This window comes from Garra rufa, unplaced genomic scaffold (genome assembly GCF_049309525.1).
Source record: "Garra rufa unplaced genomic scaffold, GarRuf1.0 hap1_unplaced_001, whole genome shotgun sequence".
Classification (NCBI taxonomy): Eukaryota; Metazoa; Chordata; class Actinopteri; order Cypriniformes; family Cyprinidae; genus Garra; species Garra rufa.
This window is the reverse complement of record NW_027394276.1, coordinates 8,272,951-8,345,039: the sequence shown is the minus strand read 5'-3', so window position 1 is coordinate 8,345,039 and position 72,089 is coordinate 8,272,951.

Genomic DNA, 72,089 nt, shown 5'->3' with positions numbered 1-72,089 from the left:
CGTTCACCCGTGATACTCTTTTAGAAACTGCTCAGTGCTGAAGCACACAGGGGAGATGGCCGCTGCGACACAGAAGGCAGGTAGTGCAATCCTTGACTGCGCGCTTTTTCCACCCACAGGAGACCACCACCGCTAACGCGCCGTACCGCCAACACCGCAGTGAAGAGTTTTTTGTTTAGAATGGCTCGTTGCGTCTCTCATTGAGAAGATCGGCTCCGATGCGAAATGCTGTCTATGCATTGCACCTGCTGTGTATTTATGCTCACGCTGTGATCAGCGACAGCTGGATGCAATCATGCATGCCAATGTGCATTGGCTCGTTTAGTTTACACACGAAGAGGATTGGTATCTCTAAAGCGATATCCCAATTCGTCGGTCTCCGACGTGACGTCGTAGAGACCGACTGAGAGGGAACTCACAATTACAAGTTTATATCATGGAATTTTAACTTAATAACTCAAAACTGCAAGTTTATTTCTCACAATTCTGACTTAATTTCTCAGAATTAGGGAATTCGGACTTTATAACTAACAATGGCGAGTTTATATCATGCAATTCTATCATGATAACTCACAAGTACAAGTTTATATCACACAATTCTGACTTAATTTCTCAGAATTAGGGAATTCTGACTTTATAACTCACAATTACGAGATTATATCATGCAATTGAAACATGATAAGTCACAAGTATGGGTTTATATCACACAATTCTGACTTAATTTCTCATAATTAGGCAATTCGGACTTTATAACGCACAATTGCAAGTTTATATCATGCAATTCTATCATGATGACTCACAAGTACTAGTTTATATCACACAATTCTGAATTAATTTCTCAGAATGAGGGAATTCGGACGTTATAACTTGCAATTGTGAGTTTATATCATGTAGTTCTATCATGATAACTCACAAGTACGAGTTTATATCACAGATTTCTGAATTAATTTCTCAGAATTAGTGAATTCAGACTTTATAACTCACAATTGCGAGTTTATATCATGCAATCCTATCATGATAACTCACAATTACGATTTTATATCATGCAATTCTATCATGATAACTCACAATTACGAGTTTATATCATGCAATTCTATCACGATAACTCACAAGTACGAGTTTATATCACATATTTATGAATTAATTTCTCAGAATTAGTGAATTCCGACTTTATAACTAACAAGTGCGAGTTTATATCATGCAATTCTATCATGATAACTCACAAGTACAAGTTTATATCACATATTTCTGAATTAATTTCTCAGAATTAGTGAATTCAGACTTTATAACTCACAATTGCGAGTTTATATCATGCAATTCTATCATGATAACTCACAATAACGAGTTTATATCATGCAATTCTATCATGCTAACTCACAAGTACGACTTTATATCACACATTTCTGACATAATTTCTCAGAATTAGGGAAATCGGACTTTATAACTCACAATTACGAGTTTATATCATGCAATTCTAACATGGTAACTCACAATTATGAGTTTATATCACACAATTCTGACTAAATTTCTCAGAATTAGGGAATTCGGACTTTATAACTCACAATTACAAGTTTATATCATGGAATTTTAACTTAATAACTCAAAACTGCAAGTTTATTTCTCACAATTCTGACTTAATTTCTCAGAATTAGGGAATTCGGACTTTATAACTAACAATGGCGAGTTTATATCATGCAATTCTATCATGATAACTCACAAGTACAAGTTTATATCACACAATTCTGACTTAATTTCTCAGAATTAGGGAATTCTGACTTTATAACTCTAAATTACGAGATTATATTATGCAATTCTAACATGGTAACTCACAAGTAAGAGTTTATATCACACATTTCTGACTTAATTTATCAGAATTAGGGAAATCGGACTTTATAACTCACAATTACGAGATTATATCATGCAATTCAAACATGATAAGTCACAAGTATGGGTTTATATCACACAATTCTGACTTAATTTCTCAGAATTAGGCAATTCAGACTTTATAACGCACAATTGCAAGTTTATATCATGCAATTCTATCATGATAACTCACAAGTACGAGTTTATATCACACAATTCTGACTTAATTTTTCAGAATTAGGGAATTCGGACGTTATAACTCACAATTGTGAGTTTATATCATGCAGTTCTATCATGATAACTCACAAGTACGAGTTTATATCACAGATTTCTGAATTAATTTCTCAGAATTAGTGAATTCAGACTTTATAACTCACAATTGCGAGTTTATATCATGCAATTCTATCATAATAACTCACAATTACGAGTTTATATCATGCAATTCTATCATGATAACTCACAAGTACGAGTTTATATCACATATTTATGAATTAATTTCTCAGAATTAGTGAATTCCGACTTTATAACTCACAAGTGCGAGTTTATATCATGCAATTCTATCATGATAACTCACAAGTATGAGTTTATATCACAGATTTCTGAATTAATTTCTCAGAATTAGTGAATTCAGACTTTATAACTCACAATTGCGAGTTTATATCATGCAATTCTATCATGATAACTCACAAGTACGAGTTTATATCACATATTTATGAATTAATTTCTCAGAGTTAGTGAATTCAGACTTTATAACTCACAATTGTGAGTTTATATCATGCAATTCTATCATGATAACTCACAATTGTGAGTTTATATCATGCAATTCTATCATGATAACTCACAATTACGAGTTTATATAACATATTTATGAATTAATTTCATAAGTTTAATTTCATAATTCACAAGTGTGAGTTTTTATCATGCAATTCTGACTTAATTTCTCAGAATTAGGGAATTCGGACTTTATAACTCACAATTGTGAGTTTATGTCATGCAATTCTATCATGATAACTCACAATTACGAGTTCATATCATGCAATTCTAACATAATAAGTCACAAGTATGGGTTTATATCACAGATTTCTGAATTAATTTCTCAGAATTAGTGAATTCAGACTTTATAAATCACAATTGCGAGTTTATATCATGCAATTCTATCATGATAACTCACAAGTACGAGTTTATATCACATATTTATGAATTAATTTCATAAGTTTAATTTCATAATTCACAAGTGTGAGTTTATATCACAGAATTCTGACTTAATTTCTCAGAATTGTAGATTTCGGACTTTATAACTCACAATTACGAGATTATATCATACAATTCTAACCTAATAACTCACACTTGCGAGTTTATATCACACAATTCTGACTTAATTTCTCAGAATTAGTGAATTTAGACTTTATAACTCACAATTACGAGTTTAAATCATGCAATTCTAACAAAATAACTCACAATTATGAGTTTATATTACACAATTCTAACTTAATTTCTCAGAATTAGGGAATTTGGACTTTATAACTCACAATTACCTGTTTATTTTATGCAATTCTAACATGATAACTCACAATTATGAGTTTATATCACACAATTATGGCTTAATTTCTGAGAATTAGGGAATTTGGACTTTATAACTCACAATTACAAGTTTACATCATGCAATTCTAACATTATAACTCACAACTATGAGTTTATATCACACAATTCTGACTTAATTTCTCAGAATTGCGGATTTCGGACTTTATATCTCACAATTACGAGATTATGTCATGCAATTCTATCATGATAACTCACAGGTACGAGTTTATATCACATATTTATGAATTAATTTCTCAGAATTAATGAATTCGGACTTTATAACTCATAATGGCGAGTTTATGTCATGCAATTCTATCATGATAACTCACAAGTACAAGTTTATATCACACAATTCTGACTTAATTTCTCAGAATTAGGGAATTCAGACTTTATAACTAACAATTACGAGTTTATATCATGCAATTCTAACATGGTAACTCACAATTATGAGTTTATATCACACAATTCTTACTAAATTTCTCAGAATTAGGGAATTCGGACTTTATAACTCACAATTACAAGTTTATATCATGGAATTTTAACTTAATAACTCACAACTGCAAGTTTATTTCTCACAATTCTGACTTAATTTCTCAGAATTAGGGAATTCGGACTTTATAACTCACAATTGTGAGTTTATATCATGCAATTCTATCATGATAACTCACAAGTACACGTTTATATCACACAATTCTGACTTAATTTCTCAGAATTAGGGAATTCGGACTTCATAACTCTCAATTACGAGATTATATCATGCAATTCTAACATCATAAATCACAAGTATGGGTTTACATCACAGATTTCTGAATTAATTTCTCAGAATTAGTGAATTCAGACTTCATAACTCACAATTACGAGTTTATATCATGCAATTCTAACATGGTAACTCACAATTATGAGTTTATATCACACAATTCTGACTAAATTTCTCAGAATTAGGGTATTCGGACTTTATAATTCACAATTACAAGTTTATATCATGGAATTTTAACTTAATAACTCAAAACTGCAAGTTTATATCACACAATTCTGACTTAATTTCTCAGAATTAGGGAATTCTGACTTTATAACTCTAAATTACGAGATTATATTATGCAATTCTAACATGGTAACTCACAAGTAAGAGTTTATATCACACATTTCTGACTTAATTTATCAGAATTAGGGAAATCGGACTTTATAACTCACAATTAAAAGATTATATCATGCAATTCAAACATGATAAGTCACAAGTATGGGTTTATATCACACAATTCTGACTTAATTTCTCAGAATTAGGCAATTCGGACTTTATAACGCACAATTGCAAGTTCATATCATGCAATTCTATCATGATAACTCACAAGTACGAGTTTATATCACACAATTCTGACTTAATTTCTCAGAATGAGGGAATTCGGACTTTATAACTCACAATTGTGAGTTTATATCATGCAGTTCTATCATGATAACTCACAAGTACGAGTTTATATCACAGATTTCTGAATTAATTTCTCAGAATTAGTGAATTCAGACTTTATAACTCACAATTGTGAGTTTATATCATGCAATTCTATCATAATAACTCACAATTACGAGTTTATATCATGCAATTCTATCATGATAACTCACAAGTACGAGTTTATATCACATATTTATGAATTAATTTCTCAGAATTAGTGAATTCCGACTTTATAACTCACAAGTGCGAGTTTATATCATGCAATTCTATCATGATAAATCACAAGTACGAGTTTATATCACACAATTCTGACTTAATTTCTCAGAATGAGGGAATTCGGACGTTATAACTCACAATTGTGAGTTTATATCATGCAATTCTATCATGATAACTCACAATTACGAGTTTATATCATGCAATTCTATCATGATAACTCACAATTGTGAGTTTATATCATGCAATTCTATCATGATAACTCACAATTACGAGTTTATATAACATATTTATGAATTAATTTCATAAGTTTATTTTCATAATTCACAAGTGTGAGTTTATATCATGCAATTCTGACTTAATTTCTCAGAATTAGGGAAGTCACAAGTATGGGTTTATATCACAGATTTCTGAATTAATTTCTCAGAATTAGTGAATTCAGACTTTATAACTCACAATTGTGAGTTTATATCATGCAATTCTATCATGATAACTCACAATTACGAGTTTATATAACATATTTATGAATTAATTTCATAAGTTTAATTTCATAATTCACAAGTGTGAGTTTTTATCATGCAATTCTGACTTAATTTCTCAGAATTAGGGAATTCAGACTTTATAACTAACAATTACGAGTTTATATCATGCAATTCTAACATGGTAACTCACAATTATGAGTTTATATCACACAATTCTTACTAAATTTCTCAGAATTAGGGAATTCGGACTTTATAACTCACAAATACAAGTTTATATCATGGAATTTTAACTTAATAACTCACAACTGCAAGTTTATTTCTCACAATTCTGACTTAATTTCTCAGAATTAGGGAATTCGGACTTTATAACTCACAATTGTGAGTTTATATCATGCAATTCTATCATGATAACTCACAAGTACACGTTTATATCACACAATTCTGACTTAATTTCTCAGAATTAGGGAATTCGGACTTCATAACTCTCAATTACGAGATTATATCATGCAATTCTAACATCATAAATCACAAGTATGGGTTTACATCACAGATTTCTGAATTAATTTCTCAGAATTAGTGAATTCAGACTTCATAACTCACAATTACGAGTTTATATCATGCAATTCTAACATGGTAACTCACAATTATGAGTTTATATCACACAATTCTGACTAAATTTCTCAGAATTAGGGTATTCGGACTTTATAATTCACAATTACAAGTTTATATCATGGAATTTTAACTTAATAACTCAAAACTGCAAGTTTATATCACACAATTCTGACTTAATTTCTCAGAATTAGGGAATTCTGACTTTATAACTCTAAATTACGAGATTATATTATGCAATTCTAACATGGTAACTCACAAGTAAGAGTTTATATCACACATTTCTGACTTAATTTATCAGAATTAGGGAAATCGGACTTTATAACTCACAATTAAAAGATTATATCATGCAATTCAAACATGATAAGTCACAAGTATGGGTTTATATCACACAATTCTGACTTAATTTCTCAGAATTAGGCAATTCGGACTTTATAACGCACAATTGCAAGTTCATATCATGCAATTCTATCATGATAACTCACAAGTACGAGTTTATATCACACAATTCTGACTTAATTTCTCAGAATGAGGGAATTCGGACTTTATAACTCACAATTGTGAGTTTATATCATGCAGTTCTATCATGATAACTCACAAGTACGAGTTTATATCACAGATTTCTGAATTAATTTCTCAGAATTAGTGAATTCAGACTTTATAACTCACAATTGTGAGTTTATATCATGCAATTCTATCATAATAACTCACAATTACGAGTTTATATCATGCAATTCTATCATGATAACTCACAAGTACGAGTTTATATCACATATTTATGAATTAATTTCTCAGAATTAGTGAATTCCGACTTTATAACTCACAAGTGCGAGTTTATATCATGCAATTCTATCATGATAAATCACAAGTACGAGTTTATATCACACAATTCTGACTTAATTTCTCAGAATGAGGGAATTCGGACGTTATAACTCACAATTGTGAGTTTATATCATGCAATTCTATCATGATAACTCACAATTACGAGTTTATATCATGCAATTCTATCATGATAACTCACAATTGTGAGTTTATATCATGCAATTCTATCATGATAACTCACAATTACGAGTTTATATAACATATTTATGAATTAATTTCATAAGTTTATTTTCATAATTCACAAGTGTGAGTTTATATCATGCAATTCTGACTTAATTTCTCAGAATTAGGGAAGTCACAAGTATGGGTTTATATCACAGATTTCTGAATTAATTTCTCAGAATTAGTGAATTCAGACTTTATAACTCACAATTGTGAGTTTATATCATGCAATTCTATCATGATAACTCACAATTACGAGTTTATATAACATATTTATGAATTAATTTCATAAGTTTAATTTCATAATTCACAAGTGTGAGTTTTTATCATGCAATTCTGACTTAATTTCTCAGAATTAGGGAATTCGGACTTTATAACTCACAATTGTGAGTTTATGTCATGCAATTCTATCATGATAACTCACAATTACGAGTTTATATCATGCAATTCTAACATAATAAGTCACAAGTATGGGTTTATATCACAGATTTCTGAATTAATTTCTCAGAATTAGTGAATTCAGACTTTATAACTCACAATTACGAGATTATATCATGCAATTCTAACCTAAAAACTGTAAGGCTGAAAATAATCAAAGACTTCTGCTTTCCTGCCCCAAACACGTCTTCAGCAACAAAAGAGCCATTTGGCACTCCTGAGGACACAGATGAGCTGATAGTGATCAAGGCCTGTAGGCCAAAATGTGCATACATCGGGGGTCTGCTAATTGTAACACCTTAACAGAGGGTGAAGCTGTAATTTGCTGATTGGTCAGTTTGAATGTCTCACATTTGGGTTTTAGTCACATGGTCAAGGAAAGTATAAAAGGAGATTGTAACTGTTGCTCTGCCCCTTCTCTTTACCTTGCTCTCCCTTTCTTTGCTGGAGCTCTCTTCTTGAGGCTCTGCTCTCTTTCTCTCTCTACCCCCTCCCCCCTCTCTTTCTCTCTCTCAGGTAACTTTTCACATACATGTACATGTTGGGTACAATTAACTGTCTATTTTTAACCATCCTTCATCTATTGTGTAACCAATTTAAGTGTAACCATAATGAAACATTGTTATTAAACCATCTTAATGATAAATGATGTGCTAACTAGTCTTGATTTAACATTAACATTGACGTGCTACATATTGCAATACAATATAGTCACTCAATAGCAACGCTCTCCCACATATTTAGCTATTATAACTGCGCTTATTTCCGTCGTTGGTATAAGTGGCAGTGGGTGGTATTAGACTAGAAATGTACAGATTTTTACCATCGTGCTGAGAACATTTCTTTAGTCCTTCGGCAGTCCTACAGCCTGAACCACTGTTGGAAGCCACCCTTACAAAACTGACATTTGCGAGTTTATATCACACAATTCTGACTTAATTTCTCAGAATTAGGGAATTCGGACTTCATAACTCATAATGGCGAGTTTATGTCATGCAATTCTATCATGATAACTCACAAGTACAAGTTTATATCACACAATTCTGACTTAATTTCTCAGAATTAGGGAATTCGGACTTTATAACTCTCAATTACGAGATTATATCATGCAATTCTAACATGATAAGTCACAAGTATGGGTTTACATCACAGATTTCTGAATTAATTTCTCAGAATTAGTGAATTCAGACTTTATAACTCACAATTGCGAGTTTATATCATGCAATTCTATCATGATAACTCACAATTACGAGTTTATATCATGCAATTCTATCATGATAACTCACAATTACGAGTTCATATCATGCAATTCTATCATGATAACTCACAAGTACGAGTTTATATCACAGATTTCTGAATTAATTTCTCAGAATTAGTGAATTCAGACTTTATAACTCACAATTGCGAGTTTATATCATGCAATTCTATCATGATAACTCACAAGTACAAGTTTATATCACATATTTATGAATTAATTTCATAAGTTTAATTTCATAATTCACAAGTGTGAGTTTATATCATGCAATTCTATCATGATAACTCAAAATTACGAGTTTATATCATGCAATTCTAACATGATAACTCACAAGTACGAGTTTATATCATGCAATTCTATCATTATAACTCACAAGTGCTAATTTATATCACACAATTCTGACATAATTTCTCAGAATTAGGCAATTCTGACTTTATAACACAATTGCGAGTTTATATAATGCAATTCTATCATGCTAACTCACAAGTACGACTTTATATCACACAATTCTGACATAATTTCTCAGAATTAGGGAAATCGGACATTATAACTCACAATTACGAGTTTATATCATGCAATTGTAACATGGTAACTCACAATTATGAGTTTATATCACACAATTCTGACTTAATTTCTCATAATTAGGCAATTCGGACTTCATAACTCTCAATTACGAGATTATATCATGCAATTCTAACATCATAAATCACAAGTATGGGTTTACATCACAGATTTCTGAATTAATTTCTCAGAATTAGTGAATTCAGACTTCATAACTCACAATTACGAGTTTATATCATGCAATTCTAACATGGTAACTCACAATTATGAGTTTATATCACACAATTCTGACTAAATTTCTCAGAATTAGGGTATTCGGACTTTATAATTCACAATTACAAGTTTATATCATGGAATTTTAACTTAATAACTCAAAACTGCAAGTTTATATCACACAATTCTGACTTAATTTCTCAGAATTAGGGAATTCTGACTTTATAACTCTAAATTACGAGATTATATTATGCAATTCTAACATGGTAACTCACAAGTAAGAGTTTATATCACACATTTCTGACTTAATTTATCAGAATTAGGGAAATCGGACTTTATAACTCACAATTAAGAGATTATATCATGCAATTCAAACATGATAAGTCACAAGTATGGGTTTATATCACACAATTCTGACTTAATTTCTCAGAATTAGGCAATTCGGACTTTATAACGCACAATTGCAAGTTCATATCATGCAATTCTATCATGATAACTCACAAGTACGAGTTTATATCACACAATTCTGACTTAATTTCTCAGAATGAGGGAATTCGGACGTTATAACTCACAATTGTGAGTTTATATCATGCAGTTCTATCATGATAACTCACAAGTACGAGTTTATATCACAGATTTCTGAATTAATTTCTCAGAATTAGTGAATTCAGACTTTATAACTCACAATTACGAGATTATATCATGCAATTCTAACCTAAAAACTGACATTTGCGAGTTTATATCACACAATTCTGACTTAATTTCTCAGAATTAGGGAATTCGGACTTTATAACTCATAATGGCGAGTTTATGTCATGCAATTCTATCATGATAACTCACAAGTACAAGTTTATATCACACAATTCTGACTTAATTTCTCAGAATTAGGGAATTCGGACTTTATAACTCTCAATTACGAGATTATATCATGCAATTCTAACATGATAAGTCACAAGTATGGGTTTACATCACAGATTTCTGAATTAATTTCTCAGAATTAGTGAATTCAGACTTTATAACTCACAATTGCGAGTTTATATCATGCAATTCTATCATGATAACTCACAATTACGAGTTTATATCATGCAATTCTATCATGATAACTCACAATTACGAGTTCATATCATGCAATTCTATCATGATAACTCACAAGTACGAGTTTATATCACACAATTCTGACTTAATTTCTCAGAATGAGGGAATTCGGACGTTATAACTCACAATTGTGAGTTTATATCATGCAGTTCTATCATGATAACTCACAAGTACGAGTTTATATCACAGATTTCTGAATTAATTTCTCAGAATTAGTGAATTCAGACTTTATAACTCACAATTACGAGTTTATATCATGCAATTGTAACATGGTAACTCACAATTATGAGTTTATATCACACAATTCTGACTTAATTTCTCATAATTAGGCAATTCGGACTTCATAACTCCCAATTACGAGATTATATCATGCAATTCTAACATCATAAATCACAAGTATGGGTTTACATCACAGATTTCTGAATTAATTTCTCAGAATTAGTGAATTCAGACTTCATAACTCACAATTACGAGTTTATATCATGCAATTCTAACATGGTAACTCACAATTATGAGTTTATATCACACAATTCTGACTAAATTTCTCAGAATTAGGGTATTCGGACTTTATAATTCACAATTACAAGTTTATATCATGGAATTTTAACTTAATAACTCAAAACTGCAAGTTTATATCACACAATTCTGACTTAATTTCTCAGAATTAGGGAATTCTGACTTTATAACTCTAAATTACGAGATTATATTATGCAATTCTAACATGGTAACTCACAAGTAAGAGTTTATATCACACATTTCTGACTTAATTTATCAGAATTAGGGAAATCGGACTTTATAACTCACAATTAAGAGATTATATCATGCAATTCAAACATGATAAGTCACAAGTATGGGTTTATATCACACAATTCTGACTTAATTTCTCAGAATTAGGCAATTCGGACTTTATAACGCACAATTGCAAGTTCATATCATGCAATTCTATCACGATAACTCACAAGTACGAGTTTATATCACACAATTCTGACTTAATTTCTCAGAATGAGGGAATTCGGACGTTATAACTCACAATTGTGAGTTTATATCATGCAGTTCTATCATGATAACTCACAAGTACGAGTTTATATCACAGATTTCTGAATTAATTTCTCAGAATTAGTGAATTCAGACTTTATAACTCACAATTACGAGATTATATCATGCAATTCTAACCTAAAAACTGACATTTGCGAGTTTATATCACACAATTCTGACTTAATTTCTCAGAATTAGGGAATTCGGACTTTATAACTCATAATGGCGAGTTTATGTCATGCAATTCTATCATGATAACTCACAAGTACAAGTTTATATCACACAATTCTGACTTAATTTCTCAGAATTAGGGAATTCGGACTTTATAACTCTCAATTACGAGATTATATCATGCAATTCTAACATGATAAGTCACAAGTATGGGTTTACATCACAGATTTCTGAATTAATTTCTCAGAATTAGTGAATTCAGACTTTATAACTCACAATTGCGAGTTTATATCATGCAATTCTATCATGATAACTCACAATTACGAGTTTATATCATGCAATTCTATCATGATAACTCACAATTACGAGTTCATATCATGCAATTCTATCATGATAACTCACAAGTACGAGTTTATATCACACAATTCTGACTTAATTTCTCAGAATGAGGGAATTCGGACGTTATAACTCACAATTGTGAGTTTATATCATGCAGTTCTATCATGATAACTCACAAGTACGAGTTTATATCACAGATTTCTGAATTAATTTCTCAGAATTAGTGAATTCAGACTTTATAACTCACAATTGCGAGTTTATATCATGCAATTCTATCATGATAACTCACAAGTACAAGTTTATATCACATATTTATGAATTAATTTCATAAGTTTAATTTCATAATTCACAAGTGTGAGTTTATATCATGCAATTCTATCATGATAACTCAAAATTACGAGTTTATATCATGCAATTCTAACATGATAACTCACAAGTACGAGTTTATATCATGCAATTCTATCATTATAACTCACAAGTGCTAATTTATATCACACAATTCTGACATAATTTCTCAGAATTAGGCAATTCTGACTTTATAACACAATTGCGAGTTTATATAATGCAATTCTATCATGCTAACTCACAAGTACGACTTTATATCACACAATTCTGACATAATTTCTCAGAATTAGGGAAATCGGACATTATAACTCACAATTACGAGTTTATATCATGCAATTGTAACATGGTAACTCACAATTATGAGTTTATATCACACAATTCTGATTTAATTTCTCATAATTAGGCAATTCGGACTTCATAACTCTCAATTACGAGATTATATCATGCAATTCTAACATCATAAATCACAAGTATGGGTTTACATCACAGATTTCTGAATTAATTTCTCAGAATTAGTGAATTCAGACTTCATAACTCACAATTACGAGTTTATATCATGCAATTCTAACATGGTAACTCACAATTATGAGTTTATATCACACAATTCTGACTAAATTTCTCAGAATTAGGGTATTCGGACTTTATAATTCACAATTACAAGTTTATATCATGGAATTTTAACTTAATAACTCAAAACTGCAAGTTTATATCACACAATTCTGACTTAATTTCTCAGAATTAGGGAATTCTGACTTTATAACTCTAAATTACGAGATTATATTATGCAATTCTAACATGGTAACTCACAAGTAAGAGTTTATATCACACATTTCTGACTTAATTTATCAGAATTAGGGAAATCGGTCTTTATAACTCACAATTAAGAGATTATATCATGCAATTCAAACATGATAAGTCACAAGTATGGGTTTATATCACACAATTCTGACTTAATTTCTCAGAATTAGGCAATTCGGACTTTATAACGCACAATTGCAAGTTCATATCATGCAATTCTATCATGATAACTCACAAGTACGAGTTTATATCACACAATTCTGACTTAATTTCTCAGAATGAGGGAATTCGGACGTTATAACTCACAATTGTGAGTTTATATCATGCAGTTCTATCATGATAACTCACAAGTACGAGTTTATATCACAGATTTCTGAATTAATTTCTCAGAATTAGTGAATTCAGACTTTATAACTCACAATTGTGAGTTTATATCATGCAATTCTATCATAATAACTCACAATTACGAGTTTATATCATGCAATTCTATCATGATAACTCACAAGTACGAGTTTATATCACATATTTATGAATTAATTTCTCAGAATTAGTGAATTCCGACTTTATAACTCACAAGTGCGAGTTTATATCATGCAATTCTATCATGATAAATCACAAGTACGAGTTTATATCACACAATTCTGACTTAATTTCTCAGAATGAGGGAATTCGGACGTTATAACTCACAATTGTGAGTTTATATCATGCAATTCTATCATGATAACTCACAATTACGAGTTTATATCATGCAATTCTATCATGATAACTCACAATTGTGAGTTTATATCATGCAATTCTATCATGATAACTCACAATTACGAGTTTATATAACATATTTATGAATTAATTTCATAAGTTTATTTTCATAATTCACAAGTGTGAGTTTATATCATGCAATTCTGACTTAATTTCTCAGAATTAGGGAAGTCACAAGTATGGGTTTATATCACAGATTTCTGAATTAATTTCTCAGAATTAGTGAATTCAGACTTTATAACTCACAATTGTGAGTTTATATCATGCAATTCTATCATGATAACTCACAATTACGAGTTTATATAACATATTTATGAATTAATTTCATAAGTTTAATTTCATAATTCACAAGTGTGAGTTTTTATCATGCAATTCTGACTTAATTTCTCAGAATTAGGGAATTCGGACTTTATAACTCACAATTGTGAGTTTATGTCATGCAATTCTATCATGATAACTCACAATTAGAAGTTTATATCATGCAATTCTAACATAATAAGTCACAAGTATGGGTTTATATCACAGATTTCTGAATTAATTTCTCAGAATTAGTGAATTCAGACTTTATAACTCACAATTACGAGATTATATCATGCAATTCTAACCTAAAAACTGACATTTGCGAGTTTATATCACACAATTCTGACTTAATTTCTCAGAATTAGGGAATTCGGACTTTATAACTCATAATGGCGAGTTTATGTCATGCAATTCTATCATGATATCTCACAAGTACAAGTTTATATCACACAATTCTGACTTAATTTCTCAGAATTAGGGAATTCGGACTTTATAACTCTCAATTACGAGATTATATCATGCAATTCTAACATGATAAGTCACAAGTATGGGTTTACATCACAGATTTCTGAATTAATTTCTCAGAATTAGTGAATTCAGACTTTATAACTCACAATTGCGAGTTTATATCATGCAATTCTATCATGATAACTCACAATTACGAGTTTATATCATGCAATTCTATCATGATAACTCACAATTACGAGTTCATATCATGCAATTCTATCATGATAACTCACAAGTACGAGTTTATATCACACAATTCTGACTTAATTTCTCAGAATGAGGGAATTCGGACGTTATAACTCACAATTGTGAGTTTATATCATGCAATTCTATCATGATAACTCACAAGTACAAGTTTATATCACATATTTATGAATTAATTTCATAAGTTTAATTTCATAATTCACAAGTGTGAGTTTATATCATGCAATTCTATCATGATAACTCAAAATTACGAGTTTATATCATGCAATTCTAACATGATAACTCACAAGTACGAGTTTATATCATGCAATTCTATCATTATAACTCACAAGTGCTAATTTATATCACACAATTCTGACATAATTTCTCAGAATTAGGCAATTCTGACTTTATAACACAATTGCGAGTTTATATAATGCAATTCTATCATGCTAACTCACAAGTACGACTTTATATCACACAATTCTGACATAATTTCTCAGAATTAGGGAAATCGGACATTATAACTCACAATTACGAGTTTATATCATGCAATTGTAACATGGTAACTCACAATTATGAGTTTATATCACACAATTCTGACTTAATTTGACAGAATTAGGGAATTCGGACGTTATAACTCACAATTGTGAGTTTATATCATGCAGTTCTATCATGATAACTCACAAGTAAGAGTTTATATCACACATTTCTGACTAAATTTCTGAGAATTGGGGAGTTTGGGCTTCATAACTCACAATTGCCAGTTTATATCATGCAATTCTATCATGATAACTCACAAGTAAGAGTTTATATCACACATTTCTGACTTAATTTATCAGAATTAGGGAAATCGGACTTTATAACTCTAAATTACGAGATTATATTATGCAATTCTAACATGGTAACTCACAAGTAAGAGTTTATATCACACATTTCTGACTTAATTTATCAGAATTAGGGAAATCGGACTTTATAACTCACAATTAAAAGATTATATCATGCAATTCAAACATGATAAGTCACAAGTATGGGTTTATATCACACAATTCTGACTTAATTTCTCAGAATTAGGCAATTCGGACTTTATAACGCACAATTGCAAGTTCATATCATGCAATTCTATCATGATAACTCACAAGTACGAGTTTATATCACACAATTCTGACTTAATTTCTCAGAATGAGGGAATTCGGACTTTATAACTCACAATTGTGAGTTTATATCATGCAGTTCTATCATGATAACTCACAAGTACGAGTTTATATCACAGATTTCTGAATTAATTTCTCAGAATTAGTGAATTCAGACTTTATAACTCACAATTGTGAGTTTATATCATGCAATTCTATCATAATAACTCACAATTACGAGTTTATATCATGCAATTCTATCATGATAACTCACAAGTACGAGTTTATATCACATATTTATGAATTAATTTCTCAGAATTAGTGAATTCCGACTTTATAACTCACAAGTGCGAGTTTATATCATGCAATTCTATCATGATAAATCACAAGTACGAGTTTATATCACACAATTCTGACTTAATTTCTCAGAATGAGGGAATTCGGACGTTATAACTCACAATTGTGAGTTTATATCATGCAATTCTATCATGATAACTCACAATTACGAGTTTATATCATGCAATTCTATCATGATAACTCACAATTGTGAGTTTATATCATGCAATTCTATCATGATAACTCACAATTACGAGTTTATATAACATATTTATGAATTAATTTCATAAGTTTATTTTCATAATTCACAAGTGTGAGTTTATATCATGCAATTCTGACTTAATTTCTCAGAATTAGGGAAGTCACAAGTATGGGTTTATATCACAGATTTCTGAATTAATTTCTCAGAATTAGTGAATTCAGACTTTATAACTCACAATTGTGAGTTTATATCATGCAATTCTATCATGATAACTCACAATTACGAGTTTATATAACATATTTATGAATTAATTTCATAAGTTTAATTTCATAATTCACAAGTGTGAGTTTTTATCATGCAATTCTGACTTAATTTCTCAGAATTAGGGAATTCGGACTTTATAACTCACAATTGTGAGTTTATGTCATGCAATTCTATCATGATAACTCACAATTACGAGTTTATATCATGCAATTCTAACATAATAAGTCACAAGTATGGGTTTATATCACAGATTTCTGAATTAATTTCTCAGAATTAGTGAATTCAGACTTTATAACTCACAATTACGAGATTATATCATGCAATTCTAACCTAAAAACTGTAAGGCTGAAAATAATCAAAGACTTCTGCTTTCCTGCCCCAAACACGTCTTCAGCAACAAAAGAGCCATTTGGCACTCCTGAGGACACAGATGAGCTGATAGTGATCAAGGCCTGTAGGCCAAAATGTGCATACATCGGGGGTCTGCTAATTGTAACACCTTAACAGAGGGTGAAGCTGTAATTTGCTGATTGGTCAGTTTGAATGTCTCACATTTGGGTTTTAGTCACATGGTCAAGGAAAGTATAAAAGGAGATTGTAACTGTTGCTCTGCCCCTTCTCTTTACCTTGCTCTCCCTTTCTTTGCTGGAGCTCTCTTCTTGAGGCTCTGCTCTCTTTCTCTCTCTACCCCCTCCCCCCTCTCTTTCTCTCTCTCAGGTAACTTTTCACATACATGTACATGTTGGGTACAATTAACTGTCTATTTTTAACCATCCTTCATCTATTGTGTAACCAATTTAAGTGTAACCATAATGAAACATTGTTATTAAACCATCTTAATGATAAATGATGTGCTAACTAGTCTTGATTTAACATTAACATTGACGTGCTACATATTGCAATACAATATAGTCACTCAATAGCAACGCTCTCCCACATATTTAGCTATTATAACTGCGCTTATTTCCGTCGTTGGTATAAGTGGCAGTGGGTGGTATTAGACTAGAAATGTACAGATTTTTACCATCGTGCTGAGAACATTTCTTTAGTCCTTCGGCAGTCCTACAGCCTGAACCACTGTTGGAAGCCACCCTTACAAAACTGACATTTGCGAGTTTATATCACACAATTCTGACTTAATTTCTCAGAATTAGGGAATTCGGACTTCATAACTCATAATGGCGAGTTTATGTCATGCAATTCTATCATGATAACTCACAAGTACAAGTTTATATCACACAATTCTGACTTAATTTCTCAGAATTAGGGAATTCGGACTTTATAACTCTCAATTACGAGATTATATCATGCAATTCTAACATGATAAGTCACAAGTATGGGTTTACATCACAGATTTCTGAATTAATTTCTCAGAATTAGTGAATTCAGACTTTATAACTCACAATTGCGAGTTTATATCATGCAATTCTATCATGATAACTCACAATTACGAGTTTATATCATGCAATTCTATCATGATAACTCACAATTACGAGTTCATATCATGCAATTCTATCATGATAACTCACAAGTACGAGTTTATATCACACAATTCTGACTTAATTTCTCAGAATGAGGGAATTCGGACGTTATAACTCACAATTGTGAGTTTATATCATGCAGTTCTATCATGATAACTCACAAGTACGAGTTTATATCACAGATTTCTGAATTAATTTCTCAGAATTAGTGAATTCAGACTTTATAACTCACAATTGCGAGTTTATATCATGCAATTCTATCATGATAACTCACAAGTACAAGTTTATATCACATATTTATGAATTAATTTCATAAGTTTAATTTCATAATTCACAAGTGTGAGTTTATATCATGCAATTCTATCATGATAACTCAAAATTACGAGTTTATATCATGCAATTCTAACATGATAACTCACAAGTACGAGTTTATATCATGCAATTCTATCATTATAACTCACAAGTGCTAATTTATATCACACAATTCTGACATAATTTCTCAGAATTAGGCAATTCTGACTTTATAACACAATTGCGAGTTTATATAATGCAATTCTATCATGCTAACTCACAAGTACGACTTTATATCACACAATTCTGACATAATTTCTCAGAATTAGGGAAATCGGACATTATAACTCACAATTACGAGTTTATATCATGCAATTGTAACATGGTAACTCACAATTATGAGTTTATATCACACAATTCTGACTTAATTTCTCATAATTAGGCAATTCGGACTTCATAACTCTCAATTACGAGATTATATCATGCAATTCTAACATCATAAATCACAAGTATGGGTTTACATCACAGATTTCTGAATTAATTTCTCAGAATTAGTGAATTCAGACTTCATAACTCACAATTACGAGTTTATATCATGCAATTCTAACATGGTAACTCACAATTATGAGTTTATATCACACAATTCTGACTAAATTTCTCAGAATTAGGGTATTCGGACTTTATAATTCACAATTACAAGTTTATATCATGGAATTTTAACTTAATAACTCAAAACTGCAAGTTTATATCACACAATTCTGACTTAATTTCTCAGAATTAGGGAATTCTGACTTTATAACTCTAAATTACGAGATTATATTATGCAATTCTAACATGGTAACTCACAAGTAAGAGTTTATATCACACATTTCTGACTTAATTTATCAGAATTAGGGAAATCGGACTTTATAACTCACAATTAAGAGATTATATCATGCAATTCAAACATGATAAGTCACAAGTATGGGTTTATATCACACAATTCTGACTTAATTTCTCAGAATTAGGCAATTCGGACTTTATAACGCACAATTGCAAGTTCATATCATGCAATTCTATCATGATAACTCACAAGTACGAGTTTATATCACACAATTCTGACTTAATTTCTCAGAATGAGGGAATTCGGACGTTATAACTCACAATTGTGAGTTTATATCATGCAGTTCTATCATGATAACTCACAAGTACGAGTTTATATCACAGATTTCTGAATTAATTTCTCAGAATTAGTGAATTCAGACTTTATAACTCACAATTACGAGATTATATCATGCAATTCTAACCTAAAAACTGACATTTGCGAGTTTATATCACACAATTCTGACTTAATTTCTCAGAATTAGGGAATTCGGACTTTATAACTCATAATGGCGAGTTTATGTCATGCAATTCTATCATGATAACTCACAAGTACAAGTTTATATCACACAATTCTGACTTAATTTCTCAGAATTAGGGAATTCGGACTTTATAACTCTCAATTACGAGATTATATCATGCAATTCTAACATGATAAGTCACAAGTATGGGTTTACATCACAGATTTCTGAATTAATTTCTCAGAATTAGTGAATTCAGACTTTATAACTCACAATTGCGAGTTTATATCATGCAATTCTATCATGATAACTCACAATTACGAGTTTATATCATGCAATTCTATCATGATAACTCACAATTACGAGTTCATATCATGCAATTCTATCATGATAACTCACAAGTACGAGTTTATATCACACAATTCTGACTTAATTTCTCAGAATGAGGGAATTCGGACGTTATAACTCACAATTGTGAGTTTATATCATGCAGTTCTATCATGATAACTCACAAGTACGAGTTTATATCACAGATTTCTGAATTAATTTCTCAGAATTAGTGAATTCAGACTTTATAACTCACAATTACGAGTTTATATCATGCAATTGTAACATGGTAACTCACAATTATGAGTTTATATCACACAATTCTGACTTAATTTCTCATAATTAGGCAATTCGGACTTCATAACTCTCAATTACGAGATTATATCATGCAATTCTAACATCATAAATCACAAGTATGGGTTTACATCACAGATTTCTGAATTAATTTCTCAGAATTAGTGAATTCAGACTTCATAACTCACAATTACGAGTTTATATCATGCAATTCTAACATGGTAACTCACAATTATGAGTTTATATCACACAATTCTGACTAAATTTCTCAGAATTAGGGTATTCGGACTTTATAATTCACAATTACAAGTTTATATCATGGAATTTTAACTTAATAACTCAAAACTGCAAGTTTATATCACACAATTCTGACTTAATTTCTCAGAATTAGGGAATTCTGACTTTATAACTCTAAATTACGAGATTATATTATGCAATTCTAACATGGTAACTCACAAGTAAGAGTTTATATCACACATTTCTGACTTAATTTATCAGAATTAGGGAAATCGGACTTTATAACTCACAATTAAGAGATTATATCATGCAATTCAAACATGATAAGTCACAAGTATGGGTTTATATCACACAATTCTGACTTAATTTCTCAGAATTAGGCAATTCGGACTTTATAACGCACAATTGCAAGTTCATATCATGCAATTCTATCATGATAACTCACAAGTACGAGTTTATATCACACAATTCTGACTTAATTTCTCAGAATGAGGGAATTCGGACGTTATAACTCACAATTGTGAGTTTATATCATGCAGTTCTATCATGATAACTCACAAGTACGAGTTTATATCACAGATTTCTGAATTAATTTCTCAGAATTAGTGAATTCAGACTTTATAACTCACAATTACGAGATTATATCATGCAATTCTAACCTAAAAACTGACATTTGCGAGTTTATATCACACAATTCTGACTTAATTTCTCAGAATTAGGGAATTCGGACTTTATAACTCATAATGGCGAGTTTATGTCATGCAATTCTATCATGATAACTCACAAGTACAAGTTTATATCACACAATTCTGACTTAATTTCTCAGAATTAGGGAATTCGGACTTTATAACTCTCAATTACGAGATTATATCATGCAATTCTAACATGATAAGTCACAAGTATGGGTTTACATCACAGATTTCTGAATTAATTTCTCAGAATTAGTGAATTCAGACTTTATAACTCACAATTGCGAGTTTATATCATGCAATTCTATCATGATAACTCACAATTACGAGTTTATATCATGCAATTCTATCATGATAACTCACAATTACGAGTTCATATCATGCAATTCTATCATGATAACTCACAAGTACGAGTTTATATCACACAATTCTGACTTAATTTCTCAGAATGAGGGAATTCGGACGTTATAACTCACAATTGTGAGTTTATATCATGCAGTTCTATCATGATAACTCACAAGTACGAGTTTATATCACAGATTTCTGAATTAATTTCTCAGAATTAGTGAATTCAGACTTTATAACTCACAATTGCGAGTTTATATCATGCAATTCTATCATGATAACTCACAAGTACAAGTTTATATCACATATTTATGAATTAATTTCATAAGTTTAATTTCATAATTCACAAGTGTGAGTTTATATCATGCAATTCTATCATGATAACTCAAAATTACGAGTTTATATCATGCAATTCTAACATGATAACTCACAAGTACGAGTTTATATCATGCAATTCTATCATTATAACTCACAAGTGCTAATTTATATCACACAATTCTGACATAATTTCTCAGAATTAGGCAATTCTGACTTTATAACACAATTGCGAGTTTATATAATGCAATTCTATCATGCTAACTCACAAGTACGACTTTATATCACACAATTCTGACATAATTTCTCAGAATTAGGGAAATCGGACATTATAACTCACAATTACGAGTTTATATCATGCAATTGTAACATGGTAACTCACAATTATGAGTTTATATCACACAATTCTGATTTAATTTCTCATAATTAGGCAATTCGGACTTCATAACTCTCAATTACGAGATTATATCATGCAATTCTAACATCATAAATCACAAGTATGGGTTTACATCACAGATTTCTGAATTAATTTCTCAGAATTAGTGAATTCAGACTTCATAACTCACAATTACGAGTTTATATCATGCAATTCTAACATGGTAACTCACAATTATGAGTTTATATCACACAATTCTGACTAAATTTCTCAGAATTAGGGTATTCGGACTTTATAATTCACAATTACAAGTTTATATCATGGAATTTTAACTTAATAACTCAAAACTGCAAGTTTATATCACACAATTCTGACTTAATTTCTCAGAATTAGGGAATTCTGACTTTATAACTCTAAATTACGAGATTATATTATGCAATTCTAACATGGTAACTCACAAGTAAGAGTTTATATCACACATTTCTGACTTAATTTATCAGAATTAGGGAAATCGGTCTTTATAACTCACAATTAAGAGATTATATCATGCAATTCAAACATGATAAGTCACAAGTATGGGTTTATATCACACAATTCTGACTTAATTTCTCAGAATTAGGCAATTCGGACTTTATAACGCACAATTGCAAGTTCATATCATGCAATTCTATCATGATAACTCACAAGTACGAGTTTATATCACACAATTCTGACTTAATTTCTCAGAATGAGGGAATTCGGACGTTATAACTCACAATTGTGAGTTTATATCATGCAGTTCTATCATGATAACTCACAAGTACGAGTTTATATCACAGATTTCTGAATTAATTTCTCAGAATTAGTGAATTCAGACTTTATAACTCACAATTGTGAGTTTATATCATGCAATTCTATCATAATAACTCACAATTACGAGTTTATATCATGCAATTCTATCATGATAACTCACAAGTACGAGTTTATATCACATATTTATGAATTAATTTCTCAGAATTAGTGAATTCCGACTTTATAACTCACAAGTGCGAGTTTATATCATGCAATTCTATCATGATAAATCACAAGTACGAGTTTATATCACACAATTCTGACTTAATTTCTCAGAATGAGGGAATTCGGACGTTATAACTCACAATTGTGAGTTTATATCATGCAATTCTATCATGATAACTCACAATTACGAGTTTATATCATGCAATTCTATCATGATAACTCACAATTGTGAGTTTATATCATGCAATTCTATCATGATAACTCACAATTACGAGTTTATATAACATATTTATGAATTAATTTCATAAGTTTATTTTCATAATTCACAAGTGTGAGTTTATATCATGCAATTCTGACTTAATTTCTCAGAATTAGGGAAGTCACAAGTATGGGTTTATATCACAGATTTCTGAATTAATTTCTCAGAATTAGTGAATTCAGACTTTATAACTCACAATTGTGAGTTTATATCATGCAATTCTATCATGATAACTCACAATTACGAGTTTATATAACATATTTATGAATTAATTTCATAAGTTTAATTTCATAATTCACAAGTGTGAGTTTTTATCATGCAATTCTGACTTAATTTCTCAGAATTAGGGAATTCGGACTTTATAACTCACAATTGTGAGTTTATGTCATGCAATTCTATCATGATAACTCACAATTAGAAGTTTATATCATGCAATTCTAACATAATAAGTCACAAGTATGGGTTTATATCACAGATTTCTGAATTAATTTCTCAGAATTAGTGAATTCAGACTTTATAACTCACAATTACGAGATTATATCATGCAATTCTAACCTAAAAACTGACATTTGCGAGTTTATATCACACAATTCTGACTTAATTTCTCAGAATTAGGGAATTCGGACTTTATAACTCATAATGGCGAGTTTATGTCATGCAATTCTATCATGATATCTCACAAGTACAAGTTTAAATCACACAATTCTGACTTAATTTCTCAGAATTAGGGAATTCGGACTTTATAACTCTCAATTACGAGATTATATCATGCAATTCTAACATGATAAGTCACAAGTATGGGTTTACATCACCGATTTCTGAATTAATTTCTCAGAATTAGTGAATTCAGACTTTATAACTCACAATTGCGAGTTTATATCATGCAATTCTATCATGATAACTCACAATTACGAGTTTATATCATGCAATTCTATCATGATAACTCACAATTACGAGTTCATATCATGCAATTCTATCATGATAACTCACAAGTACGAGTTTATATCACACAATTCTGACTTAATTTCTCAGAATGAGGGAATTCGGACGTTATAACTCACAATTGTGAGTTTATATCATGCAATTCTATCATGATAACTCACAAGTACAAGTTTATATCACATATTTATGAATTAATTTCATAAGTTTAATTTCATAATTCACAAGTGTGAGTTTATATCATGCAATTCTATCATGATAACTCAAAATTACGAGTTTATATCATGCAATTCTAACATGATAACTCACAAGTACGAGTTTATATCATGCAATTCTATCATTATAACTCACAAGTGCTAATTTATATCACACAATTCTGACATAATTTCTCAGAATTAGGCAATTCTGACTTTATAACACAATTGCGAGTTTATATAATGCAATTCTATCATGCTAACTCACAAGTACGACTTTATATCACACAATTCTGACATAATTTCTCAGAATTAGGGAAATCGGACATTATAACTCACAATTACGAGTTTATATCATGCAATTGTAACATGGTAACTCACAATTATGAGTTTATATCACACAATTCTGACTTAATTTGACAGAATTAGGGAATTCGGACGTTATAACTCACAATTGTGAGTTTATATCATGCAGTTCTATCATGATAACTCACAAGTAAGAGTTTATATCACACATTTCTGACTAAATTTCTGAGAATTGGGGAGTTTGGGCTTCATAACTCACAATTGCCAGTTTATATCATGCAATTCTATCATGATAACTCACAAGTAAGAGTTTATATCACACATTTCTGACTTAATTTATCAGAATTAGGGAAATCGGACTTTATAACTCACAATTTACGAGATTATATCATGCAATTCTATCATGATAACTCAAAATTAGGAGTTTATATCATGCAATTCTATCATGATAACTCAAAAGTACAAGTTTATATCACATATTTATGAATTAATTTCTCAGAATTAGTGAATTCAAACTTTATAACTCACAAGTGCGAGTTTATATCATGCAATTCTATCATGCTAACTCACAAGTACGACTTTATATCACACATTTCTGACATAATTTCTCAGAATTAGGGAAATCGGACTTTATAACTCACAATTACGAGTTTATATCATGCAATTGTAACATGGTAACTCACAATTATGAGTTTATATCACACAATTCTGACTAAATTTCTCAGAATTAGGGAATTCGGACTTTATAACTCACAATTACAAGTTTATATCATGGAATTTTAACTTAATAACTCAAAACTGCAAGTTTATTTCTCACAATTCTGACTTAATTTCTCAGAATTAGGGAATTCGGACTTTATAACTAACAATGGCGAGTTTATATCATGCAATTCTATCATGATAACTCACAAGTACAAGTTTATATCACACAATTCTGACTTAATTTCTCAGAATTAGGGAATTCTGACTTTATAACTCTAAATTACGAGATTATATTATGCAATTCTAACATGGTAACTCACAAGTAAGAGTTTATATCACACAATTCTGACTTAATTTATCAGAATTAGGGAATTCTGACTTTATAACTCTAAATTACGAGATTATATCATGCAATTGAAACATGATAAGTCACAAGTATGGGTTTATATCACACAATTCTGACTTAATTTCTCATAATTAGGCAATTCGGACTTTATAACGCACAATTGCAAGTTTATATCATGCAATTCTATCATGATAACTCACAAGTACTAGTTTATATCACACAATTCTGAATTAATTTCTCAGAATGAGGGAATTCGGACGTTATAACTTGCAATTGTGAGTTTATATCATGTAGTTCTATCATGATAACTCACAAGTACGAGTTTATATCACAGATTTCTGAATTAATTTCTCAGAATTAGTGAATTCAGACTTTATAACTCACAATTGCGAGTTTATATCATGCAATTCTATCATGATAACTCACAATTACGAGTTTATATCATGCAATTCTATCATGATAACTCACAATTACGAGTTTATATCATGCAATTCTATCACGATAACTCACAAGTACGAGTTTATATCACATATTTATGAATTAATTTCTCAGAATTAGTGAATTCCGACTTTATAACTAACAAGTGCGAGTTTATATCATGCAATTCTATCATGATAACTCACAAGTACAAGTTTATATCACAGATTTCTGAATTAATTTCTCAGAATTAGTGAATTCAGACTTTATAACTCACAATTGCGAGTTTATATCATGCAATTATATCATGATAACTCACAATAACGAGTTTATATCATGCAATTCTATCATGCTAACTCACAAGTACGACTTTATATCACACATTTCTGACATAATTTCTTAGAATTAGGGAAATCGGACTTTATAACTCCCAATTACGAGTTTATATCATGCAATTCTAACATGGTAACTCACAATTATGAGTTTATATCACACAATTCTGACTAAATTTCTCAGAATTAGGGAATTCGGACTTTATAACTCAAAATTACAAGTTTATATCATGGAATTTTAACTTAATAACTCAAAACTGCAAGTTTATTTCTCACAATTCTGACTTAATTTCTCAGAATTAGGGAATTCGGACTTTATAACTCACAATTACGAGATTATATCATGCAATTCAAACATGATAAGTCACAAGTATGGGTTTATATCACACAATTCTGACTTAATTTCTCAGAATTAGGCAATTCAGACTTTATAACGCACAATTGCAAGTTTATATCATGCAATTCTATCATGATAACTCAAAAGTACGAGTTTATATCACACAATTCTGCCTTAATTTCTCAGAATTAGGGAATTCTGACGTTATAACTCACAATTGTGAGTTTATATCATGCAGTTCTATCATGATAACTCACAAGTACGAGTTTATATCACAGATTTCTGAATTAATTTCTCAGAATTAGTGAATTCAGACTTTATAACTCACAATTGCGAGTTTATATCATGCAATTCTATCATAATAACTCACAATTACGAGTTTATATCATGCAATTCTATCATGATAACTCACAAGTACGAGTTTATATCACATATTTATGAATTAATTTCTCAGAATTAGTGAATTCCGACTTTATAACTCACAAGTGCGAGTTTATATCATGCAATTCTATCATGATAACTCACAAGTATGAGTTTATATCACAGATTTCTGAATTAATTTCTCAGAATTAGTGAATTCAGACTTTATAACTCACAATTGCGAGTTTATATCATGCAATTCTATCATGATAACTCACAAGTACGAGTTTATATCACATATTTATGAATTAATTTCTCAGAGTTAGTGAATTCAGACTTTATAACTCACAATTGTGAGTTTATATCATGCAATTCTATCATGATAACTCACAATTACGAGTTTATATAACATATTTATGAATTAATTTCATAAGTTTAATTTCATAATTCACAAGTGTGAGTTTTTATCATGCAATTCTGACTTAATTTCTCAGAATTAGGGAATTCGGACTTTATAACTCACAATTGTGAGTTTATGTCATGCAATTCTATCATGATAACTCACAATTACGAGTTCATATCATGCAATTCTAACATAATAAGTCACAAGTATGGGTTTATATCACAGATTTCTGAATTAATTTCTCAGAATTAGTGAATTCAGACTTTATAACTCACAATTGCGAGTTTATATCATGCAATTCTATCATGATAACTCACAAGTACGAGTTTATATCACATATTTATGAATTAATTTCATAAGTTTAATTTCATAATTCACAAGTGTGAGTTTATATCATGCAATTCTAACATGATAACTCACAATTATGAGTTTATATCACAGAATTCTGACTTAATTTCTCAGAATTGTAGATTTCGGACTTTATAACTCACAATTACGAGATTATATCATACAATTCTAACCTAATAACTCACACTTGCGAGTTTATATCACACAATTCTGACTTAATTTCTCAGAATTAGTGAATTTAGACTTTATAACTCACAATTACGAGTTTAAATCATGCAATTCTAACGAAATAACTCACAATTATGAGTTTATATTACACAATTCTAACTTAATTTCTCAGAATTAGGGAATTTGGACTTTATAACTCACAATTACCTGTTTATTTTATGCAATTCTAACATGATAACTCACAATTATGAGTTTATATCACACAATTATGGCTTAATTTCTGAGAATTAGGGAATTTGGACTTTATAACTCACAATTACAAGTTTACATCATGCAATTCTAACATTATAACTCACAACTATGAGTTTATATCACACAATTCTGACTTAATTTCTCAGAATTGCGGATTTCGGACTTTATATCTCACAATTACGAGATTATATCATGCAATTCTAACCTAAAAACTGACATTTGCGAGTTTATATCACACAATTCTGACTTAATTTCTCAGAATTAATGAATTCGGACTTTATAACTCATAATGGCGAGTTTATGTCATGCAATTCTATCATGATAACTCACAAGTACAAGTTTATATCACACAATTCTGACTTAATTTCTCAGAATTAGGGAATTCAGACTTTATAACTCTCAATTACGAGATTATATCATGCAATTCTAACATGATAAGTCACAATTACGAGTTTATATCATGCAATTCTATCATGGTAACTCACAATTACGAGTTTATATCATGCAATTCTATCATGATAACTCACAAGTACAAGTTTATATCACACAATTCTGACTTAATTTCTCAGAATTAGGGAATTCGGACTTTATAACTAACAATTACGAGTTTATATCATGCAATTCTAACATGGTAACTCACAATTATGAGTTTATATCACACAATTCTTACTAAATTTCTCAGAATTAGGGAATTCGGACTTTATAACTCACAATTACAAGTTTATATCATGGAATTTTAACTTAATAACTCACAACTGCAAGTTTATTTCTCACAATTCTGACTTAATTTCTCAGAATTAGGGAATTCGGACTTTATAACTCACAATTGTGAGTTTATATCATGCAATTCTATCATGATAACTCACAAGTACACGTTTATATCACACAATTCTGACTTAATTTCTCAGAATTAGGGAATTCGGACTTCATAACTCTCAATTACGAGATTATATCATGCAATTCTAACATCATAAATCACAAGTATGGGTTTACATCACAGATTTCTGAATTAATTTCTCAGAATTAGTGAATTCAGACTTCATAACTCACAATTACGAGTTTATATCATGCAATTCTAACATGGTAACTCACAATTATGAGTTTATATCACACAATTCTGACTAAATTTCTCAGAATTAGGGTATTCGGACTTTATAATTCACAATTACAAGTTTATATCATGGAATTTTAACTTAATAACTCAAAACTGCAAGTTTATATCACACAATTCTGACTTAATTTCTCAGAATTAGGGAATTCTGACTTTATAACTCTAAATTACGAGATTATATTATGCAATTCTAACATGGTAACTCACAAGTAAGAGTTTATATCACACATTTCTGACTTAATTTATCAGAATTAGGGAAATCGGACTTTATAACTCACAATTAAAAGATTATATCATGCAATTCAAACATGATAAGTCACAAGTATGGGTTTATATCACACAATTCTGACTTAATTTCTCAGAATTAGGCAATTCGGACTTTATAACGCACAATTGCAAGTTCATATCATGCAATTCTATCATGATAACTCACAAGTACGAGTTTATATCACACAATTCTGACTTAATTTCTCAGAATGAGGGAATTCGGACGTTATAACTCACAATTGTGAGTTTATATCATGCAGTTCTATCATGATAACTCACAAGTACGAGTTTATATCACAGATTTCTGAATTAATTTCTCAGAATTAGTGAATTCAGACTTTATAACTCACAATTGTGAGTTTATATCATGCAATTCTATCATAATAACTCACAATTACGAGTTTATATCATGCAATTCTATCATGATAACTCACAAGTACGTGTTTATATCACATATTCATGAATTAATTTCTCAGAATTAGTGAATTCCGACTTTATAACTCACAAGTGCGAGTTTATATCATGCAATTCTATCATGATAAATCACAAGTACGAGTTTATATCACACAATTCTGACTTAATTTCTCAGAATGAGGGAATTCGGACGTTATAACTCACAATTGTGAGTTTATATCATGCAATTCTATCATGATAACTCACAATTACGAGTTTATATCATGCAATTCTATCATGATAACTCACAATTGTGAGTTTATATCATGCAATTCTATCATGATAACTCACAATTACGAGTTTATATAACATATTTATGAATTAATTTCATAAGTTTATTTTCATAATTCACAAGTGTGAGTTTATATCATGCAATTCTGACTTAATTTCTCAGAATTAGGGAAGTCACAAGTATGGGTTTATATCACAGATTTCTGAATTAATTTCTCAGAATTAGTGAATTCAGACTTTATAACTCACAATTGTGAGTTTATATCATGCAATTCTATCATGATAACTCACAATTACGAGTTTATATAACATATTTATGAATTAATTTCATAAGTTTAATTTCATAATTCACAAGTGTGAGTTTTTATCATGCAATTCTGACTTAATTTCTCAGAATTAGGGAATTCGGACTTTATAACTCACAATTGTGAGTTTATGTCATGCAATTCTATCATGATAACTCACAATTACGAGTTTATATCATGCAATTCTAACATAATAAGTCACAAGTATGGGTTTATATCACAGATTTCTGAATTAATTTCTCAGAATTAGTGAATTCAGACTTTATAACTCACAATTACGAGATTATATCATGCAATTCTAACCTAAAAACTGTAAGGCTGAAAATAATCAAAGACTTCTGCTTTCCTGCCCCAAACACGTCTTCAGCAACAAAAGAGCCATTTGGCACTCCTGAGGACACAGATGAGCTGATAGTGATCAAGGCCTGTAGGCCAAAATGTGCATACATCGGGGGTCTGCTAATTGTAACACCTTAACAGAGGGTGAAGCTGTAATTTGCTGATTGGTCAGTTTGAATGTCTCACATTTGGGTTTTAGTCACATGGTCAAGGAAAGTATAAAAGGAGATTGTAACTGTTGCTCTGCCCCTTCTCTTTACCTTGCTCTCCCTTTCTTTGCTGGAGCTCTCTTCTTGAGGCTCTGCTCTCTTTCTCTCTCTACCCCCTCCCCCCTCTCTTTCTCTCTCTCAGGTAACTTTTCACATACATGTACATGTTGGGTACAATTAACTGTCTATTTTTAACCATCCTTCATCTATTGTGTAACCAATTTAAGTGTAACCATAATGAAACATTGTTATTAAACCATCTTAATGATAAATGATGTGCTAACTAGTCTTGATTTAACATTAACATTGACGTGCTACATATTGCAATACAATATAGTCACTCAATAGCAACGCTCTCCCACATATTTAGCTATTATAACTGCGCTTATTTCCGTCGTTGGTATAAGTGGCAGTGGGTGGTATTAGACTAGAAATGTACAGATTTTTACCATCGTGCTGAGAACATTTCTTTAGTCCTTCGGCAGTCCTACAGCCTGAACCACTGTTGGAAGCCACCCTTACAAAACTGACATTTGCGAGTTTATATCACACAATTCTGACTTAATTTCTCAGAATTAGGGAATTCGGACTTCATAACTCATAATGGCGAGTTTATGTCATGCAATTCTATCATGATAACTCACAAGTACAAGTTTATATCACACAATTCTGACTTAATTTCTCAGAATTAGGGAATTCGGACTTTATAACTCTCAATTACGAGATTATATCATGCAATTCTAACATGATAAGTCACAAGTATGGGTTTACATCACAGATTTCTGAATTAATTTCTCAGAATTAGTGAATTCAGACTTTATAACTCACAATTGCGAGTTTATATCATGCAATTCTATCATGATAACTCACAATTACGAGTTTATATCATGCAATTCTATCATGATAACTCACAATTACGAGTTCATATCATGCAATTCTATCATGATAACTCACAAGTACGAGTTTATATCACACAATTCTGACTTAATTTCTCAGAATGAGGGAATTCGGACGTTATAACTCACAATTGTGAGTTTATATCATGCAGTTCTATCATGATAACTCACAAGTACGAGTTTATATCACAGATTTCTGAATTAATTTCTCAGAATTAGTGAATTCAGACTTTATAACTCACAATTGCGAGTTTATATCATGCAATTCTATCATGATAACTCACAAGTACAAGTTTATATCACATATTTATGAATTAATTTCATAAGTTTAATTTCATAATTCACAAGTGTGAGTTTATATCATGCAATTCTATCATGATAACTCAAAATTACGAGTTTATATCATGCAATTCTAACATGATAACTCACAAGTACGAGTTTATATCATGCAATTCTATCATTATAACTCACAAGTGCTAATTTATATCACACAATTCTGACATAATTTCTCAGAATTAGGCAATTCTGACTTTATAACACAATTGCGAGTTTATATAATGCAATTCTATCATGCTAACTCACAAGTACGACTTTATATCACACAATTCTGACATAATTTCTCAGAATTAGGGAAATCGGACATTATAACTCACAATTACGAGTTTATATCATGCAATTGTAACATGGTAACTCACAATTATGAGTTTATATCACACAATTCTGATTTAATTTCTCATAATTAGGCAATTCGGACTTCATAACTCTCAATTACGAGATTATATCATGCAATTCTAACATCATAAATCACAAGTATGGGTTTACATCACAGATTTCTGAATTAATTTCTCAGAATTAGTGAATTCAGACTTCATAACTCACAATTACGAGTTTATATCATGCAATTCTAACATGGTAACTCACAATTATGAGTTTATATCACACAATTCTGACTAAATTTCTCAGAATTAGGGTATTCGGACTTTATAATTCACAATTACAAGTTTATATCATGGAATTTTAACTTAATAACTCAAAACTGCAAGTTTATATCACACAATTCTGACTTAATTTCTCAGAATTAGGGAATTCTGACTTTATAACTCTAAATTACGAGATTATATTATGCAATTCTAACATGGTAACTCACAAGTAAGAGTTTATATCACACATTTCTGACTTAATTTATCAGAATTAGGGAAATCGGTCTTTATAACTCACAATTAAGAGATTATATCATGCAATTCAAACATGATAAGTCACAAGTATGGGTTTATATCACACAATTCTGACTTAATTTCTCAGAATTAGGCAATTCGGACTTTATAACGCACAATTGCAAGTTCATATCATGCAATTCTATCATGATAACTCACAAGTACGAGTTTATATCACACAATTCTGACTTAATTTCTCAGAATGAGGGAATTCGGACGTTATAACTCACAATTGTGAGTTTATATCATGCAGTTCTATCATGATAACTCACAAGTACGAGTTTATATCACAGATTTCTGAATTAATTTCTCAGAATTAGTGAATTCAGACTTTATAACTCACAATTGTGAGTTTATATCATGCAATTCTATCATAATAACTCACAATTACGAGTTTATATCATGCAATTCTATCATGATAACTCACAAGTACGAGTTTATATCACATATTTATGAATTAATTTCTCAGAATTAGTGAATTCCGACTTTATAACTCACAAGTGCGAGTTTATATCATGCAATTCTATCATGATAAATCACAAGTACGAGTTTATATCACACAATTCTGACTTAATTTCTCAGAATGAGGGAATTCGGACGTTATAACTCACAATTGTGAGTTTATATCATGCAATTCTATCATGATAACTCACAATTACGAGTTTATATCATGCAATTCTATCATGATAACTCACAATTGTGAGTTTATATCATGCAATTCTATCATGATAACTCACAATTACGAGTTTATATAACATATTTATGAATTAATTTCATAAGTTTATTTTCATAATTCACAAGTGTGAGTTTATATCATGCAATTCTGACTTAATTTCTCAGAATTAGGGAAGTCACAAGTATGGGTTTATATCACAGATTTCTGAATTAATTTCTCAGAATTAGTGAATTCAGACTTTATAACTCACAATTGTGAGTTTATATCATGCAATTCTATCATGATAACTCACAATTACGAGTTTATATAACATATTTATGAATTAATTTCATAAGTTTAATTTCATAATTCACAAGTGTGAGTTTTTATCATGCAATTCTGACTTAATTTCTCAGAATTAGGGAATTCGGACTTTATAACTCACAATTGTGAGTTTATGTCATGCAATTCTATCATGATAACTCACAATTAGAAGTTTATATCATGCAATTCTAACATAATAAGTCACAAGTATGGGTTTATATCACAGATTTCTGAATTAATTTCTCAGAATTAGTGAATTCAGACTTTATAACTCACAATTACGAGATTATATCATGCAATTCTAACCTAAAAACTGACATTTGCGAGTTTATATCACACAATTCTGACTTAATTTCTCAGAATTAGGGAATTCGGACTTTATAACTCATAATGGCGAGTTTATGTCATGCAATTCTATCATGATATCTCACAAGTACAAGTTTATATCACACAATTCTGACTTAATTTCTCAGAATTAGGGAATTCGGACTTTATAACTCTCAATTACGAGATTATATCATGCAATTCTAACATGATAAGTCACAAGTATGGGTTTACATCACAGATTTCTGAATTAATTTCTCAGAATTAGTGAATTCAGACTTTATAACTCACAATTGCGAGTTTATATCATGCAATTCTATCATGATAACTCACAATTACGAGTTTATATCATGCAATTCTATCATGATAACTCACAATTACGAGTTCATATCATGCAATTCTATCATGATAACTCACAAGTACGAGTTTATATCACACAATTCTGACTTAATTTCTCAGAATGAGGGAATTCGGACGTTATAACTCACAATTGTGAGTTTATATCATGCAATTCTATCATGATAACTCACAAGTACAAGTTTATATCACATATTTATGAATTAATTTCATAAGTTTAATTTCATAATTCACAAGTGTGAGTTTATATCATGCAATTCTATCATGATAACTCAAAATTACGAGTTTATATCATGCAATTCTAACATGATAACTCACAAGTACGAGTTTATATCATGCAATTCTATCATTATAACTCACAAGTGCTAATTTATATCACACAATTCTGACATAATTTCTCAGAATTAGGCAATTCTGACTTTATAACACAATTGCGAGTTTATATAATGCAATTCTATCATGCTAACTCACAAGTACGACTTTATATCACACAATTCTGACATAATTTCTCAGAATTAGGGAAATCGGACATTATAACTCACAATTACGAGTTTATATCATGCAATTGTAACATGGTAACTCACAATTATGAGTTTATATCACACAATTCTGACTTAATTTGACAGAATTAGGGAATTCGGACGTTATAACTCACAATTGTGAGTTTATATCATGCAGTTCTATCATGATAACTCACAAGTAAGAGTTTATATCACACATTTCTGACTAAATTTCTGAGAATTGGGGAGTTTGGGCTTCATAACTCACAATTGCCAGTTTATATCATGCAATTCTATCATGATAACTCACAAGTAAGAGTTTATATCACACATTTCTGACTTAATTTATCAGAATTAGGGAAATCGGACTTTATAACTCACAATTTACGAGATTATATCATGCAATTCTATCATGATAACTCAAAATTAGGAGTTTATATCATGCAATTCTATCATGATAACTCAAAAGTACAAGTTTATATCACATATTTATGAATTAATTTCTCAGAATTAGTGAATTCAAACTTTATAACTCACAAGTGCGAGTTTATATCATGCAATTCTATCATGCTAACTCACAAGTACGACTTTATATCACACATTTCTGACATAATTTCTCAGAATTAGGGAAATCGGACTTTATAACTCACAATTACGAGTTTATATCATGCAATTGTAACATGGTAACTCACAATTATGAGTTTATATCACACAATTCTGACTAAATTTCTCAGAATTAGGGAATTCGGACTTTATAACTCACAATTACAAGTTTATATCATGGAATTTTAACTTAATAACTCAAAACTGCAAGTTTATTTCTCACAATTCTGACTTAATTTCTTAGAATTAGGGAATTCGGACTTTATAACTAACAATGGCGAGTTTATATCATGCAATTCTATCATGATAACTCACAAGTACAAGTTTATATCACACAATTCTGACTTAATTTCTCAGAATTAGGGAATTCTGACTTTATAACTCTAAATTACGAGATTATATTATGCAATTCTAACATGGTAACTCACAAGTAAGAGTTTATATCACACAATTCTGACTTAATTTATCAGAATTAGGGAATTCTGACTTTATAACTCTAAATTACGAGATTATATCATGCAATTGAAACATGATAAGTCACAAGTATGGGTTTATATCACACAATTCTGACTTAATTTCTCATAATTAGGCAATTCGGACTTTATAACGCACAATTGCAAGTTTATATCATGCAATTCTATCATGATAACTCACAAGTACTAGTTTATATCACACAATTCTGAATTAATTTCTCAGAATGAGGGAATTCGGACGTTATAACTTGCAATTGTGAGTTTATATCATGTAGTTCTATCATGATAACTCACAAGTACGAGTTTATATCACAGATTTCTGAATTAATTTCTCAGAATTAGTGAATTCAGACTTTATAACTCACAATTGCGAGTTTATATCATGCAATTCTATCATGATAACTCACAATTACGAGTTTATATCATGCAATTCTATCATGATAACTCACAATTACGAGTTTATATCATGCAATTCTATCACGATAACTCACAAGTACGAGTTTATATCACATATTTATGAATTAATTTCTCAGAATTAGTGAATTCCGACTTTATAACTAACAAGTGCGAGTTTATATCATGCAATTCTATCATGATAACTCACAAGTACAAGTTTATATCACAGATTTCTGAATTAATTTCTCAGAATTAGTGAATTCAGACTTTATAACTCACAATTGCGAGTTTATATCATGCAATTCTATCATGATAACTCACAATAACGAGTTTATATCATGCAATTCTATCATGCTAACTCACAAGTACGACTTTATATCACACATTTCTGACATAATTTCTTAGAATTAGGGAAATCGGACTTTATAACTCCCAATTACGAGTTTATATCATGCAATTCTAACATGGTAACTCACAATTATGAGTTTATATCACACAATTCTGACTAAATTTCTCAGAATTAGGGAATTCGGACTTTATAACTCAAAATTACAAGTTTATATCATGGAATTTTAACTTAATAACTCAAAACTGCAAGTTTATTTCTCACAATTCTGACTTAATTTCTCAGAATTAGGGAATTCGGACTTTATAACTCACAATTACGAGATTATATCATGCAATTCAAACATGATAAGTCACAAGTATGGGTTTATATCACACAATTCTGACTTAATTTCTCAGAATTAGGCAATTCAGACTTTATAACGCACAATTGCAAGTTTATATCATGCAATTCTATCATGATAACTCAAAAGTACGAGTTTATATCACACAATTCTGCCTTAATTTCTCAGAATTAGGGAATTCGGACGTTATAACTCACAATTGTGAGTTTATATCATGCAGTTCTATCATGATAACTCACAAGTACGAGTTTATATCACAGATTTCTGAATTAATTTCTCAGAATTAGTGAATTCAGACTTTATAACTCACAATTGCGAGTTTATATCATGCAATTCTATCATAATAACTCACAATTACGAGTTTATATCATGCAATTCTATCATGATAACTCACAAGTACGAGTTTATATCACATATTTATGAATTAATTTCTCAGAATTAGTGAATTCCGACTTTATAACTCACAAGTGCGAGTTTATATCATGCAATTCTATCATGATAACTCACAAGTATGAGTTTATATCACAGATTTCTGAATTAATTTCTCAGAATTAGTGAATTCAGACTTTATAACTCACAATTGCGAGTTTATATCATGCAATTCTATCATGATAACTCACAAGTACGAGTTTATATCACATATTTATGAATTAATTTCTCAGAGTTAGTGAATTCAGACTTTATAACTCACAATTGTGAGTTTATATCATGCAATTCTATCATGATAACTCACAATTGTGAGTTTATATCATGCAATTCTATCATGATAACTCACAATTACGAGTTTATATAACATATTTATGAATTAATTTCATAAGTTTAATTTCATAATTCACAAGTGTGAGTTTTTATCATGCAATTCTGACTTAATTTCTCAGAATTAGGGAATTCGGACTTTATAACTCACAATTGTGAGTTTATGTCATGCAATTCTATCATGATAACTCACAATTACGAGTTCATATCATGCAATTCTAACATAATAAGTCACAAGTATGGGTTTATATCACAGATTTCTGAATTAATTTCTCAGAATTAGTGAATTCAGACTTTATAACTCACAATTGCGAGTTTATATCATGCAATTCTATCATGATAACTCACAAGTACGAGTTTATATCACATATTTATGAATTAATTTCATAAGTTTAATTTCATAATTCACAAGTGTGAGTTTATATCATGCAATTCTAACATGATAACTCACAATTATGAGTTTATATCACAGAATTCTGACTTAATTTCTCAGAATTGTAGATTTCGGACTTTATAACTCACAATTACGAGATTATATCATACAATTCTAACCTAATAACTCACACTTGCGAGTTTATATCACACAATTCTGACTTAATTTCTCAGAATTAGTGAATTTAGACTTTATAACTCACAATTACGAGTTTAAATCATGCAATTCTAACAAAATAACTCACAATTATGAGTTTATATTACACAATTCTAACTTAATTTCTCAGAATTAGGGAATTTGGACTTTATAACTCACAATTACCTGTTTATTTTATGCAATTCTAACATGATAACTCACAATTATGAGTTTATATCACACAATTATGGCTTAATTTCTGAGAATTAGGGAATTTGGACTTTATAACTCACAATTACAAGTTTACATCATGCAATTCTAACATTATAACTCACAACTATGAGTTTATATCACACAATTCTGACTTAATTTCTCAGAATTGCGGATTTCGGACTTTATATCTCACAATTACGAGATTATATCATGCAATTCTAACCTAAAAACTGACATTTGCGAGTTTATATCACACAATTCTGACTTAATTTCTCAGAATTAATGAATTCGGACTTTATAACTCATAATGGCGAGTTTATGTCATGCAATTCTATCATGATAACTCACAAGTACAAGTTTATATCACACAATTCTGACTTAATTTCTCAGAATTAGGGAATTCAGACTTTATAACTCTCAATTACGAGATTATATCATGCAATTCTAACATGATAAGTCACAATTACGAGTTTATATCATGCAATTCTATCATGGTAACTCACAATTACGAGTTTATATCATGCAATTCTATCATGATAACTCACAAGTACAAGTTTATATCACACAATTCTGACTTAATTTCTCAGAATTAGGGAATTCGGACTTTATAACTAAATATTACGAGTTTATATCATGCAATTCTAACATGGTAACTCACAATTATGAGTTTATATCACACAATTCTTACTAAATTTCTCAGAATTAGGGAATTCGGACTTTATAACTCACAATTACAAGTTTATATCATGGAATTTTAACTTAATAACTCACAACTGCAAGTTTATTTCTCACAATTCTGACTTAATTTCTCAGAATTAGGGAATTCGGACTTTATAACTCACAATTGTGAGTTTATATCATGCAATTCTATCATGATAACTCACAAGTACACGTTTATATCACACAATTCTGACTTAATTTCTCAGAATTAGGGAATTCGGACTTCATAACTCTCAATTACGAGATTATATCATGCAATTCTAACATCATAAATCACAAGTATGGGTTTACATCACAGATTTCTGAATTAATTTCTCAGAATTAGTGAATTCAGACTTCATAACTCACAATTACGAGTTTATATCATGCAATTCTAACATGGTAACTCACAATTATGAGTTTATATCACACAATTCTGACTAAATTTCTCAGAATTAGGGTATTCGGACTTTATAATTCACAATTACAAGTTTATATCATGGAATTTTAACTTAATAACTCAAAACTGCAAGTTTATATCACACAATTCTGACTTAATTTCTCAGAATTAGGGAATTCTGACTTTATAACTCTAAATTACGAGATTATATTATGCAATTCTAACATGGTAACTCACAAGTAAGAGTTTATATCACACATTTCTGACTTAATTTATCAGAATTAGGATAATCGGACTTTATAACTCACAATTAAAAGATTATATCATGCAATTCAAACATGATAAGTCACAAGTATGGGTTTATATCACACAATTCTGACTTAATTTCTCAGAATTAGGCAATTCGGACTTTATAACGCACAATTGCAAGTTCATATCATGCAATTCTATCATGATAACTCACAAGTACGAGTTTATATCACACAATTCTGACTTAATTTCTCAGAATGAGGGAATTCGGACGTTATAACTCACAATTGTGAGTTTATATCATGCAGTTCTATCATGATAACTCACAAGTACGAGTTTATATCACAGATTTCTGAATTAATTTCTCAGAATTAGTGAATTCAGACTTTATAACTCACAATTGTGAGTTTATATCATGCAATTCTATCATAATAACTCACAATTACGAGTTTATATCATGCAATTCTATCATGATAACTCACAAGTACGTGTTTATATCACATATTTATGAATTAATTTCTCAGAATTAGTGAATTCCGACTTTATAACTCACAAGTGCGAGTTTATATCATGCAATTCTATCATGATAAATCACAAGTACGAGTTTATATCACACAATTCTGACTTAATTTCTCAGAATGAGGGAATTCGGACGTTATAACTCACAATTGTGAGTTTATATCATGCAATTCTATCATGATAACTCACAATTACGAGTTTATATCATGCAATTCTATCATGATAACTCACAATTGTGAGTTTATATCATGCAATTCTATCATGATAACTCACAATTACGAGTTTATATAACATATTTATGAATTAATTTCATAAGTTTATTTTCATAATTCACAAGTGTGAGTTTATATCATGCAATTCTGACTTAATTTCTCAGAATTAGGGAAGTCACAAGTATGGGTTTATATCACAGATTTCTGAATTAATTTCTCAGAATTAGTGAATTCAGACTTTATAACTCACAATTGTGAGTTTATATCATGCAATTCTATCATGATAACTCACAATTACGAGTTTATATAACATATTTATGAATTAATTTCATAAGTTTAATTTCATAATTCACAAGTGTGAGTTTTTATCATGCAATTCTGACTTAATTTCTCAGAATTAGGGAATTCGGACTTTATAACTCACAATTGTGAGTTTATGTCATGCAATTCTATCATGATAACTCACAATTACGAGTTTATATCATGCAATTCTAACATAATAAGTCACAAGTATGGGTTTATATCACAGATTTCTGAATTAATTTCTCAGAATTAGTGAATTCAGACTTTATAACTCACAATTACGAGATTATATCATGCAATTCTAACCTAAAAACTGTAAGGCTGAAAATAATCAAAGACTTCTGCTTTCCTGCCCCAAACACGTCTTCAGCAACAAAAGAGCCATTTGGCACTCCTGAGGACACAGATGAGCTGATAGTGATCAAGGCCTGTAGGCCAAAATGTGCATACATCGGGGGTCTGCTAATTGTAACACCTTAACAGAGGGTGAAGCTGTAATTTGCTGATTGGTCAGTTTGAATGTCTCACATTTGGGTTTTAGTCACATGGTCAAGGAAAGTATAAAAGGAGATTGTAACTGTTGCTCTGCCCCTTCTCTTTACCTTGCTCTCCCTTTCTTTGCTGGAGCTCTCTTCTTGAGGCTCTGCTCTCTTTCTCTCTCTACCCCCTCCCCCCTCTCTTTCTCTCTCTCAGGTAACTTTTCACATACATGTACATGTTGGGTACAATTAACTGTCTATTTTTAACCATCCTTCATCTATTGTGTAACCAATTTAAGTGTAACCATAATGAAACATTGTTATTAAACCATCTTAATGATAAATGATGTGCTAACTAGTCTTGATTTAACATTAACATTGACGTGCTACATATTGCAATACAATATAGTCACTCAATAGCAACGCTCTCCCACATATTTAGCTATTATAACTGCGCTTATTTCCGTCGTTGGTATAAGTGGCAGTGGGTGGTATTAGACTAGAAATGTACAGATTTTTACCATCGTGCTGAGAACATTTCTTTAGTCCTTCGGCAGTCCTACAGCCTGAACCACTGTTGGAAGCCACCCTTACAAAACTGACATTTGCGAGTTTATATCACACAATTCTGACTTAATTTCTCAGAATTAGGGAATTCGGACTTCATAACTCATAATGGCGAGTTTATGTCATGCAATTCTATCATGATAACTCACAAGTACAAGTTTATATCACACAATTCTGACTTAATTTCTCAGAATTAGGGAATTCGGACTTTATAACTCTCAATTACGAGATTATATCATGCAATTCTAACATGATAAGTCACAAGTATGGGTTTACATCACAGATTTCTGAATTAATTTCTCAGAATTAGTGAATTCAGACTTTATAACTCACAATTGCGAGTTTATATCATGCAATTCTATCATGATAACTCACAATTACGAGTTTATATCATGCAATTCTATCATGATAACTCACAATTACGAGTTCATATCATGCAATTCTATCATGATAACTCACAAGTACGAGTTTATATCACACAATTCTGACTTAATTTCTCAGAATGAGGGAATTCGGACGTTATAACTCACAATTGTGAGTTTATATCATGCAGTTCTATCATGATAACTCACAAGTACGAGTTTATATCACAGATTTCTGAATTAATTTCTCAGAATTAGTGAATTCAGACTTTATAACTCACAATTGCGAGTTTATATCATGCAATTCTATCATGATAACTCACAAGTACAAGTTTATATCACATATTTATGAATTAATTTCATAAGTTTAATTTCATTATTCACAAGTGTGAGTTTATATCATGCAATTCTATCATGATAACTCAAAATTACGAGTTTATATCATGCAATTCTAACATGATAACTCACAAGTACGAGTTTATATCATGCAATTCTATCATTATAACTCACAAGTGCTAATTTATATCACACAATTCTGACATAATTTCTCAGAATTAGGCAATTCTGACTTTATAACACAATTGCGAGTTTATATAATGCAATTCTATCATGCTAACTCACAAGTACGACTTTATATCACACAATTCTGACATAATTTCTCAGAATTAGGGAAATCGGACATTATAACTCACAATTACGAGTTTATATCATGCAATTGTAACATGGTAACTCACAATTATGAGTTTATATCACACAATTCTGACTTAATTTCTCATAATTAGGCAATTCGGACTTCATAACTCTCAATTACGAGATTATATCATGCAATTCTAACATCATAAATCACAAGTATGGGTTTACATCACAGATTTCTGAATTAATTTCTCAGAATTAGTGAATTCAGACTTCATAACTCACAATTATGAGTTTATATCATGCAATTCTAACATGGTAACTCACAATTATGAGTTTATATCACACAATTCTGACTAAATTTCTCAGAATTAGGGTATTCGGACTTTATAATTCACAATTACAAGTTTATATCATGGAATTTTAACTTAATAACTCAAAACTGCAAGTTTATATCACACAATTCTGACTTAATTTCTCAGAATTAGGGAATTCTGACTTTATAACTCTAAATTACGAGATTATATTATGCAATTCTAACATGGTAACTCACAAGTAAGAGTTTATATCACACATTTCTGACTTAATTTATCAGAATTAGGGAAATCGGACTTTATAACTCACAATTAAGAGATTATATCATGCAATTCAAACATGATAAGTCACAAGTATGGGTTTATATCACACAATTCTGACTTAATTTCTCAGAATTAGGCAATTCGGACTTTATAACGCACAATTGCAAGTTCATATCATGCAATTCTATCATGATAACTCACAAGTACGAGTTTATATCACACAATTCTGACTTAATTTCTCAGAATGAGGGAATTCGGACGTTATAACTCACAATTGTGAGTTTATATCATGCAGTTCTATCATGATAACTCACAAGTACGAGTTTATATCACAGATTTCTGAATTAATTTCTCAGAATTAGTGAATTCAGACTTTATAACTCACAATTACGAGATTATATCATGCAATTCTAACCTAAAAACTGACATTTGCGAGTTTATATCACACAATTCTGACTTAATTTCTCAGAATTAGGGAATTCGGACTTTATAACTCATAATGGCGAGTTTATGTCATGCAATTCTATCATGATAACTCACAAGTACAAGTTTATATCACACAATTCTGACTTAATTTCTCAGAATTAGGGAATTCGGACTTTATAACTCTCAATTACGAGATTATATCATGCAATTCTAACATGATAAGTCACAAGTATGGGTTTACATCACAGATTTCTGAATTAATTTCTCAGAATTAGTGAATTCAGACTTTATAACTCACAATTGCGAGTTTATATCATGCAATTCTATCATGATAACTCACAATTACGAGTTTATATCATGCAATTCTATCATGATAACTCACAATTACGAGTTCATATCATGCAATTCTATCATGATAACTCACAAGTACGAGTTTATATCACACAATTCTGACTTAATTTCTCAGAATGAGGGAATTCGGACGTTATAACTCACAATTGTGAGTTTATATCATGCAGTTCTATCATGATAACTCACAAGTACGAGTTTATATCACAGATTTCTGAATTAATTTCTCAGAATTAGTGAATTCAGACTTTATAACTCACAATTGCGAGTTTATATCATGCAATTCTATCATGATAACTCACAAGTACAAGTTTATATCACATATTTATGAATTAATTTCATAAGTTTAATTTCATAATTCACAAGTGTGAGTTTATATCATGCAATTCTATCATGATAACTCAAAATTACGAGTTTATATCATGCAATTCTAACATGATAACTCACAAGTATGAGTTTATATCATGCAATTCTATCATTATAACTCACAAGTGCTAATTTATATCACACAATTCTGACATAATTTCTCAGAATTAGGCAATTCTGACTTTATAACACAATTGCGAGTTTATATAATGCAATTCTATCATGCTAACTCACAAGTACGACTTTATATCACACAATTCTGACATAATTTCTCAGAATTAGGGAAATCGGACATTATAACTCACAATTACGAGTTTATATCATGCAATTGTAACATGGTAACTCACAATTATGAGTTTATATCACACAATTCTGACTTAATTTCTCATAATTAGGCAATTCGGACTTCATAACTCTCAATTACGAGATTATATCATGCAATTCTAACATCATAAATCACAAGTATGGGTTTACATCACAGATTTCTGAATTAATTTCTCAGAATTAGTGAATTCAGACTTCATAACTCACAATTACGAGTTTATATCATGCAATTCTAACATGGTAACTCACAATTATGAGTTTATATCACACAATTCTGACTAAATTTCTCAGAATTAGGGTATTCGGACTTTATAATTCACAATTACAAGTTTATATCATGGAATTTTAACTTAATAACTCAAAACTGCAAGTTTATATCACACAATTCTGACTTAATTTCTCAGAATTAGGGAATTCTGACTTTATAACTCTAAATTACGAGATTATATTATGCAATTCTAACATGGTAACTCACAAGTAAGAGTTTATATCACACATTTCTGACTTAATTTATCAGAATTAGGGAAATCGGACTTTATAACTCACAATTAAGAGATTATATCATGCAATTCAAACATGATAAGTCACAAGTATGGGTTTATATCACACAATTCTGACTTAATTTCTCAGAATTAGGCAATTCGGACTTTATAACGCACAATTGCAAGTTCATATCATGCAATTCTATCATGATAACTCACAAGTACGAGTTTATATCACACAATTCTGACTTAATTTCTCAGAATGAGGGAATTCGGACGTTATAACTCACAATTGTGAGTTTATATCATGCAGTTCTATCATGATAACTCACAAGTACGAGTTTATATCACAGATTTCTGAATTAATTTCTCAGAATTAGTGAATTCAGACTTTATAACTCACAATTGTGAGTTTATATCATGCAATTCTATCATAATAACTCACAATTACGAGTTTATATCATGCAATTCTATCATGATAACTCACAAGTACGAGTTTATATCACATATTTATGAATTAATTTCTCAGAATTAGTGAATTCCGACTTTATAACTCACAAGTGCGAGTTTATATCATGCAATTCTATCATGATAAATCACAAGTACGAGTTTATATCACACAATTCTGACTTAATTTCTCAGAATGAGGGAATTCGGACGTTATAACTCACAATTGTGAGTTTATATCATGCAATTCTATCATGATAACTCACAATTACGAGTTTATATCATGCAATTCTATCATGATAACTCACAATTGTGAGTTTATATCATGCAATTCTATCATGATAACTCACAATTACGAGTTTATATAACATATTTATGAATTAATTTTTATAAGTTTAATTTCATAATTCACAAGTGTGAGTTTTTATCATGCAATTCTGACTTAATTTCTCAGAATTAGGGAATTCGGACTTTATAACTCACAATTGTGAGTTTATGTCATGCAATTCTATCATGATAACTCACAATTAGAAGTTTATATCATGCAATTCTAACATAATAAGTCACAAGTATGGGTTTATATCACAGATTTCTGAATTAATTTCTCAGAATTAGTGAATTCAGACTTTATAACTCACAATTACGAGATTATATCATGCAATTCTAACCTAAAAACTGACATTTGCGAGTTTATATCACACAATTCTGACTTAATTTCTCAGAATTAGGGAATTCGGACTTTATAACTCATAATGGCGAGTTTATGTCATGCAATTCTATCATGATAACTCACAAGTACGAGTTTATATCACACAATTCTGACTTAATTTCTCAGAATGAGGGAATTCGGACGTTATAACTCACAATTGTGAGTTTATATCATGCAATTCTATCATGATAACTCACAAGTACAAGTTTATATCACATATTTATGAATTAATTTCATAAGTTTAATTTCATAATTCACAAGTGTGAGTTTATATCATGCAATTCTATCATGATAACTCAAAATTACGAGTTTATATCATGCAATTCTAACATGATAACTCACAAGTACGAGTTTATATCATGCAATTCTATCATTATAACTCACAAGTGCCAATTCATATCACACAATTCTGACATAATTTCTCAGAATTAGGTAATTCTGACTTTATAACACAATTGCGAGTTTATATAATGCAATTCTATCATGCTAACTCACAAGTACGACTTTATATCACACAATTCTGACATAATTTCTCAGAATTAGGGAAATCGGACATTATAACTCACAATTACGAGTTTATATCATGCAATTGTAACATGGTAACTCACAATTATGAGTTTATATCACACAATTCTGACTTAATTTGACAGAATTAGGGAATTCGGACGTTATAACTCACAATTGTGAGTTTATATCATGCAGTTCTATCATGATAACTCACAAGTAAGAGTTTATATCACACATTTCTGACTAAATTTCTGAGAATTGGGGAGTTTGGGCTTCATAACTCACAATTGCCAGTTTATATCATGCAATTCTATCATGATAACTCACAAGTAAGAGTTTATATCACACATTTCTGACTTAATTTATCAGAATTAGGGAAATCGGACTTTATAACTCACAATTTACGAGATTATATCATGCAATTCTATCATGATAACTCAAAATTAGGAGTTTATATCATGCAATTCTATCATGATAACTCAAAAGTACAAGTTTATATCACATATTTATGAATTAATTTCTCAGAATTAGTGAATTCAAACTTTATAACTCACAAGTGCGAGTTTATATCATGCAATTCTATCATGCTAACTCACAAGTACGACTTTATATCACACATTTCTGACATAATTTCTCAGAATTAGGGAAATCGGACTTTATAACTCACAATTACGAGTTTATATCATGCAATTGTAACATGGTAACTCACAATTATGAGTTTATATCACACAATTCTGACTAAATTTCTCAGAATTAGGGAATTCGGACTTTATAACTCACAATTACAAGTTTATATCATGGAATTTTAACTTAATAACTCAAAACTGCAAGTTTATTTCTCACAATTCTGACTTAATTTCTCAGAATTAGGGAATTCGGACTTTATAACTAACAATGGCGAGTTTATATCATGCAATTCTATCATGATAACTCACAAGTACAAGTTTATATCACACAATTCTGACTTAATTTCTCAGAATTAGGGAATTCTGACTTTATAACTCTAAATTACGAGATTATATTATGCAATTCTAACATGGTAACTCACAAGTAAGAGTTTATATCACACAATTCTGACTTAATTTATCAGAATTAGGGAATTCTGACTTTATAACTCTAAATTACGAGATTATATCATGCAATTCTATCATGATAACTCACAAGTACTAGTTTATATCACACAATTCTGAATTAATTTCTCAGAATGAGGGAATTCGGACGTTATAACTTGCAATTGTGAGTTTATATCATGTAGTTCTATCATGATAACTCACAAGTACGAGTTTATATCACAGATTTCTGAATTAATTTCTCAGAATTAGTGAATTCAGACTTTATAACTCACAATTGCGAGTTTATATCATGCAATTCTATCATGATAACTCACAATTACGAGTTTATATCATGCAATTCTATCATGATAACTCACAATTACGAGTTTATATCATGCAATTCTATCACGATAACTCACAAGTACGAGTTTATATCACATATTTATGAATTAATTTCTCAGAATTAGTGAATTCCGACTTTATAACTAACAAGTGCGAGTTTATATCATGCAATTCTATCATGATAACTCACTAGTACAAGTTTATATCACAGATTTCTGAATTAATTTCTCAGAATTAGTGAATTCAGACTTTATAACTCACAATTGCGAGTTTATATCATGCAATTCTATCATGATAACTCACAATAACGAGTTTATATCATGCAATTCTATCATGCTAACTCACAAGTACGACTTTATATCACACATTTCTGACATAATTTCTCAGAATTAGGGAAATCGGACTTTATAACTCCCAATTACGAGTTTATATCATGCAATTCTAACATGGTAACTCACAATTATGAGTTTATATCACACAATTCTGACTAAATTTCTCAGAATTAGGGAATTCGGACTTTATAACTCAAAATTACAAGTTTATATCATGGAATTTTAACTTAATAACTCAAAACTGCAAGTTTATTTCTCACAATTCTGACTTAATTTCTCAGAATTAGGGAATTCGGACTTTATAACTAACAATGGCGAGTTTATATCATGCAATTCTATCATGATAACTCACAAGTACAAGTTTATATCACACAATTCTGACTTAATTTCTCAGAATTAGGGAATTCTGACTTTATAACTCTAAATTACGAGATTATATTATGCAATTCTAACATGGTAACTCACAAGTAAGAGTTTATATCACACAATTCTGACTTAATTTATCAGAATTAGGGAATTCTGACTTTATAACTCTAAATTACGAGATTATATCATGCAATTCTATCATGATAACTCACAAGTACTAGTTTATATCACACAATTCTGAATTAATTTCTCAGAATGAGGGAATTCGGACGTTATAACTTGCAATTGTGAGTTTATATCATGTAGTTCTATCATGATAACTCACAAGTACGAGTTTATATCACAGATTTCTGAATTAATTTCTCAGAATTAGTGAATTCAGACTTTATAACTCACAATTGCGAGTTTATATCATGCAATTCTATCATGATAACTCACAATTACGAGTTTATATCATGCAATTCTATCATGATAACTCACAATTACGAGTTTATATCATGCAATTCTATCACGATAACTCACAAGTACGAGTTTATATCACATATTTATGAATTAATTTCTCAGAATTAGTGAATTCCGACTTTATAACTAACAAGTGCGAGTTTATATCATGCAATTCTATCATGATAACTCACTAGTACAAGTTTATATCACAGATTTCTGAATTAATTTCTCAGAATTAGTGAATTCAGACTTTATAACTCACAATTGCGAGTTTATATCATGCAATTCTATCATGATAACTCACAATAACGAGTTTATATCATGCAATTCTATCATGCTAACTCACAAGTACGACTTTATATCACACATTTCTGACATAATTTCTCAGAATTAGGGAAATCGGACTTTATAACTCCCAATTACGAGTTTATATCATGCAATTCTAACATGGTAACTCACAATTATGAGTTTATATCACACAATTCTGACTAAATTTCTCAGAATTAGGGAATTCGGACTTTATAACTCAAAATTACAAGTTTATATCATGGAATTTTAACTTAATAACTCAAAACTGCAAGTTTATTTCTCACAATTCTGACTTAATTTCTCAGAATTAGGGAATTCGGACTTTATAACTAACAATGGCGAGTTTATATCATGCAATTCTATCATGATAACTCACAAGTACAAGTTTATATCACACAATTCTGACTTAATTTCTCAGAATTAGGGAATTCTGACTTTATAACTCTAAATTACGAGATTATATTATGCAATTCTAACATGGTAACTCACAAGTAAGAGTTTATATCACACATTTCTGACTTAATTTATCAGAATTAGGGAAATCGGACTTTATAACTCACAATTACGAGATTATATCATGCAATTCAAACATGATAAGTCACAAGTATGGGTTTATATCACACAATTCTGACTTAATTTCTCAGAATTAGGCAATTCAGACTTTATAACGCACAATTGCAAGTTTATATCATGCAATTCTATCATGATAACTCAAAAGTACGAGTTTATATCACACAATTCTGACTTAATTTCTCAGAATTAGGGAATTCGGACGTTATAACTCACAATTGTGAGTTTATATCATGCAGTTCTATCATGATAACTCACAAGTACGAGTTTATATCACAGATTTCTGAATTAATTTCTCAGAATTAGTGAATTCAGACTTTATAACTCACAATTGCGAGTTTATATCATGCAATTCTATCATGATAACGTACTCGGTTACTTTCGTAACCTCGGTTCCCTGAGATACGGGAACGAGTACTGCGTCGTAAGACGCTTATGGGAAAAGCTCCTTTTCTCCTGAGACTGAAGCATTTCAATAACGCAGTGTAACTGCACGGCCATTGGTTCGTGCAGTGTTAAAGAAACGAACCAATGGCTCGGCAGCGGAGATGCACAAACCTATGGTGATGATTCGCGCCCGATCGCGCCAAAAGGGGCGGAGGATCTGGCTATATAAGCGAGCATTTCGCCATAGGGAACTCAGGTACTTCGACTGAAGCGACGACTGAGTCGTGCAGCTACCTAGCACGGCCAGCAACGCAGTACTCGTTCCCGTATCTCAGGGAACCGAGGTTACGAAAGTAACCGAGTACGTTCCCTTTCGATACTTTCACTCGTACTGCGTCGTAAGACGCTTATGGGGAACCAGTACAATCCCGCCATTGCTAAGGTAGAGGAACGACTGACATGACCCTAGCACTAAAGGACCAATAAGGGCCAATTTGTTCCATCAGATAGCCTGATAAACGTCCGTTCCAAGGAATAAGTACAACTTGGAGCTCCACAGAGGCCAAGGTGCACCATACATAACATACTGGTAACAGACATACCACTATGCGGAAAGGACCCGAGTCTGTAAGACTGGAACGTCCAGATTATAGAATCTAGCAAATGTGGACGGTGAGGCCCAGCCTGCCGCCGCACAAATTTCTGCAATAGAAACCCCGCTAGACCACGCCCAGGACGAGGCGATGCCCCTCGTCGAATGGGCCCTTACTCCCATGGGACATTGTAGGCCCAGAGAAGAGTAAGCCAGTGTGATGGCTTCTACAATCCATTTGGATAATCTCTGTTTTGTGACCGAAAACCCCTTGGTGCGGCCACCAAAACACACAAACAGCTGTTCTGACTGCCTGAAAGGAGCAGAACGCTCTATATAACATCTCAGAGCCCTGACGGGGCAGAGAGGGTTAAATCCCTGGTCTTGCTCCGTAGGGGGAAGAGCCAAAAGGGAAATAATTTGGTCTCTAAAAGGTGTAGAGAGACTTTTGGGAACATACCCATATCTTGGCTTCAGGATGACCTTAGAGTCATTTGGCCCGAACTCCAAGCAAACGGGGCTCACAGAGAGCGCCTGTAAGTCACCCATGCGTTTGACTGATGCTAATGCCAATAGCAGGGCAGTCTTCAACGTCAGGGGGCGAAGGCCTATGGACTGAAGCGGTTCAAAGGGAGGGTCTTTCAAGGCCCTCAACACTGTGGGTAAGTCCCAAGACGGGACCGTGACGGGGCGAGGAGGATTAAGCCGCCTTGACCCTTTTAAAAAACGAACGACCAAGTCGTTCCTTCCCACAGATTGACCGTTTACAAGGTCATGGAATACCGCTATAGCTGCAACATAGACCTTGAGCGTAGAAGGGGATCTCCCCTTATCCAACAGCTCTTGCAGGAAGGACAATATCACTGATATGTCACATGAAATTGGGTCTGCACCGCGGGTGGAACACCAGGCGGAAAAGACAGACCACTTGAGATCGTAGAGCCGCCTCGTAGAGGGTGCTCTAGCTTGTGAAATAGTACTCAAAACCGACTCAGGGAGACTTAAAGGCTCCCGTCTAGAGCCCAAACGTGCAGCGCCCACAATTCCGGTTGGGGGTGCCATATCGTTCTGTTCGCCTGTGTTAAGAGATCTCGTCTCAGTGGCACGGGCCATGGTGCTTTTGAAAGCAGCCGGGGAAGATCTGGAAACCAATGCTGGTTCTGCCAGAATGGAGCCACTAACAGGACTTTGAGTTTCTGTTCCCGCACTCGTCTGATGACCTGTGGTAGCAGAGCGATCGGAGGGAACGCGTATAACAGGAGATTGGGCCATTCTTGGGTCAATGCGTCCTGTTCCTTCGAAAAATAAATTGGGCAGTGATGATTGTCTTTTGAGGCGAAAAGATCCACTCGCGCCTTGCCAAAGACAGCCCATATTTGCTGAACCGTATGAGGGTGAAGCATCCATTCGTCTGAGGAGACGTTGCTCCGAGACAACATGTCTGCTCCCTGGTTCAGTTTGCCTGGCACATGCGTCGCTCTCAGAGAGCGGAAGTGCAGCTGAGCCCATTTCAGGAGACGTTCTACCATCGTAAATAAACGTCTCAACGAGAGGCCCCCTTGGTGATTTATGAAGGATACCACTGTCATGCTGTCTGAACGGACTAAGACATGGTGTCCTTTCAGGACAGGTAGAAGGGTGTGAAGGCCTAAACACACTGCTAGCATTTCCAAGCAGTTGATGTGAAGGCGACTCTCCGCTTTTGACCATAGGCCGAAAGCAGGCTGGCCGTCGCACAGCGCCCCCCAACCTAAGTTGGAGGCGTCTGTCGAGACTGCCTTCCTTCTGACTACCAAGTCCAGGGGAACGCCCTGTTCCATCCATTGAGCGCACCTCCAAGGAGCTAGGGCTGCTATACAGGCCCGATCTACCTTGATGCGTTGGCGTCCTAAACGCCAGGCTTGAGGAGGAACCTTTGGTTTCAGCCAGAACTGCAGGGGGCGCATTTGAAGCAGACCCAACTGAAGTACTGGAGATGCTGAGGCCATAAGGCCGAGCATCTTCTGAAAAATCTTGAGTGGGCGAAGGGCTCCGATTTTGAAGGAAGCCGCGAGCCTGCGAATGGCTTGGGCTCTCTGCGGCGCAACTGTAGCCTTCATTTGACATGAGTCGAAAACTGCTCCCAGGAACGCAATGCGTTGGCTGGGAGACAGCATGCTCTTGGCGAAATTGACCTTGAGTCCTAGGCACTCTAAGTGGCTGAGGATTAAGGATCTGTGGTGCATTAGCTCGTTTTCTGACTGGGCTAGAATGAGCCAGTCGTCTAGATAGTTTAGGACGCGAATTCCCATCTGTCTCAGAGGGGAAAGTGCTGCGTCCATGCACTTTGTAAACGTGCGAGGAGCTAACGACAGTCCGAACGGAAGGACTGTATATTGATATGCCACTCCCTCGAAGGCGAATCTCAAGAATTGCCTGTGATGGGGGGCGATCTGAATATGGAAGTATGCATCCTTCAGATCCAGTGAACAAAACCAGTCCCCCTTGCGTATCTGCGAGAGGATCTGTTTTAGTGTAAGCATTCTGAACGGCCGTCTCATGAGGGCGCGATTCAGCTGTCTGAGATCGAGGATGGGTCGTAGACCGCCATCCTTCTTTGGAACGAGGAAGTAACGGCTGTAGAAACCTGACTCGCTCTGTGTTGGGAGGACCGTTTCCACGGCGCCCTTGGCCAACAGATTCTTTACCTCTAATCGCAAGACGTCTGCGTCTTTGTTGCAAACTGAGGTGGTGATCACACCATGAAAGCGAGGAGGTCTTCGAGCGAACTGGAGTACATAACCTCGTTCTATTATACTCAAAACCCATTTTGACACACCGGGGATGGCTTGCCACGCCACGGATCGTGTTGCCAGGGGCTGTAAAGGTTCGCACAGCTGTGTGCTGTCTGAAAGCATTGGAAGAGGAAATTTGCTCTTTTTTTGAAAATGTTTGTTTTTTATTTGTTCCGCTATCACAGCGGTTTGCTGTAAGGGCGCTGATACAAAGGGCCCGTGAGTTACAGCTAAATTGTTCACAAACATGTGTCCCTTTACACTCAGAACAGAACGGGGTGTAAAAGGGTTCAAAAGAGGCACTTTGGGGGCTGGTCCGGCTGCTGCGAGACTTGGCCCCTCCCTCTTCCTGCTGCTGGGATCAGGAAGACGCTGGCGGCGCCTGGTCCAACACCACTCTTGGCCGAGGTCCCTGGCGCTTAGGGAAGGGGAAGCGCTTGGCCGAGCGTGATCGCGGACGGAGCTCCGTCTGAGGAGCTGGTTGTGCAGCTGGGGGCGTGGCTTTTGCAGGCTGCTGAGTCGGCGCCGGCTTGGGGCGACTAGGAGCCGCTGCAGAGCTAGAGCGTTTAGGCAGGAAGTGTCGCATGGCTTGGGACGACTTCTGCGCTGCAGTGAAGCGCTCCGCGAAACCTTCCACAGCTGGACCAAACAGGCCGGTCGGCGAGATGGGGGAGTCAAGGAAAGCGACCTTATCCGCGTCTTTGATCTCCGTTAAGTTGAGCCATAAGTGGCGCTCCAGCACCACCAAACTGGCCATCGATCGCCCGATTGCCTGAGCCGTCATCTTAGTGGCACGTAACGCCAAGTCCGTAGCGCTGCGGATTTCTCTGAGCGGAGAATCATCCAGGCCCAACTCGTCCAGCCCGCGGAGGAGTTTTGCTTGGTACACCTGGAGTACCGCCATTGAGTGAAGTGCTTAAGCTGCCTGTCCAGCAGACGAGTACGCTCGTCCAGCGAGGGTAGAGGTCGTCCTGCAGGGCTTAGACGGGTGTGACGCCCTAGCCTTCCAGCCGATAGCGGTGGGCGGGCAAAGGTGCGCAGCAACAGACTCGTCCAGCGGGGGCAGCTTCTCGTAGCCCTTTTCCTCGGCGCCATCAACCGTAGTGAGGGCAGCAGAAGAGGAAGTGTGAAGGCGGGCGGAGTATGGAGCACGCCAGGACTTGGATATTTCGTCGTGGACTTCGGGGAAGAATGGTGAAGCTCGCTGACGAGGGGCTTGGCGGCGCCCCGGCAGGAACCATTCATCCAATCGGCTCCTAGAGGGTTCCTCGGGAGGAGACCACTGTAAATCCAGCTCTTCGACAGCTTTAGATAGGATGCGGAAGAGTTCGGCATCCATACCGGCGCTGGCGGCACTGGGTTGCGTAGACGGCAAGGGGGCGGGGTCGTGAGAAGAGCCCGACAACTCCTCCGCGTCAGACGCGGCCAATGACATGCTGTCATCTTCACATTCGCTTCCTCCAAATGAAACCAGATCGCTCGCAGCCGCGGAGGGACGCTGGTCAGGATGAAGGAAGAGAACTGGCGATTCCTCTCCATGGGGTGAGGGCGAGGCACGCGGGGTCTGAGCCGGCGTGAGCTCGTCTGTCACCAACCTCTGAGCTCTCTTGCCCCGCTGCTTCTTCCTAGCAGGCTCTTGCGAGGAAGGAAGCGGGAGGACGCGAGAGGCGGCATCGCTTTCTGAAAAGAAAGCTAGCCGTGAGCGGAGGGAAGTGAGACTCATATTCCCACAATGGGAACATTCCGTCTCAGTGAGTGCAGACTCGGCGTGGGCGTGACCCAGACACGAGACGCACTCAGCGTGAGAGTCAGCAGCGTGCAGAGGGGCTCTGCACGAGCGACAATGACGCCGTGGCATTTGAAACAACGCCGTTAGAAATTTGCTCTTTGAAAATTGCTCTTTAAGTGTCGCCGGATAGCAGCAGGGGATCAGCTCCGTAGCGTCAGTCCGTCGAGCAGTGAGAATCCGCTGCGAGGCTCGTCCACGGCGAAGAAGAGGCTTTCTTGAGCGAAGTCTGCGTAGTCAGTCTCTGCGAAGATCAGAAGTCGTCGCTGAAGAAGAAGGATCTGAGTTCCCTATGGCGAAATGCTCGCTTATATAGCCAGATCCTCCGCCCCTTTTGGCGCGATCGGGCGCGAATCATCACCATAGGTTTGTGCATCTCCGCTGCCGAGCCATTGGTTCGTTTCTTTAACACTGCACGAACCAATGGCCGTGCAGTTACACTGCGTTATTGAAATGCTTCAGTCTCAGGAGAAAAGGAGCTTTTCCCATAAGCGTCTTACGACGCAGTACGAGTGAAAGTATCGAAAGGGAACTCACAATTACGAGTTTATATCATGCAATTCTATCATGATAACTCACAAGTACGAGTTTATATCACATATTTATGAATTAATTTCTCAGAATTAGTGAATTCCGACTTTATAACTCACAAGTACGAGTTTATATCATGCAATTCTATCATGATAACTCACAAGTACGAGTTTATATCACACAATTCTGACTTAATTTCTCAGAATGAGGGAATTCGGACGTTATAACTCACAATTGTGAGTTTATATCATGCAGTTCTATCATGATAACTCACAAGTACGAGTTTATATCACAGATTTCTGAATTAATTTCTCAGAATTAGTGAATTCAGACTTTATAACTCACAATTGCGAGTTTATATCATGCAATTCTATCATGATAACTCACAAGTACAAGTTTATATCACATATTTATGAATTAATTTCATAAGTTTAATTTCATAATTCACAAGTGTGAGTTTATATCATGCAATTCTAACATGATAACTCACAATTATGAGTTTATATCACAGAATTCTGACTTAATTTCTCAGAATTGTAGATTTTGGACTTTATAACTCACAATTACGAGATTATATCATACAATTCTAACCTAATAACTCACACTTGCGAGTTTATATCACACAATTCTGACTTAATTTCTCGCCTTAGGGCGCCAGCTAAGGGCAGGGGTCCGCGAAGCGCTTAATAAGTTGCCGGCGGCAGGCGGTTCGCGGACGCTGCGCGCCGCCCCCTAGATGATTTTTGCCGGACCCCTCGACCTCCCCGTCTCAGAGGGGAGGCCCCGCCGGGTCGGTCCGAGGCGTCGGCCGGGGCCTGGGACCCCCAGGGGCCCCGCGGAACGGCCCCCATTTTTCGCTCCTTTTGTTGCGATCTCGAGTTCGGCCACCAGGTGGCAGACTTCTGTCCACGGAACGCCTGCGGGGGGGCGTCGAATAGGTTGTAGGTGGGCGTCCACGGACAGCCTAAAGGTGCCACGGGGAGCCTATTGGCCGGCCCCGCCCACCGACCACGAAAAGCCTATTCGTCCCCCTGACCGCCTATGTGACCACGAAAAGCCTATTCGTCCCCCTGACCGCCTATGTGACCACGGAAGGCCTATTCGTCCCCCTGACCGCCTATGTGACCACGAAAAGCCTATTCGTCCCCCTAACCACCTATGTGACCACGAAAAGCCTATTCGTCCCCCTGACCACCTATGCGTCCACGAAAAGCCTATTCGTCCCCCTGACCACCTATGTGACCACGAAAAGCCTATTCGTCCCCCTAACCACCTATGTGACCACGAAAAGCCTATTCGTCCCACTAACCACCTATGTGTCCACGAAAAGCCTATTCGTCCCCCTAACCACCTACGTGACCACGAAAAGCCTATTCGTCCCCCTAACCACCTATGTGACCACGAAAAGCCTATTCGTCCCCCTAACCACCTATGTGACCACGAAAAGCCTATTCGTCCCCCTAACCACCTATGTGACCACGAAAAGCCTATTCGTCCCCCTAACCACCTATGTGACCACGAAAAGCCTATTCGTCCCCCTAACCACCTATGTGACCACGAAAAGCCTATTCGTCCCCCTAAACACCTATGTGACCACGGAAAGCCTATTCGTCCCCCTGACCACCTATGTGACCACGAAAAGCCTATTCGTCCCCCTAACCACCTATGTGTCCACGAAAAGCCTATTCGTCCCCCTAACCACCTATGTGTCCACGAAAAGCCTATTCGTCCCCCTAACCACCTATGTGACCACGAAAAGCCTATTCGTCCCCCTAAACACCTATGTGACCACGGAAAGCCTATTCGTCCCCCTAACCACCTATGTGACCACGAAAAGCCTATTCGTCCCCCTAACCACCTATGTGACCACGAAAAGCCTATTCTTCCCCCTAACCACCTATGTGACCACGAAAAGCCTATTCGTCCCCCTAAACACCTATGTGACCACGGAAAGCCTATTCATCCCCCTAACCACCTATTTGTCCACGGAAAGCCTGCAGAGGCCCCGTCAAATAAGTTACAGCTGTCACTTGCCCACCAGCAACTTATTTGACAGGGCATCCGTAGGCGTTCCGTGGACGATGCTGTAAATAGTCATATTTCATAACTACGGTGGTTTTATGAACACATTTCTACAGTACAGTGCTCAGGGAACACTACCCAGCAGAAATATGTACATTACAGCACCTAAAATGGCTTAATTTGCATACAAATGCAGTGTCCACGGAAAGCCTGTGTAGGCCTGGTCAAATAAGTTACGCGTGGGACGTTCCCTCTTGTGTGGTCCACTTCTGTGGTCAAACATCAATTAATAGACTAAAGAACTTATTGAGGTGGCTCCCCACATCCTCCTGAAGGACCCTGAGGTGTTAAAACCTCAGAATTCCACTGACCACGAACAGCCTATTTTTTATAATGAGATAGATTGTACGTGGGACGTCCAGATCTCAGCTTCTGGACGTGCTATGAAGCTAAAACCTGCGTTCCTGCACTAGTCTGGACATTCCCAGCTCCTGTGGTGAATTTCAAGAAGTTTGGAGAAACTTGAAAATCTGGCTTGAAAAACCTCAAAGGGGTACCCCTTTGAGTTTTTTTGAGCAAGATTTTCAAGTTTCTCCGATCTTCTTCAAATTCTCAAAGTCATCAGGGCATGTCCAGGCCAGCGCAGGAACGCAGGTTTCAGCTTGATAGCACGTCCAGAAGCTGAGATCTGGACGTCCCACGTACAATCTATCCCATTATTAAAAATAGGCTGTTCGTGGTCAGTGGAATTCTGAGGGTTTAACACCTCAGGGTTCTTCAGGAGGATGCGGGGAGCCACCTCAATAAGTTCTTTAGTCTATTAATTGATGTTTGACCACAGAAGTGGACCACATAAGAGGGAACGTCCCACCTGTAACTTATTTGACTGGGCCTCCATAGGCGTTCCGTGGACAGTACTGTAATAAGTCATATTTCATAACTGCAGTGGTTTTATGGGCAAAATTCTACAGTACATTGCTCAGGGAACACTACCTAGCAGTTCTATGTACATTACAGCACCTAAAATAGCTTAATTTGCATACAAATGCACTGTCCACGGAAAGCCTATGGAGGCCCCGTCAAATAAGTTACAGGTGTCACTTGACAATGCATTAGTCATTATAAGTCATTTTTCATAAATGTAATGATTTTATTGAGTAATAACTACAGTACAGTGCTCAGGAAACACCATCCAGCAGCTTTGTGTGCATTGGAGCTCATCAAAGGGCTAAATTTGCATAAAAATGCACTGTCCACGAACAGCCTGTGGACGCCCTGTCAAATAAGTTACAGGTGTCATACACCATATGTGGTGAAATACTCGAAAATCCAACTCGAAATCCAACGTGACGTGAGTTCTACATTCTAGAGGTGATCTATATTCCCGAAACTCTGGCCCCTGAGCGGGGGGCCCCTAGGCTACCACAGTCCCGAATTTGGAGGTCCTGTGACCTTTTGACCCCTCTATACCCAACATCCCACGTGCAACTTAATCAATGGAGATTCACAGGTGGTAAATAAGTTACACGTGTCACTTGACAATGCATTAGTCATTATAAGTCATTTTTCATAAATGTAATGATTTTATTGAGTAATAACTACAGTACAGTGCTCAGGAAACACCATCCAGCAGCTTTGTGTGCATTGGAGCTCATCGAAGGGCTAAATTTGCATAAAAATGCACTATCCACGAACAGCCTGTGGACGCCCTGTCAAATAAGTTACAGGTGTCATACACCATATGTGGTGAAATACTCGAAAATCCAACTCGAAATCCAACGTGACGTGAGTTCTACATTCTAGAGGTGATCTATATTCCCGAAACTCTGGCCCCTGAGCGGGGGGCCCCTAGGCTACCACAGTCCCGAATTTGGAGGTCCTGTGACCTTTTGACCCCTCTATACCCAACATCCCACGTGCAACTTAATCAATGGAGATTCACAGGTGGTAAATAAGTTACACGTGTCACTTGACAATGCATTAGTCATTATAAGTCATTTTTCATAAATGTAATGATTTTATTGAGTAATAACTACAGTACAGTGCTCAGGAAACACCATCCAGCAGCTTTGTGTGCATTGGAGCTCATCAAAGGGCTAAATTTGCATAAAAATGCACTGTCCACGAACAACCTGTGGACGCCCCGTCAAATAAGTTACAGCTGTCACTTGCCCACCTGTAACTTATTTGACTGGGCCTCCATAGGCGTTCCGTGGACAATACTGTAAATAGTCATATTTCATAACTAGAGTGGTTTTATGGACACATTTCTACAGTACAGTGCTCAGGGGACACTACCCAGCAGGTCTGTGTACATTACAGCACCTATTATGACTTAATTTGCATAAAAATGCACTGTCCACGGAAAGCCTATGGAGGCCCCGTCAAATAAGTTACAGCTGTCACATGCCCACCTGTAACTTATTTGACTGGGCCTCCATAGGCGTTCCGTGGACAATACTGTAAATAGTCATATTTCACAACTACAGTGGTTTTATGGACAGATATCTACAGTACACTGCTCAGGGAACACTACCCAGCAGTTCTATGTACATTACAGCACCTAAAATAGCTTAATTTGCATAAAAATGCACTGTCCACGGAAAGCCTATGGAGGCCCCGTCAAATAAGTTACAGCTGTCACATGCCCACCTGTAACTTATTTGACTGGGCCTCCATAGGCGTTCCGTGGACAATACTGTAAATAGTCATATTTCATAACTACAGTGGTTTTATGGACACGTTTCTACAGTACAGTGCTCAGGGGACACTACCCAGCAGTTCTATGTACATTACACCACCTATAATGACTTAATTTGCATACAAATGCACTGTCCACGGAACGCCTATGCAGGCCCTGTCAAATAAGTTACAGTTGTCACTTGCCCACCTGTAACTTATTTGACTGGGCCTCCATAGGCATTCCGTGGACGATAAGATAATAAGTCATATTTCATAACTAGAGTGGTTTTATGGACACAGTTCTACAGTACAGTGCTCAGGGAACACTACCCAGCAGTTCTATGTACATTACAGCACCTAAAATGGCTCAATTTGCATACAAATGCAGTGTCCACGGAAAGCCTGTGTAGGCCCAGTCAAATAAGTTACAGCTGTCACTTGCTGATGGTGGATTTTCGGTAATTTCACCACATATGGTGAACGCCCATGTGTAACATATTTGACTGGGCCTCCATAGGCGTTCCGTGGACGATGCTGTAATAAGTCAAATTTCATAACTACAGTGGTTTTATGAACACATTTCTACAGTACAGTGCTCAGGGAACACTACCCAGCAGTTCTATGTACATTACAGCACCTAAAATAGCTTAATTTGCATACAAATGCACTGTCCACGGAAAGCCTATGGAGGCCCCGTCAAATAAGTTACAGCTGTCACTTGCCCACCTGTAACTTATTTGACTGGGCCTCCATAGGCGTTCCGTGGACAATACTGTAAATAGTCATATTTCATAACTAGAGTGGTTTTATGGACACATTTCTACAGTACAGTGCTCAGGGGACACTATCCAGCAGGTCTGTGTACATTACAGCACCTATTATGACTTAATTTGCATAAAAATGCACTGTCCACGGAAAGCCTATGGAGGCCCCGTCAAATAAGTTACAGCCGTCACATGCCCACCTGTAACTTATTTGACTGGGCCTCCATAGGCGTTCCGTGGACAATACTGTAAATAGTCATATTTCATAACTACAGTGGTTTTATGGACACATTTCTACAGTACAGTGCTCAGGGGACACTACCCAGCAGTTCTACGTACATTAGATCACCTAAAATGTCTTAGTTTGCATACAAATGCACTGTCCACGGAGAGCCTGTGGAGGCCCTGTCAAATAAGTTATGGGTGTCACTTGTCCACCTGTAACTTATCTGACTGGGCCTCCATAGGCGTTTCGTGGACAGTACTGTAATAAGTCATATTTCATAAGTGCAGTGGTTTTATGAACACATTTCTACAGTACAGTGCTCAGGGAACACTACCCAGTAGTTCTATGTACATTACAGCACCTATAATGACTTAATTTGCATACAAATGCACTGTCCACGGAAAGTCTGTGTAGGCCCAGTCAAATAAGTTACAGCTGTCACTTGCTGATGGTGGATTTTCGGTAATTTCACCACATATGGTGAACGCCCATGTGTAACTTATTTGACTGGGCCTCCATAGGCGTTCCGTGGACGATGCTGTAATAAGTCAAATTTCATAACTACAGTGGTTTTATGGACACATTTCTACAGTACAGTGCTCAGGGGACACTACCCAGCAGAAATATGTACATTGCAGCACCTAAAATGGCTTAATTTGCACATAAATGCACTGTCCACGGAATGCCTGTGTAGGCCCCGTCAAATAAGTTACAGCTGTCACTTGCCCACCTGTAACTTATTTGACTGGGCCTCCATAGGCGTTCCGTGGACGATAAGATAATAAGTCATATTTCATAACTACAGTGGTTTTATGGACACATTTCTACAGTACAGTGCTCAGGGGACACTACCCAGCAGAAATATGTACATTGCAGCACCTAAAATGGCTTAATTTGCACATAAATGCACTGTCCACGGAATGCCTGTGTAGGCCCCGTCAAATAAGTTACAGCTGTCACTTGCCCACCTGTAACTTATTTGACTGGGCCTCCATAGGCGTTCCGTGGACGATAAGATAATAAGTCATATTTCATAACTACAGTGGTTTTATGGACACATTTCTACAGTACAGTGCTCAGGGGACACTACCCAGCAGAAATATGTACATTGCAGCACCTAAAATGGCTTAATTTGCACATAAATGCACTGTCCACGGAATGCCTGTGTAGGCCCCGTCAAATAAGTTACAGCTGTCACTTGCCCACCAGCAACTTATTTGACAGGGCATCCATAGGTGTTCCGTGGACGATAAGATAATAAGTCATATTTCATAACTACAGTGGTTTTATGGACACATTTCTACAGTACAGTGCTCAGGGGACACTACCCAGCAGAAATATGTACATTGCAGCACCTAAAATGGCTTAATTTGCACATAAATGCACTGTCCACGGAATGCCTGTGTAGGCCCCGTCAAATAAGTTACAGCTGTCACTTGCCCACCAGCAACTTATTTGACAGGGCATCCATAGGTGTTCCGTGGACGATAAGATAATAAGTCATATTTCATAACTACAGTGGTTTTATGGACACATTTCTACAGTACAGTGCTCAGGGGACACTACCCAGCAGTTCTATGTACATTACAGCACCTAAAATGGCTTAATTTGCATAAAAATGATTTGTCCACGAAACGCCTATGGAGGCCCTGTCAAATAAGTTACAGCTGTCACTTGCCCACCTGTAACTTATTTGACTGGGCCTCCATAGGCGTTCCGTGGACGATAAGATAATAAGTCATATTTCATAACTACAGTGGTTTTATGGACAAATATCTACAGTACACTGCTCAGGGAACACTACCCAGCAGATATAAGTACATTACAGCACCTAAAATGGCTTAATTTGCATAAAAATGCACTGTCCACGAAGAGCCTGTGGAGGCCCTGTCAAATAAGTTGCACGTGGGCACTTCCTGTATGACTCGGCAAAATCCCACCTGTAACTTATTTTATGGGTGCCTGCACAATGCAATAAGTTGCAAGTGTCAGCCGCTCCCGTTCGGACCGAGGGGGCCCGAGGGCCCCCATATATCACTAGAAGTTGCGTCACTCGGCCCTCGACGACATACCGAGAGGTTTAGGTCGGTAGTCGCTAACGATATTTTATACTATTTTTCATACAACTCTCTGTCTCCCATTGAGCTCTGTGGGGGGATGGGCACACGGAGCCGTTTCTTTCGCGGTGGTTCGTTGGCTTAGGAAGCATTTAAGGCCGCGGAACCTTGGGACCCGATTCGGGGGACCCTGACGGTACTCTGTGGTGAATCTCGGGGCCCCGTGACCTTTTGACCCCCGCGTACCCGAGGTCCCACGTGCAGCTTATTTCAATGGAAATTTCACAGGTGGTTCGCGGTCATTGGGGTCTTTCTCGGCCGTTCGGGCCGATGCGGACACGGAACTTCGGGCGCTGACCCGGGGCCCCGCGACGGGGCGTATATGTCGGATTCGGGGCGATCGGACAAGTGACACAGGGCCGTTTCCTGTTGTGGTGGTCTAGGAAATGGCTAGGGCCACGAAAACCTGGGACCCGATTCGGGGGCCCCTGACGGTGCTCTGTGGCGAATTTCGGGGCCCTGCGACCTTTTGACCCCTGCCTGCGCCGCGTCCCACGTGCAGCTTATTTCAATGGGAATTTCACAGGTGGTTCGTGGTCATTGGGGTCTTTCTCGCCCGTTCGGGCCGATACGGACACGGAACTTCGGGCGCTGACCCGGGGCACCGTGACGGGGCGTATATGTCGGATTCGGGGCGATCGGACCTTTCCGTCCGCCGACCGCGAAACACCTGTAAAATGAATGGAATAAGTTGCACGTGTCAGCGGCTCCCGTTCGGCCCCCGAGGGTCCGAGGGGTCCCAAACTTCACGTGCCGGTAGCCTACGGGCCCCCGAACACTATATCGAGCAGGCGAGCGTCTAACCCCGACGCGAAGCGGTGCGTGCTCGTTTGGCAGAAATCTCTCTCGCAGGCCTCTGCCTCACATAGCCTCTAAGACCCTCTTGAATCAGTTCGAGTGCCCTGATGTCAAAAGTTTTGCAAACTGCAGAAACGAACGCTTAGAAGCGATCCAGAGCTACCAAACTCCGGGTCCTGAGTCGGGGGCCCCAAGGTTACCGCTGTACCGAATTTCGGGGCCCTGCGACCTTTTGACCCCTGCCTGCACCGCGTCCCACCTGCAGCTTATTTCAATGGAAATTTCACAGGTGGTTCGTGGTCGTAGGGGTCTTTCTCGCCCGTTCGGGCCGATGCGGACACGGAACTTCGGGCGCTGACCCGGGGCCCCGCGACGGGGCGTATATGTCGGATTCGGGGCGATCGGACAAGTGACACAGGGCCGTTTCCTGTTGTGGAGGTCTAGGAAATGGCTAGGGCCACGAAAACCTGGGACCCGATTCGGGGGCCCCTGACGGTGCTCTGTGGCGAATTTCGGGGCCCTGCGACCTTTTGACCCCTGCCTGCGCCGCGTCCCACGTGCAGCTTATTTCAATGGAAATTTCACAGGTGGTTCGTGGTCATTGGGGTCTTTCTCGCCCGTTCGGGCCGATACGGACACGGAACTTCGGGCGCTGACCCAGGGCACCGTGACGGGGCGTATATGTCGGATTCGGGGCGATCGGACCTTTCGGTGGCCTTTCCGTGGCCTTTCCGTCCACCGACCGCGAAACACCTGTAAAACGAATGGAATAAGTTGCACGTGTCAGCGGCTCCCGTTCGGCCCCCGAGGGTCCGAGGGGCCCCAAACTTCACGTGCTGGTACGTTAGGGGCCGCCCGATACCATACTGAGTACGCGAGTGGCTAGCTCAAATGTAAAGTTGTTTTTGTAATTTCGGAAGAAATCTGTCACGCAGGCCTCTCGCTCACATAGACTCTAAGACCCTTTTGAATGCACAAAAGTGCTCTGAAGTAAAAGAATTTCGTAGTGCTGAAACATGCGCTTGGAAGTCATCTAGAACTCTGAAACTCTGGATCCTGAATCGGGGGCCCCTGGACTACCACCGTGTCAAATTTCGGGGCCACGCGACCTTTTGACCCCTGGGTACCCGACATCCCACGTGCAGCTTATTTCAATGGAAATTTCACAGGTGGTTCGTGGTCGTAGGGGTCTTTCTCGCCCGTTCGGGCCGATACGGACACGGAACTTCGGGCGCTGACCCGGGGCCCCGCGACGGGGCGTATATGTCGGATTCGGGGCGATCGGACAAGTGACACAGGGCCGTTTCCTGTTGTGGTGGTCTAGGAAATGGCTAGGGCCACGAAAACCTGGGACCCGATTCGGGGGCCCCTGACGGTGCTCTGTGGCGAATTTCGGGGCCCTGCGACCTTTTGACCCCTGCCTGCGCCGCGTCCCACGTGCAGCTTATTTCAATGGAAATTTCACAGGTGGTTCGTGGTCATTGGGGTCTTTCTCGCCCGTTCGGGCCGATACGGACACGGAACTTCGGGCGCTGACCCGGGGCCCCGTGACGGGGCGTATATGTCGAATTCGGGGCGATCGGCCACCGTCCACGAAGCGCCTGTAAAAAGTCAATAGAATAAGTTGCGCGTGTCGCCGCCCCCCCTTCGGCCCCTGGGTGTCTGAGTGACCCCGGATTTCACGGAACGCGGCGTCACGTGGCCCTCGACGACGTACCGGGTCGGCAATTTCTCGCTACGCAAAACGGCCCTCGTGCTCCGCTGTCCACCAAACACCTGTGAAAACGCATGGGATAAGTGGTACGTGGGATGCTCTGCCGTTTGGCCCCCGGGGACCGTTTCTGCCCCAAACTTGGCCTGCCGGTAGTCCCTGGGGTACAGAAAGACCCTGGGGGATGGAGAAAGCCGAATCGCATACGGATCGTGAAGAACCGCCGAAACGCGCACTTAGGGAGGAGACTGAAATTTCAAACTCTGGATCACAACTCGGGGCGCCCTCGGCTACCCTCGTATCGAATTTCGAGGTCCTGCGACCTTTCGGGACCGATTTAGACTGACTTCGCCCTGGGACAAAAATAGGTGTTTAGCGGGCACGAAAGACACCTCGCGGCCATGCCCGTACGGTTGGGTCGGGTTAGGGGTCAAAATAGGCACAGAGGAAGACCTTGGTGAAGTTTAGGTGGTTAGGGGTCAAAATAGGCGTTCCGTGTCACTGAGGAAGACTGTGGTCAAGTTTAGGTGGTTAGGGGTCAAAATAGGCGTTCCGTGTCACTGAGGAAGACTGTGGTGAAGAATAGGTGGTTAGTGGGCGAAATAGGCGTTCCGTGTCACTGAGGAAGACTTTGGTCAAGTTTAGGTGGTTAGGGGTCAAAATAGGCGTTCCGTGTCACTGAGGAAGACTGTGGTGAAGAATAGGTGGTTAGTGGGCGAAATAGGCGTTCCGTGTCACTGAGGAAGACTTTGGTCAAGTTTAGGTGGTTAGGGGTCAAAATAGGCGTTCCGTGTCACTGAGGAAGACTGTGGTGAAGAATAGGTGGTTAGTGGGCGAAATAGGCGTTCCGTGTCACTGAGGAAGACTTTGGTCAAGTTTAGGTGGTTAGGGGTCAAAATAGGCGTTCCGTGTCACTGAGGAAGACTGTGGTGAAGAATAGGTGGTTAGTGGGCGAAATAGGCGTTCCGTGTCACTGAGGAAGACTTTGGTCAAGTTTAGGTGGTTAGGGGTCAAAATAGGCGTTCCGTGTCACTGAGGAAGACTGTGGTGAAGAATAGGTGGTTAGTGGGCGAAATAGGCGTTCCGTGTCACTGAGGAAGACTTTGGTCAAGTTTAGGTGGTTAGGGGTCAAAATAGGCGTTCCGTGTCACTGAGGAAGACTGTGGTGAAGAATAGGTGGTTAGGGGTCAAAATAGGCATTTCGTGGCACTGAGGAAGACTTTGGTCAAGTTTAGGTGGTTAGGGGTCAAAATAGGCGTTCCGTGTCACTGAGGAAGACTGTGGTGAAGAATAGGTGGTTAGTGGGCGAAATAGGCGTTCGTGTCACTGGGGAAGGCTGTGGTGAAGAATAGGCGGTTAGTGGACGAAATAGGCGTTCCGTGTCACTGAGGAAGACTGTGGTGAAGAATAGGTGGTTAGGGGCACCCAAAGGCCTTTCGTGGCCTTCCTCGTGGTGTCAGGGTGCCCCCAGAGGCGTCCGTCCGGAGCCTATGGCCAATCTGAGGCACTTACCTGCTTTTTCGCAAAACGTCCACGCCACCATTGAAATAAGCGGCTCGTGTCGTCCACGAACTGCACGCGAGCCCTCGCACCAACTATGCTGCCAATGGCAACTTATTTGAATGGCAAAATGTCCACGAACCACCTAGGTTCCCTTACTCAGAATTAGGGAATTTGGACTTTATAACTCACAATTACCTGTTTATTTTATGCAATTCTAACATGATAACTCACAATTATGAGTTTATATCACACAATTCTGGCTTAATTTCTCAGAATTAGGGAATTTGGAGTTTATAACTCACAATTACAAGTTTACATCATGCAATTCTAACATTATAACTCACAACTATGAGTTTATATCACGCAATTCTGACTTAATTTCTCAGAATTGCGGATTTCGGACTTTATATCTCACAATTACGAGATTATATCATGCAATTCTAACCTAAAAACTGACATTTGCGAGTTTATATCACACAATTCTGACTTAATTTCTCAGAATTAGGGAATTCGGACTTTATAACTCTTAATGGCGAGTTTATGTCATGCAATTCTATCATGATAACTCACAAGTACAAGTTTATATCACACAATTCTGACTTAATTTCTCAGAATTAGGGAATTCGGACTTTATAACTCTCAATTACGAGATTATATCATGCAATTCTAACATGATAAATCACAAGTATGGGTTTACATCACAGATTTCTGAATTAATTTCTCAGAATTAGTGAATTCAGACTTTATAACTCACAATTGCGAGTTTATATCATGCAATTCTATCATGATAACTCACAATTACGAGTTTATATCATGCAGTTCTATCATGATAACTCACAATTACGAGTTCATATCATGCAATTCTATCATGATAACTCACAAGTACGAGTTTATATCACACAATTCTGACTAAATTTCTCAGAATTAGGGAATTCGGACTTTATAACTCTCAATTACGAGATTATATCATGCAATTCTAACATGATAAATCACAAGTATGGGTTTACATCACAGATTTCTGAATTAATTTCTCAGAATTAGTGAATTCAGACTTTATAACTCACAATTGCGAGTTTATATCATGCAATTCTATCATGATAACTCACAAGCACAAGTTTATATCACATATTTATGAATTAATTTCATAAGTTTAATTTCATAATTCACAAGTGTGAGTTTATATCATGCAATTCTATCATGATAACTCACAATTACGAGTTTATATCATGCAATTCTATCATGATAACTCACAAGTACGAGTTTATATCACATAATTATGAATTAATTTCTCAGAATTAGTGAATTCCGACTTTATAACTCACAAGTGCGAGTTTATATCATGCAATTCTATCATGATAACTCACAATTACGAGTTTATATCATGCAATTCTATCATGATAACTCACAAGTACGAGTTTATATCACATAATTATGAATTAATTTCTCAGAATTAGTGAATTCCGACTTTATAACTCACAAGTGCGAGTTTATATCATGCAATTCTATCATGATAACTCACAATTACGAGTTTATATCATGCAATTCTATCATGATAACTCACAAGTACGAGTTTATATCATGCAATTCTATCATGATAACTCACAATTGTGAGTTTATATCATGCAGTTCTATCATGATAACTCACAAGTACGAGTTTATATAACAGATTTCTGAATTAATTTCTCAGAATTAGTGAATTCAGACTTTATAACTCACAATTGCGAGTTTATATCATGCAATTCTATCATGATAACTCACAATTACGAGTTTATATCATGCAATTCTATCATGATAACTCACAATTACGAGTTTATATCATGCAATTCTATCATGATAACTCACAAGTACAAGTTTATATCACACAATTCTGACTTAATTTCTCAGAATTAGGGAATTCGGACTTTATAATTCACAATTACGAGTTTATATCATGCAATTCTAACATGGTAACTCACAATTATGAGTTTATATCACACAATTCTTACTAAATTTCTCAGAATTAGGGAATTCGGACTTTATAACTCACAATTACAAGTTTATATCATGGAATTTTAACTTAATAACTCACAACTGCAAGTTTATTTC